This window comes from Cupressus sempervirens, chromosome 10 (genome assembly GCF_028749045.1).
Source record: "Cupressus sempervirens isolate cs-2001-9-10 chromosome 10, ASM2874904v1, whole genome shotgun sequence".
Lineage (NCBI taxonomy): Eukaryota > Viridiplantae > Streptophyta > Pinopsida > Cupressales > Cupressaceae > Cupressus > Cupressus sempervirens.
The window spans coordinates 266715210-266787298 of record NC_143127.1 but is presented as its reverse complement, the minus strand read 5'-3'; the positions used below and the strand labels follow the sequence as shown (position 1 = coordinate 266787298).

At 34.5% G+C, this 72089-nt stretch overlaps 1 protein-coding gene across 1 annotated transcript; it reads left to right on the top strand.

Moving 5' to 3' along the window:
• The first annotated feature begins 15124 nt into the window (after positions 1-15124).
• LOC149533664 (F-box protein SKIP1-like) lies at positions 15125-70834 on the top strand. The gene is made up of 2 exons (XM_089804493.1): positions 15125-15628; positions 69968-70834. Exons 1-2 carry the CDS (start codon positions 15210-15212, stop codon positions 70539-70541), a joined length of 993 nt encoding a protein of 330 aa, XP_089660619.1. The 5' UTR covers positions 15125-15209; the 3' UTR covers positions 70542-70834.
• Positions 70835-72089: the final 1255 nt, after the last annotated feature.

Here is a 72089-nt window from a genome sequence, read left to right as displayed (position 1 = left end):
AGGAGGTTTTGGGGCAGGGTAATGTTCGGCACATGCTAATTTTCTTTGAATCTACCTAAAGATCTCCCACATTGCTAATCTTGGGTTGAAAATTGAGCATCTTTGTGTATGTGTTCTTAAGCTGAAACCTGTTGAGGCTAAGAAGGTTTCCATATTTGAGAAGGTCGATTAGGATTGAAGGGTGCTCTATTATGGTGGTTATCAAGGGAAGAAGTATACCTACTCTGCATAGGAGACCCTTGCGGAGTCCCATCACAAATATCAAATATTAATTGGGGAGATTTGACATTCCTCTGTTGACCAAGCAGATTTCGCTGCTTTGGCCTAGGAAAGGCCAAGTTTCTTCCATCAACCACTAGAGTTATCCTGGTGGAGGTTTGATAATGGTTGTTTATGGGTGTACAATGCCCTAAATCTGAGTTGTGCCTACTACGATGATTCTCCAACCTCAAAACTTGAAATACATGGGTCTTGATCTCACTTGTCATGATGCGACCGAGCCCTTAGAGGTTTAACCTGAAATCTAGGGTTTATGAAAAAGGGTTTTGAAAGCTAAACAATTGCTTTACCATAAAAAAATGGAGGAGCCAACCCTACCTTGCACACCATTGGTTACATTCATCTTCAAAAAAGAACACTGCTAGAAAGCCTTAGGTGAATAGTTAAAATAGTGTGGGTTGGTTGGTTGAATGATTGGGATACTATGGAAGATCTTTGCAATGATTGCCCAAGTTGATGAATTAGAAAATTATTTGTGTGCAGATTTACCCCACTGGTCGTGCCTATGAGAAGTCCCTAGTAGAGGCCTTGATGTCGACGAATGAAGCTTTTTCCCTCTATCGTGGATAGATTCAACACAATAATGTTCAAATTTTTGCCTTTGTGATTGAAGAGGTTGTCTCCCGAGGAGAGAATTTATTACCCCTATAGATTATTTAAGATTAATTAGCAATCTAGAAAACCTATCTAATCTGATTACACTAGGGATTAAAATGGTTGACTTCTCTTAAATTTATTCCATCTACCCCTTTGTTAGCTAGATCATCTACTTCTTTATTTCCTTCCCTATATATTTTTAATAGCAAGTTCCTCAAACTGATCAACTAAGGATAAGGCATATTCTAGTTTAGAGTTTAAAAACCAATTTCTAGTCACCCTTTTTCCTAATGCATTTAATATGATTTGAGAATCCCCTTCAATGGTTAGCTTATTAATACCTAGGTCTCAATATATTATTAATCCCTTAATCAAGGCTTCTAATTCTGCTAAGTTATTTGATAAAATGTCCTAAGGTTTAGCCCTTTTTTATAAACAAACACCTTTATCTAAGTAAATAATAAATCCTAAACCATCTATACCAAGATTCCCTCCAAAAGCCCCATCAAAATTTAATTTAGAACATCCATAAAGGGGGAGATTCTCATTTACAATTTATCCTTTCTAATTTACTTTCTTTTGTATACAAAAATGAAGGATTAATAAGATTAAACCAATTTTTGTGCATTTCTACATTCCAATTAGAAAATGACCCTTCCTCTTAATAAGAATTTCTTAGATTATTATTAGCAACCTCAGTAATACAAGCTTCTACCTTATTAAAAATGAAGGTTAAACCTTTTTTTTTTTTATTACAAAAGATTTGTTTCTTTCTTTTCATATTTCCCAAAGAAGAATTGATGGGGAAATTTTCCACAAATTACTATATATTTTAGAGCTTCCATACTTTGGCCAACTTTTTAGGAAATCTAACAAATAATTAGGGAAAATTGAGTACTTGTTTAATCTGTTACTTAACCAATACCAACAAGATTTTGCAAAGGGACATGAAAAAAGTAAGTGTTCAGATGTTTTCGACTCATTTTTGAATAGAGGACATCTCGATGGACCTTCATATCCCATGTTGGTGAATTTGTCTAATGTTAGGATTTTCTTTTGCAAGGTTGCCCATAAGAATATACCTTCTTTTGCTAAGCAAACTAGATCCCAACATAGATTAAGGGTGATATCAATCCTATCCCATTATTGTGAGTTAATAATTTTCTCATAACTTAACTTGACTCTATAGTTTCCATCCTTAGGTGCTCCCCATGTAAGTTCATCTTCCCGATCTTTATGATTAGTTTGTTTGTTTCTTAGGAATTGTTTAAAGATGTTTATTTCTTCAATTATAAGAGGTGTATCATTTAAAGGTTTACATTTCCATTCCTCATATTGATTATTGTTGATTTTAATTTATAGTCACTCACATATTCACATATTAATTAGAAGATTAGCACTATCTAGAGAAGGAAGCCCATCCCAAGAGTCTTCCCAAAATAAGGTTTCTTGCCCTAACCTATTTCCCAAGTCATATTTTTAGAAATAATGGCCTACAACTCATCATAAAACTCCAAACTCTAGACCCTTTTGGAGGGTTAATAGTTCTACATAGAGATAATGGATTGCTACTAATTAGATATTTATGGCAAAGAATTTTAACCCATTTGCTATTATATTTCTTGAATATTCTCCGTACTAGTTTGGTCCCCAAAGTTTCATTTTTCCAACTAAATCTTTTAATACCTAATCCTCAATATTGTTTAGGTTTACAAATTTTATCCCATTTAATCAAGGCTCATTTTTTCTCCAATTCCTTTCCAAAGTAAATGTTCAAGTTTTAAATCTAACTTTCTTTTAATATCTTTGGGCATAGGGAGACATGACATATGATAGATAAGAATACTTAAAAGATCTACTTTAATCATAGTCGTCCTCCATGCTTTAGTTAACCATCTCCTTTTCCAGCTATCTATGGCCTTATCAACTTTATCTAAAATTGTGTTCCACACTTTTCCATCCTTTGTTCCTTTCTCAAGTTGAATACCAAGATATTTTCATGGGAATGATCCTTTTTTTCAATCCATTATACCAAAAATGTCTCTTTATATTTTCTCTTTTGTGTTTATAAAGAAATTTTTTGATTTATTAGCATTCACCATCTAGCATGAAGCTTTCATATAGTTATTAATAATATGTTTATAGCTATGTGCTTCTTCCAGTAAACTTTTTCCTAGAAGTATCGTGTCATCTACAAATTGTTGATGAGTGATATTAGAGATTCTTTTTGTGACTTTGATACATTTAATTTTCCTACATGATTGAGCTTTTTTAATAGATCTACCAAATTCCTTAGCCATTATAATGAAGAGAAATAGAGATATAGGATCCCCTTGTCTAACTCCTCTAGAAGTGCTTAAAAAGCCTTTTGGAGAACCATTGATTAGAAGGGAGATTTTTCTAGTTGAGATTCAATTAAAAATTAAATTAATCCTTTGACGAGAGAAGCCAAAAGCTTCTAGAGTTCTACAAAGAAATCTCTAGTCGACTTTTTTGTAAGCTTTATGAATATCTAATTTCATTAACATACACAATTCCCTATATGTTTGAACTGAATAAATTAATTCTTGAATAATGATAATACCATCAAAAATTGATCGATTCGGTACAAAACTAGTTTATTCCTCAGATATAAGTCTGGGAAAAAATCTTTTTAATCTATTGGCTAGAGCTTTAGATAAGATTTTATAAATAGTATTACATAATGCTATGGGTCTAAAGTCTTATGGTTCCTCATAATTAGATATTTTGGGAATTAAGGCGAAGAAGGTGCTTTTAATTTCAGCCAAGAATGAACTTGAGTTTCTAGTTGCTTCTATAGCCTTCTAGAGATCCTCTCCTATTATATCCCAACATTTTTGAAAGAAGAAAGGTTGTAATCCATCCAGGCCTGGAGATTTATCAGGATCAAGTTGAAAGAGTGTCTCTTTAACTTCTTCTTAAGTAAAGTTTTTATTTAGGAATTTGTTGTTGTCTTCCATCATTATCAATTTTAGAATCGATTCAAGCATTTTAATTTTAGCTATTAAATTTGAAGAATCATAATTGTTAAGTATGTTAGAAAAATATTTAACAAAGATTTTTGATATTTCTTTAGGATTGTCAGTTATTCTTCCCATGAGATCATTCATTTTCAAAATTTTATTTATGTTTCTTTTGATGATAGTGCTATTGTGAAAGAATTTAGTATTTCTATCTCCTTCTAGTAGCCAATTTTCTCTAGATTTTTGTTTCTAGAAAATGTCTTCCTTAGATAAGATTAGTTCTTGTTTGGCCAGAAGGTCTTTTTCTTTGTTGTATTTATCGTTATCAATACCTCATTTGATGATTTATTCGTTTAGGTTTTTTAATTCAGCCTCATTTTCAAAATTTTCTTTAAAAATATTATTAAAATGATCTTTGTTTCATTTCTTAATTTTTTTCTTTTAATGATTTTAATTTAGATATAAAACAAAACATTTTTGAGCCTTCAAATGTTTCTTTATTCCACCATTGTTTAATTTTGTTGAGAAATTTCTTATCTAAGAACCAATTTTTTCGCATTTAAATGTGTTTTTCGAAGATTTTTAAGGATCTCTTATTTATAGCCTAACTGGGAAATGGTTAGAACCTACATGAGGAAGGATAACTAAACTTAAAGGATAATTAAGAGAAATAAAATTACCTCTAAAATGAACCTATCTAATCTTTTAGTTATATATCAGAAATGAAATCGTTGATTATTCCATGTGAATGTTCCATTCAATAATGAAATATCTAAAAGATAATTCTTATAAAACCACTCTTTAAAGTCTGACATGACTTGATTAATATTTAGAGATCTGTCTACTTTTTTTGAAGAGTTGAGAATATAAAAAAATCTTCTCCAATAAGGATTTTTTAGAAGATTTTGATTCTAAGAAATTACCAATCTCATTCCATAATTCTTTCTTATTTATTGTTGATGTAGGACCATATACTTTAATAATAATAAATTGTAATTTTTTTTTGAAACTTTTAATGTAATCCCCCAACCAATTTATGTTAGATATAAGTGGAGAATAATGCATTCTCCTATGGTCTTATATGATACCGATCCCACTAGAGGCCTTGTTTAATTCTACTAAATCCACTTTCTAGATTCCTAATTGTTTTTTCAATTGTTTGCCTTCCTCCTTATTTAGTTTAGTTTTTTGAATTATTATTATTTAAACTTTAAGTAAAGATAAACTACGCTTTAGTAAGCACTCTTTATTAGGGGCATTTAGTCGCCTGATATTCCATGTAGCAGTCTTCATGTTTCTGAAGGGAGGAGCTTCCCCTTCTCTACATTTAAAAGGACATTAATCTTTTTTTGGTTTTTAGCCAAACTCGTAATTTTTTGATTAAGTAAAACAAGTTTTAACAAGTGCTTAAAACCCAATAGTAAACAAAATATATCAACATTAGTCTGGAGCAAGAAGCAAAAAAAAAAAGAAACAACAGGTCATAGATGGCCAGGAGAACTTGACAAAATAAAACACAGCCTCTAAAAGAGCAGGCTAGCCTAGCAAATGAAAAATAGAAAAGCTAGGGGAACCAATCAAGGCATTGTATTTTTGACCAACTCAGTAGCCTTGAGCTCCAACATTTCCATTGTCTATGTCACTTCACTCATTAACTATATGTCATTAGGAGAGTCATCCATGTCCCTCTTCTTCTTGTTCGATCTCAATTTGTTACTGAAGCTCTCACCAAGGGGGTTGACATCATCTTTGTTACCTTATTGTCCTCATTTTCCATATCATCTTTAACCCCTGTGCTAACCTCCATCATAGTTTGGAGCTGTTTGATATTATCATTTAAGGATTTGATTATATTGAAGCTCTGGTTAGCAGTGCTATGGAGAGATCTCTCCATTCTATCCATTATTTTTTCTACCGCAATAACCATGTTATCCAATTTTTTGATTATGTCAATCTCGTCTCCCCCTTCCTTCCTTTCTAGATCCTACAACTTGTTCTTTATCTCCTTGGTTTCATGAAAAATCCACTTGATAGACTGGAAGTTGTCCACCATGTTGTTGCGAGTATTATTGAGGAGATTCATCTCCACCTCCCTGGCATTGTCACTAAGAATCACCATGGTTGTATCAATAAGTTCCTTTAAATTAATTCTACCATCATTTCCCTCCAAGACCTTGGGTTGGATAGTTTCTCTCACAATGCCCATTTTTGCAGTCCAAGTTTCAAAGTTTCTCCATACCATTTTCCTACCTTTAGAGCTGAAAGTATAGATGGTTTTTTCCGTGTTATAATCCTCATTTCTCTCCTCTTGGGCATGGAGGGGGTCTCGTGTCCCTTACCAAAATCCTAATCTACATCCATTATGTTGCCCCTTCTCCTCTTAGCAAGGCTTTTCACCTTCCTATGAACAAGGACCTTGCTAGTATTCTCCTCCTCCTTCACACTATTCTCCTCCTCCATGTCCATTCCCTCATCCTCCTCATTATAGTCCCCAACATCATTTACCTCAGACTTAATGATTTTACCTGTCAAACCTTTCCCGACCTTGATTATTTTATTTCTAGGTTCACTTTTCTTCTTGTTTTTCCCAAATCCTTTATAATCTTGGCTACCTCCTCTTCATCATCCGAATGAAGCCCAACACTATCCTTAATGTTAGATGGGAGATAGGAGCTTTCTATATCCTATGAGGACTCCACTTTATTGGCTATTTATCTGCCATGGGTTTTAGCCTTAAAGTGCTCATAAATCAGTAACAAGCCCTCATGGAAAGTCGGGTTAGCATAAGATTTTTTTTTATATCCCATGATGTTCTTATTATAGAGAAGAAGAGCTAGTAGGGAATGGAGATCTTAGTGTCATACCTAAAGTGGTTAAGGATGACAAAGTGATGGTTATAGAATCTATCATACCTTATGTCTAGTGTAATGTAAGAGATGATCGCCCTAAGAACAAACCTCTAGAGTTTTTTAATTGAAGTTGGTTCATAGTACGCTCTCGTCTTCACCAAATCCTTCATCTCCTTAGCATTCTTGGCAAAGTCTTTAACAACATTGAGGGAAACCTTCTTATCCCTAAAGAATTTTATTCCCTTGGAAGGGGAGTTAGTGACCTCCACAATAACACTTTCATTAACCTAGAAATCAATTCCGTCAATCCTAACTTTCCCTTCTCTCCAAGACATGACCATAAGTTTAGTCACCTTAGGGCTCCAGTCATGCAATTTCTCAATCTAATTAGAAATGCCACCTTCCCTCACCTTCTCCCAAAACTTCAACCTCCTTTTCAATTTCGCCACTTCATCCTCTAGCTTTCTATGATGCCTTTCTCCCACCATAGTGTTGTTAAGAGTAGGGATGAGTCTCTGCAACCTCTGAGAGAGAAGAACAAACCTTTGATATTTCTCATTGAAAGTAAGATTTCTTTGGTCCTTGGTAAAAGTAGAGTAATTACAAATACAAAACACCTAGAAAGTGTTCCAATAAGCCACCAATTTAAGTTTCCTTGTGTTCAACCCATGCTTATCTTTAATTAAGTGATATGTGGAATTGACAACATTACCTTTTATTATTACTCTTTATACTACTTGTCCTTCCCTGGATTCTTTCTATATCAATCATGCTTTTAACCATCATCAAGAGCCTATCACCATTAATCCACCTAGTTGACATGTCCCTTTGACTACTTTGTTAGCCATCCAATCAACTATTGAGTTAGCCTCTCTATATTCATGCCACACGTAGACCCTCTCAAAAGTAAGAAGGATTTGTTTGGTTTCTTCCACCATATTCTTAATAGACCATGTTGGATAATGTTAACCTTTGAGGCACTTTATGATGTTATTAGAATCACCCTCAAGCTAGATGCATCTAACACCAATATCTCTTTCCAGCTTAGTAGTGTGGAGGGTAGCACAAGCCTTAGCTAAGTGGTTAGTCTGATGCTCTAGAGGAAAGGTGATAGTTGCTAGGCCATAACCAAAACAATTTATAATCACCCCACCACTTCCAACTTCTCTCGGGTTACGTTTCACCACCCCATCAACATTCGTTTTGTGCCACCCATCTGGGGGCAATGACCATTGGCATTATTTTCTTCTTTCCGGAGTGTCATTACTTTTTCTAGTGTCTCCTACAAATGGGTTAGATCCTTTGCAAAAAAGATAATTTTCCATAAGAGAATTTATAATTTTACCTGACACAATCTTAGTAGGGAGGTTGGCATCCTTGAAGATATGATTATTGCGTTATTTCCATATTCCCCAACCAAAGTGGGGAAGAGCCCATTTGCTGATGGAATAAAGACTAGAACCCTTCCAAGAATTGTCCCATTGCCTAAATAAGTCCGCAGTCAAGGTGAGGGCACAATAGTCCAAACCAAAGCCTTGACTAAAAATAAACCACACCTCTGTCGTAAAAGTGTAATGAATAAATAAGTGGTCCACTTAATCTTCTTGGTTTTTGCATATAACACGTATGGTAGGAATATAGAGACCCCTTTTGTGGAGATTATCAATAGTAAGAACCCTATTTTGGAGGAAAAGCCAAAAAGAAGATGTTTATTTTAGGAATAAGGCTGGGGTACTAGGCATTTACCAATAAAGGTTTGTAATCTTGCTTCATCAGAGCTTGCTACCCAAAAGCCATCGAGTAAATGCCACTAGAAGTTTTCTCCCACACTAACTGGTCCTAATCATTATTCAAAATCACTAAGTGGAGGATAGTCATTAGAGGTATGAGATCCTCAGAGATAGAAGAAAGGTCTCTCCACTCATGGCCTAATCTATAGTCACTAATTTTACTACCAAACCTCTGAATGCAAGTATTAGCCCATTCGTCAAAAGCAAGAAAATTGAGGAGAGGCCCCTAGAATAGCCAATTGTTCTACGAGAAAAAAAATGTCATAACCATTACCCACTCTCCACTTTGCATTTCTTTTGGCAGTATCTATAGCTTTGAGCATGCCATTCCAAATATTTGATCCATTGGGAATGGTGTCTACATTAAATAGGTATCAAATGGAAGGTCTTTGAAGATATTTGTCCTCTGTAATATCTGTCCAATCCCACTCACTAGAAAAGATTCTCTCAATCTATTTAGCTTAAAGAGCTTTATTGAAAGGTCTTAGTTTTTTGATACCTAAACCCCCATAGTGTTTGGGAGGCACACATTGTCCCAAGTAATGAGAGGAAATCTCTTATGGTATTTCGAACCAAACCATAGAAAATTCCTCTTGATCTTCTCCATTAGGTCAAAAAACTTGCTAGGAATCCCAAAAAGGCTTAGTGCATAAGTTGGAAGATTTTGAAGGGTGGGTTTGACCAACTAAATTTTTCCTGCTTGGCTTAGGGCAATACCCTTCCAACCAGCCAATTTCTTGGTAAACCTATCGATAAGATTGATCTAGAAAGATTGAGAGGGTTTGAGGCCCATGGGGAGACCCAGATAAGTAGAGGGAAGGCTACCAATGCCACATCCTATAATATCGACCAGCTTCCTCTATCTCATAGCTAGAGTATTGATGAAGAAGATAGAGCTCTTGTTCTAATTGATAAGTTGCCCTGATCCCCTAATGTAAGAGCTCAAAATATTTTTGACCACCCTGGCTTCCTCAATAGACACTTCACCCCCATAATGATGTCATCCATGAATTGTTGATGCGAGAAGACCGGGGGACCAGAAGAAGGTTTGATTTCTTTCAATGCTCCAAAAATTCTGTTAGCTAAAATCATCCTTCCCAAACACTCAACCAGAATGATAAAGAGAATGGGCGATAGGGGGTCCCCTTGCTTGAACCCCTTAAGGGTTTGAATAATGCCAAAGGAGAAGAACTGATCAAATAGACAAAGAGGAAGTAGTAATAAACTAGTTGATAAGCTTGCAAACCTTAGAATTAGACCCAAAAGCTCCAAGAACATTGATGAGAAAAGACTAGTCAACCCAATCATAAGCCTTGGATAGGTTGAGCTTGAGGAGAAAGCCCTCTCTCTTTCCTTCTTCCAAAGAGTGGATGATTTCATGAAAAGTCATGATAGAATCCAGGATTTTCCTCCCCGGGACAAAACCAGATTGCTAAGGAGCAATAATAATAGGTAGGATCTTAATAATCCTATTAGCCAAGACTTTAGAAATAATCTTGTAGAAAGAGTTGCAAAGGCTGATAGGTTTGAAAAGATCCATAGAATTTTCCCCTGAAACTTTAGGGATAAGTACTAAGAATGTAGCATTAACCTCCTTGAGAAGACTTTTAGCTCCAAAAAAATCTTGGACCACTTTGATTACATCCTGTTGAAACACCTTCCTAGAACAATTGGAAGAAGAAAGTAAGGAAACTGGATCCAGACCCGGGGATTTGTCCCCAAGGAGGGAGAACATTGCCTACTTAATTTCTAGAGGGGAAGGAATAGCCACAATCATAGAGTTGTTCTCTAGCTGGATCAAAGCCAGGATATTAGAGATAATGTCCTACTGATCATCTTCCAAAAGATTAAGGTCTCTAGACAAAAGATTAGAGAAGAAAAAGATGGCCTTTGTTGCTATGTTTTTTTCTTCCTCCAAAACAATAACCCCCTTTTTGACTCTACTAATTCTATTATGGACTTTGTGTTTCAAAGTAGAGATATGGAAGAATCTAGTGTTGTGGTCCCCCTCTTTTAACCAAACAACTCTCGATCTCTGTTTCCAGTAAGCTTCCCCTTGACCAGTAATATTGTGAAGCTTAGAAAGAATAATTTTTTCCTCCTCTAGCTACTCCTCATTATAGCCCCCTTCTAAATAACATCTTGAATGATGCTAAGGTCCTCTTAGATCTTTGGTTTGGATTGGAATATGTTACCAAAATTTGACTTATTCAACTTCTTGATTTTGTTTTTGATATGTTTCAACTTCTTGGCTACCTTGAACATGACAGTACCCTCTATGTGAATATTCCACCACTCCAAGATACTAAGAAAGATATCTGAGTGGGAAGTCCATATTCTTTTGAATTTGCAGGGGAAGTTACATTTGATGGCAAGGAGGTCAATAGTGAGAGACTTAGGAGAGTGATCTAAACCTGTCAGAGCCAATAAAGACACATTGCAATTGTTGGAATTCATCCAATCTAAAGATATGAGAGCCGTGTCCATCCACACTTGGATCCAATCTCTATCGACTCTTCTATTAGACCAAGTGAAGAAGCCTCCCTGACTGTCAACATCTAGCAAAGCCAAATCATTAATGAAGTCAGAAAGGTCCTGCCTACTATCCAGATTTGGGGCCAAGCCATCACGTTTCTCATCATCCCTTAGGGGGGTATTAAAGTCCCCCATAATGATACAATTTCCCGCTTGGAATCTAGATAAAATATTTCTAATATTTATCCAATAGTTCCTCCTACCAATCTTAGAATTAGGAGCATAAACATTCAAAAGATACTAGCTTTCATGATTTTTGATATTAAGAACTTGACTGAGAAGAATATTACCTTTACCATATAAGACTTGGGGCTTGAAAATGTTAGTGTTGTAGAGGGTGAGCAAACCCTCCGAGACCACATCAAAATTTGTGGAAAACTGCTCCAAACTAGTACTGAAAGAGATACTCTCCATAAACACCTTTTTCATTTTGGTTTCTTGAATAAGCATAAAATCTAGTCTATGATCCCTAATCATATTTCTAATCACCTCTTGTTTGTGGGCTCCATTTAGCCCATGAATATATGACCTTCTGTTGATATTGTGGTGAGTGATCATGTAGTAGGGGTTAGAGGTTGCCCTAAAATGTTGTTATAAGTAGCTGAGATGCATAATGCATTGTAAAATTGGTAAACATTTTTGTTGGATAATAGAAAGGTTGAAGGCTATGTAGGTGGACATAGCCCAAGTTTTGGGTGAACAATGTTAAATCTGTGTGCTATCTATGTTCTTTGCGTTTTCTTCTATTGTTTCTGCATATAGCTATTTATTCTTAAATTTTTTTGGATCTATCAAACCCTAACACCTTCATCTCTTCTTTGCAAGGCAGACAAACCTATAGTTTCTCTAAGTTCAACTAAGGATTTTCTGCCTCTTTTCCTTTTTCTTTTTTTTTCATAATTTGGGAGTTCTAGACCGCTAAGGTTTTCTTTAATACCAAAATTATTTAAGGTATTATTTCCATTTTGTACACAAGATTTTAACAAAACTCCCTCTTCTTTGTCCAAGCATTCCTCTTCTAACTCTTTCATAATTTTATTACTAAAACCTTTATCATTGCTATCCTTACCTTTTTCTAATAAGATTTCAACAAATGACTAAATCAAAAGTTTGAATACCAAATTCTTCCCAATAAGAATCATAATTGTCATGATCTTGATAGTTGGTGGAAGTTCAAATTCTATCAAAAACTCTTCTACTTCAATAGGGTGACAAAATTGAGATGCTAATATTTCCTTAGAACTTTTCTTCTTAGGTAAGTTTGGAATCTTATTGACTAGAAGAGTGTTAGAAATATTCTTACAGGTTTTACTCTTACTTCCAATTTCCTTATTTAGGATATTTGAATTAATATTTAATGTTGGTTCATCAATTTATAAGGAGTTTATTGGGCTATGATTTGTTTGAATTACTTCTAAAATCTTCGCTTTTTCTTCGAACTTGTTTAACTTTAGGATTTGTTCTATTTACCATTTGTTCTCTTTTAAAACTTCTTCTCTAGTTTCATCTTTTGGTTTAGATTCTATATTCTCAAAAATGTTTTTTTTCTAAGTCCAAATTAGAGTGTGGTTTTTGGTATTCCATCCTTTCAATATCACAAGACTAAACATTTCCATCTTCAAATAGTTGTTTTCTTGTTAAAGGTGTTTGCCAAAACTTATACTTCTTTTGTTTCTTGTTGTCTAATTCCTTATTAGAGTTATTTTTAAAAATATTTGAATATGATTCACTCCCTTGACATTTAAGGTTGTTAATCTTCAAAACCTTAGACTTTTCTAATAATTCTTTTGAGTTATTAGGATGACTTAGACAACTATGTAATGTATTATTAATTTCTAAATTAAGGGTTCTTGTCTCCTATGCATTTCCTATATTACCTTTATGAATAAAGTTCTTAGATTAGATTTTATTTGATTTTTTCTTTATTTGAGTTTTTTTCATGTTTCTAATTGATCTTTTTCTATTCTTCTAGATATAACCTTTTAGAGGGGAGATCTTGATTGATTTTATGTTTATTAAGCTATTATCTTGAATCATAAGATAGCGCTGCGTCTACTAAGAAAATGAAAAGAGTCCTAGATTAATCCTTCTTTATTTGTTTATTATTACATTGAATAAAATAACTAAATCAGAAAGGGAGGTCATACTTACCTATTCCTTGTAGCTTGCACTAATCCATTTTTCCAGAGTGAGTTTTGTTAGAGAGGGGTTATTCTAAATAACATACAACCCAAGGTTTTTGCAATCAAACCATTGATGTTCTGAATAACGATTTCTTATTATAATTGTTGTTTCTTTCTTTTCATTGACTTCTTCATAGCTTACCTGGCAAGTTTTATTTAGATTGTTAAGATTGTTTAAACACTTGTTCTAGATTGATGCATTTTCCTTTTATGAACTTTCCATCTTTGTTAGGAATTATTCTAATATTGTCTTTATGGTTCTTACTTTGGTTCGTTGTTTGTCTGGAATACTTTTCTTTATCCAGGTTTTTCTGTATCAATTGTTTAAATTTCCCCCTTTGATTCCAATGATTAGTTTGTTTAAATGCCCTTTCTTCCTTTTTGTGATTCCATCCCTATGTTTAGCTTGGATTCTCGATGATTCTTCCTGAGTTGGTTGATATGGTTGGAAAATTTTAGGAATTTCTTCTATGACTAGTTTATCTCCTTCTTGTTTAAGTAGATCCTTACCTGGAATATCTTGTAGCCTTGTAAGACTTTCAAATGAATTTAAGCAATGTAATGGTGATATTCTTGTTTGTAAAATATTTTGATTCTTTCCATAATTTGTTTTGGAATAAAAACTTAATTGCTATTTGTTCTCTTCTTTATTTAAATCCACCATGAATCCTCCTTAGGGTTCAATATTGGGATATTTGCATTTTCAGTTGCTTAACATTTTTTGATGATTGGACTTTTTCTAGAATCTTTGTCTCATTTTCTCTTAGGTAATGGGAGTCAATCTTGTTTTGCCTTTATTTCATTATGCCTTTTAGTAATTTCCTGCTTATTCATCATGTCTTTTGATGTTTCAATCTCTAATACCTTGAACATTTAGAGCAGAGAATCAGAGAGTTTGGTATTTTTTGAATATTTGCACATTTTTTATGCACAAAAGCTTAATTATTTCTCATGAACCTTCTTCTGCTTTCTGATGTTGTTGAAATTAATCCTTCTTTTTTGTGAGACTTTAGAGCAGGGCACCATAATTTTAGCCTTACTGTCAAACTCTATAAGGGTTAACCTTTATCAATTCATATGTTAGTTTATTTCATTAAATTTATTTGGTCCACAACTCTTTAATGTTGATAGACATTCTACAATGACATAAAGGGTGGAGTGGGGATGGTGTGAGTGTGTTAATGCTAACATTTATTTTTTTGGTTAAATTTAACAACCATACTAAATTTTAAAAAATACTACATAAAATGTTTGCTAAGATTATAAACTTTGGAGATATAAATAATCATTTTTAAAGAAATTAAATAAAAAAACAAGTGGAGATAAAGGAAAATATAAATATTTTTAAATGTAGTAAATTAAATTTTAATCATTTTATTTTATAATAGATATCTATGATTTATTTAAGATATATAGTAAGTATTATAATAAATATAATGCTATATAGACTTTGTGCCCTTTTGTTTTTTATAATTAATGTTTAATTTAAATAAAATAAATTTCAAAATTATTTTAAATAGACTACAAAATATTATTTATTTACATTAAATAAAATGATAATCTTCTCCACTTAAAAAAATTATTATGAAAAAATAATATAGAAAAAAAATGAAGAAAGATAATAGGAAAAAGACAATTAAAAAAATATTAAACTAATTTTAAAAACTAAAACTAAAATATAAATAAAATAAATCTAAAAATTACAACCTAACTTAATTTTGGAAAAAAAAATTAAAAAATTCTACCAACAAAATTCCTATATAAAAAATTAGTAACTTTTATTTGTCTAGTCCTACCATATTAACCCAAATTAAGGACTCTAATAACTAATATAAAGATCCGCCGAAGAAAAGTTGATTAGGTGTTATCCACCCGTAAAATGTTGACTTGCCTTACAACGTATCAGGTAAACTGTAACGCAAATAATTAGTAATACTAATAATAAAGAGCCCCATTCATTCCCTAACAAAGCATAACTCTGGTTGATCTTCGATGGAAGCAAATTGTGCAGATGGGTCTTCTCCATACGGTTCTAAAGAGGTATTCTACAGTGACAAATCTCCGCAGGATAAAAAAGGGGTTGAAATGTCGAGAGACGTTAATTGGTTGGATCTTACAGAGCAGGCGCTCATTGAAATATTCTCAAGGCTGAATTTGGAGGAGAGATGGAATAGCGCATCCACTGTATGCAAATCTTGGTTTAAGGCTTCACGTGATCCATATTTATGGCAGATTGTTGATTTTGAACCGTATTTTGGAAGTACCAGGGAAATTGCCTTATGGTGGACTGTAGAATTTCAGGCAAAAATTGATAAAATGGTGAAGATTGCAGTGGATTGTGGTGGTGAATATATAAGGGAATTGCATGTTAGGCATTGCTCTGACGAATCGATTGCTTATATGGCCCAACGGTATGTATGTTCTTGCGTTGATTGAAAAGTTGTATGTTCTTATTTTTTAGCTTACTGTGTTAAAAGAGGCTGAGTTTTTTTTTGCTGTATGTATCTTTTGCCTTGCTTTGGCAATTTATCAGAGAGGAGGAAGGAGTTAGTATTGTGGTCATGTTACCAGAAGATACATTTTTTTGTAAATAATTGTCTTATGGGCTCTTAAAAAATGTCTAGAATTATACCCCAGAATTTGTTTTCTGTTTTTCGTTTTTTCTATTCACTTTGTTAATTAACCATTGTTGACAACAATAGGGCTTCTAAGTTGTATGCCATGATTAACCCGGCCTTGTAGTTGGGTTATGCTGCATCCAGAAGTTTGATGCTGTGTTTTATCCAATTTCAACACTTTTTGCTTAGATTCCGTAACCGTGCTATCCCAGTCTGTCAGGACATGCTTCTGCCCGGGAAGTTGGATGCATTTTTTTAATCCAATTTAAATACTTTATCTTGTTTCCTGGATAGCTAAACTGGGGTTTATTATATCTGAAATGAATACTTATATGTATTGCCTCTCAAGGGCATCGAATTGGATGGTTTGCGCCTCAGGTTTACGATGCAGGCTTCTAAAAACCGAAAGGAAAAGATAAAATGGTCTTAAAATTAGCAAACAGAAAAGAAACATAATTAAGTTCATGTTTTCATGTGGATTCTTAGGTGTGTTTTGTTCTCTTATATTTGAAATAGTAAGGTAGCTATTGTTTAAGAATTGACAAGAAGCTATAGAAAATAAGAAGGGCTAGAAATAATTAGCAATTGCATATTTCCAAAAGAAATAACTGTAAATTTTTTAAATTAAAACTATTACTACAAATTAGTGATTGCTTAATATAAGCAGAAAAATTAAATTATACATATCTTCCTAAACCTGATCAGCTAAATGAGGAACTGCTCTAACTCTAGAATTTATACAAACAAACAATCAACAGTCTTTAGGGGAAGATAGGGAATGATAATTATCTGGTTTCAAGCCTTGCTGGGTGTATGCTTTATGCTAACTGGATGATGCCATGTGCATGTCCTTGGCAGATTTTGGTGGAATGGCTAGTATTGTATTTTATTTTATTTTTTGATAAGTAATGGGCTGAAGCCTAGAGTATTTACTATTTATTATTATTTGTTGAGATTGATTATTATTGTGTATCAAGTTTGAGTAGACTCCAACCCAAGACCTCCCCAGATGAGAGGCTCACAATTTATTGTTGTGTTGTAGGCTCTTGCCTAGGTGGAATGGGTAGTATTTGATGGAGCCTTTTAATTGAATAGTTTCCTAAGTTTGACTGTGCATGCATAATAAAGCATGTGATGTTAGAACCTTACTGTTTTGAGGAGACTATTTTTAATCTCTGGTACAAGGTTTTGCTGGAAACCTGGCCAAACCCAGATTTGTCCAGATCAGTTTGGGGCCCTGGTCTGGGTTTGGCCAGGGTCCTCCATAAATATACTCAGCCTGGATCTAAAAGCCAGAGACGTGATCCAGGCCTGACCTTGCCCAGGATCGATACCTGGATTGAATGGCCAAACCTGGGGCAGGGGGATCAAAACAGTCATTTTAAGGAAAAGGCAAAAATGTAAAAGCGGGACATTCTAAATATGAAGAGCACACCAAAAATACTGGGGGGAGGGATGAACCAATATATTTAACTTTTAAGCTTGTAAATGTATGAAACTACATAAAAGAAGAAAAAGAATAAACATCAAGATGCAAACATCGAATTTCTCCTTAAAAAACCTTTTGGGTAAAAAACCATGGCACACAGTAGCTTTCGAATTTCAATAAATAAATGGGCACCAACTCAGAGTACATAAGTGGGCACCAACCCAGATTATGTAAGTGGGCACCAACTCACAGCTAGCAGCTCTCAGATAGCACCAACCCTCCTCGAAGTACAAACTCCAACCAGCCGAAGCACCAACTTCGATTTGATCACCAATCAAAATAGGAACTAAAAAATGAACTATAAAAGTTTGAGATGAAATAGCAGCAATCAGAAAATGGATCAGAGAACAATCAATGCTATCTTTGCAGAAAAATCTCTAAACAGGTTATTATACAGATAAAACCCCCTCCAAATATCTGTAGAATAAATCTATTCTGTGATTTTTCTGCAGAAATAGCATTGATGGTTATAATTGCATATAGTTTTAAATGGATCACAATTAAGAATAAGGGCCTTTACAAAGAGACTTACCTTTTCACCTTTCATCACCTGACCTTATAGGGCCCTACATGTATTGTGCCTGCAAAATTGTGGATTTTTGTTGAATATGGAATCCTATATATATATATATATATATATATGGGTATAAGATAGATGTGCAATTGGTTATAAACTTGTAGTGTTTCCGCCATTTGTATAGAAATTGCACAGTTCTGTGGGTTATAGTATTTACAAAGGTATTGCATAAGTAGCCAAAATAAGGCTTGCTATGTGTGCCTAAATTCTATAGGAGATTTCGTGAATGAGGAATATTCTATATTTTCATATTGCTTGCACTTGTCTATTTTATGCTTTCTTGAATCTTCCACAACTTGCTTTGTTAATTAAATCTTCCATTGGAATCTGTTTATCTTATTTGTTGCACATGTGAATGTCATGTTGTTATTGATGTCAAACTTGTAGCTCATCTCTAGAAGATGCATATATTTGTGTTTGTACAATGTGACACAACGTATTATTATCACTGTACATATATGATATCATAATAAGCAAAGTTTGGTGGAGAAGCTGTATAAGGTATATACAGAGGCTCCACGTCTGCTCTGGAGTTTTGGAGATGTTTTTGGTTATCTGCACATTGAAATTGAGTAACTGTGACTGTTTTGGCGAACAGTTAATCAAACTGTTTTCTGCTCTGCACGGGTGGCACATCGACCTATTCTCTGCAGGAATGCTCTGCATGCTTCCGCTTTTTCAGTTTTTTTGGTGATGCAGTCGGCTGATATAATTTTGCTGAGGTTAGGTGATGCTGTGTTGGCCATTCGCAACAATTCTAGAGGTCCACACTTCTTTTAGTGATTGTATGGATGGCATGTATTTGTAGTTTCATCCTTGGTAGCTGACTCATGCTATTTTAATCCTTGGTGGTAAATAGAGTGAAGATTTTAGATATTGAGGAAGGTGTTCTGACTTGTTGTGATGCTTGTCAGACATTTTTTCCTTTCCATGTTTTTGTGACAGTGGTTGGAGCCAACGGTTCACGCATTATGCTACATCCCATTAGGCTGACGTAATGGATATTATTTTCAGTTGTGGTGAATATACATTGGGCCTTGGCAGATGTCCTTTAGAGTTGTTAGAAAGAATTGTGTATGATAGCACATCGTGCATTGTGAATTACTAAAGTGTGAATGTGCAAATATACATAGATGAAATCAGCCAGAGATATTTGAATGATGAACTGTTATGGACATTATAGAGATTACACTTGTAATCAGCTTATTCAGTATAAGCTATTGCAATCAATAATATTGTATCTTGCCCTGAAAGAGGTGATGTTCAGGGTTTGCAAGTCATTGTATCTCGCCCTAAGGCAGTGGTTTTAGTCTGCAAGTCCTATTTAGGTGTAGTGAGCTTATTGGCTTCTAGCCTAAACATTTGTAATCAGTTCTTCATATAATGAGTGTTATTCTTACTGTGGTTTTTGCCATCTTGGGTTTTCCACGTAAAATTCTGGTGTTATGTGTGTTGCTCTTTATATATCAGTTATTTACTTGTGTACATAAGTTATATGAATGAATTATCGGTATAATGTTATTGTTTGAAGTTAAGAGAGCGTGTGTATACTGATCAAGTAGCTTATAAGCATTAAAGTCTTCACAATAAATCTCAAAGGCTTGTCTTTTCTTCTCCTTTGCTTTGCATTTTTCATTACAAATAGAAGATCGAGCTTCACTTATGATTCCAAGCTTGTTGTGGAGTGATGTTTTGCACTGCTCAATGAGGGATACAATTTTGAATGTAATTTGCACAATTAATGGCCTTGGCCCAAAAAATGAGGCTCCATCTTCTTGGATATAATTATACAATTGACAATTCGTAATAGTGTGTGATTCGTCCTTTATGATACTCCATTTTGTTGAGTGTAGGGAACTGTTTGCTGCATCTAAATGCCATGAAGGGTGCAAAAATGATTGAAGTTGTTTCGATGTATTCTCCTTCATTATTTTTGTGATAATATTAAGCTGCTTGGTGTTTATGTGAGCTTTGTTCCACTACAACATGCAGAATCAAATACTTAACATTTCAAAGAGAAACACCAAACAGTTAATCCTCTCTTGATATAAGGCCATCTCTCATGCTAAGCTTGCAAAGAAAGATGATGAAATGACTTCAAGGTTCCTTCTTAATCGTGGACATCACTCAATTTTATGATGTGATATGTTGGTTATCACAAAGGGACTTATGCTATTCATTCAATGGATATCAACTCTTGCACTTCTAAAGGTTTTACCTCACAATGTGCAATGAAAATATAGCATCTGATTTTCCAAATTTTCCACTTTAACTTTAACTTAAACTTTTAACTTCTATTTTTACTTCTACTTTTAACTGTGAATGCAAGGAATCATGGATGACTTGGACCTTTCTAGATGTAATATTTGCAGTTGCTCTACCCACCTAATGCAAGCTTCTAAGAAATACTCCAATGGTTTTCAAATCAATATCTTCTCTCCAATCCCATTAAATGGATGCAAATTAAAGATTGAATATTAATTCAAGTTAAGTGCATTCAATCATCGACTTACCACACAAGGCACCCTTATCATCAGCAAGAGGCTAGATGCTTGGATTTGTTCGAGTCAGACAAGCATCTACAATAACTTCCATTCAACTAAACTAATTCAACATGAAAATAAATCCATTCCAAGTGAAAGATTGAGGGAACCATGCAACACTCTAAAGCAATAACAAGGAATTCACCATGACGAACCAACAATGAATTATCCGTTACTTTGAAAGCATCATAGCAACAGTTTGATCTAAGTCTCCCCCTTAACTATCCTATTCTATTCTAGCTCTCTAATCTCACCTCCTAAGCTAATGAATTACAAATGAGGCGGCCTTGGCCTTTTATAGTAGTTCCAATAGAACAAGGGGCCAAGATAGATTCAAGATCAAGGGCCAAGATTTCTTCCTACAATCCCTAATTAGGGTTGCCAAATTTACAACCAATTACATAAAGGCACCAATTCATTGGCCAATAAGAAAATTACAATGATTTTTCAAACCAATGATAAAATAGGACACTTGGCATGTTGTGATTGACTGTGCTTGAAACTGAAATTTTCTAATTGGAGGAGACAATCGATTGCTGCCTCATCATCTTTATCTTGTGCTTGGAGCCTTGGCTTGTAGAAGATGTTTGTTAAAATTGCCAATATTTCTTTCTCGATTGTCAACAAGTAGCTCTCAACGTTTGAGATTTTCTACATCCTTTGAAATTTCCTCATGGAATTGACTTGAATCATTTGCATCTTTGAACCTGTTTACTTGAGCTTTCTTGATTCTCCTTGAATATGTCCTCATGTAGTTGGATCTTTTGTGCTTTCTTGAATTTGCTCTTGATTTCAATTTGAATTTGTGGGTTGATAACTTGAACATGAACCTTTTCTTCTCACTTGAGTCCTCGAACTTGAGCCATCTCGTTGTAGTATCTGCTTGAAGTTTTGAGGCCTTGATCATCACCTTGCCCTCTAGCTTCTCCTCCTTAGATTCACTTTGCAAAACAAAGGAGAAAAGCATTAAGTTTGTGAAAAAAACTGAAATAGAATCACATCAGTAATAAACAAAATAGATTTCTCTTATTCAAGATTAAGCTCTTTGTAACATCCACTTTTCCATGGTCTTAACTAACAACTAGCATATCAAAGAAATACAGTTATTGCTACATATTCATAGGAAGACAATTATATCAATTATGTTCATGTGAATGAGATTAATGGTTACAATAAATTAAATGAAAAATTTTGTAACTAACAATTGAAGACATCATTAATGAATTTAACACGAAAGTTAAAATCTACATACTGTAGGATTCAACAATGAAATCTGTCTAGGAATGCTTCTGCAAAACCCAAGTTAATCCATAAATACCGCTTAGGAACAATTAGCTATACCACTTTATCATTTAGGGCATCACATACCATTGTATCAATTAGGGCATCAATTACCATTGTATCATCTCTTCTCCTTCCATTGCTAACTATTGCAACAACATTCAGTTAGGAAAATGCACTCATATTCATTATTCAAATAAATGGAAGACTGAAATAAAAATCCATCAGATAAACCTATCTCTTGCATATAGATATATTCCATGTCCAGTTGGAAGATCAATCGATCTAACTGGTTGGCAACTACATTGATAATAAGAGTTTCTTTTATTTAAGGAAATTACTAAAACAATGATATAAATCAGTCCATCTTATCTTCTACTTGAATAAACATCATAAAGGTAAATTACCTGTTATTAATAAATATTTGAATGCTTAACTTATCTTTGTCTGATGCATGTCTTGACATTTTGTGGAGAGGGGAAACATTGTTAGGGGTTTAACCTTCCAACCACGGACCTTAAACTTAACCCCACACTTTCTCTAACTAGAAAGACCCTCCCTATCCGAAATAGACACAGAACACCTTGTCCAGCCATTGAGCATCTTGGTACTTAATTCCACCATTGGACTTGACAATAGAGTATATGATTTGGACAACATGAGCTATTAAATGGTTCTTTAAAAGTAATAAAATTATTATATCAAATCTGATTCTGGTTTCTTGTTCTTGCAAAACTTTCTCTCACCTCTTCACCCAATTTTAGCCATCTAGCCGGGTGAGTTCTAGGTGTCCAATCATGGAGGATATCAATTCATTTGTTGATATATTTCAGTATTGATGTAATACAGTCCTTAAGACTTTAAGAAACCTTGGAGGATATAACTTAAATTTGGAAGACGAGCTTAATCAAAGAGGAAAACATAGTACAAAATGTGTATGTGGTTCAGTCTTAACATGGTGAAATAACTTGATGTGGTTGATCGAAGGTACTGTTTGATAGACTTGAATTACATCAAGGTCGAGCATCATTATTTGGAAATGCTGAAATGCTATTCTTGCATCTATACTTTCAAATGCAATACATATATCAAAATAAATTTAGGAGAACCGATCACATAACTTGGTCAATGGAAGAAGATGGATCTTTGTTTAACTTTGAATGGCCAGCTCTCAAAGTCGGCTTCTTAAATACAGAAATCAGGTTTGAATATCCTTTTAAAAATCAGAAACAAAACTCGGTTCTACCTTTTCACATCAATTGCAGAAAAAGGAAAGAAATAAGAAGAGGGAATAGAAGTAAAATCCACCATGAGGAGGTGCTTGCTCTCCATCATATGGTCGAACATATATGCATACGGAATAATGAAGAAGGCTTCTAGGATGCCATGGCTCTTGATAGCAGTTATAGAAAAGATAACTGGCTTCTTGGTTCACCGATTTTTAAAAGAAAAATGCTAAGTGTACTCCCCGTCTCTTATAGAGATTTATATTTATGAGGAAAGAATTTGAAGGTCTCCTAATCAAAGAATTTTATATATATATATATATATATATATATATATATATTTGCACACATATATATTATTTTTCGAATGGTGATATCATATTATTATCTTGTCCAAGGTTATATCTATTAGGATATACATATCTAAATACGTATATATTTGGTAGATTATTTTATATTCATATCCTCTCAAAGTATACACATATTTATGTATATGTATATTAATAGGGACGAGCTTATATAATCTAATACTATGGTGGCCCCATACTCTTATACTTATGCACACATACGCACACACACACACACACATATTTTTTTGAAATGATGAGAAGGTCAACATAAACCATTAGTGGTACAAAGTTTGATTATGTTTAAATATTTAATGTTTTATTGATTGTCCAAATAGCTCATGGTATTGTCCAACGTACACTCTTGCTTGCCTAGTTGTTTACCCTTAGCCATGGTGATTCAAGATTCATACCTATTTGCCCAGTGATGGTGGTGCCCCTGTGCCCCATTCTTTTTTGAAAATGCTCCCGCCCCTTTGATGTGCTCCCTACAAGGAAATTTGCCACAATTAAATCATATTATCATAAGAAGTTATTAATCATAAATGATCATAACGGTTAACCACCTTTTCAATTCCCATGAATTCATGATAAATAATCAACTATCTGAAATAGCTTTAAATATCATCATAACGGTTAACTAGCATGTTATCTTCATATGAAATTATAACGACTAACCATCTTACCATTTCACATGATTATAACAAATTTCAATTGTCAATTGACTTCACGTAAACCTCAATGACTATATGAACATTTTAATTGGGTCAAAAATTGGGATGTAACACCTTTTTATCTTTTTGCAATGACCAATGTCTTTGGTATTTCTAGATGCTTTGAAGAAATTTTTTTTGGGTAGAAATCCTAAGGCAAGAGGATTTCCATGGTGGGAATCCTACGGTTAAAGGATTTCCACCAAGCATGATAAAAAAAATCATCCCAATTCTAATTAGTTAGCATTAAAATTCGTTTCTCTCACAACTCTTTAATTTGCCCATTTGATTTGTCTTTCATTTCACGAGAGAGGAAAAATATGTCTAAAGGGATGAAATTCCAAGTCGGGAGGATTAATGTGGTGGGAATCCTAAAGCTAGAGGATTTCCATGAAACATGATTTTGCCTTTTTGCACAATTATTTCAAACTTTTCTCTCATTATTATTAAATCTCTCCCTAAGTGGCATCCCCCATTCTCAACCCTTGGTTGGAAAAAAAATGGATTGGTGGAATTCTTGACATTGGAGGATTCCCTTGGTGGAAATCCTAAGCTCACCAAATTTACTTAGTGCGTCATTTCCTTCTATCACTCCAGAACTTCGTCATTTTTCATCACTTTCGCTTTAACTCACCTTGCTTTACCCCAACGCATGCTTGGAATCAATTTTGGCACGAAGTAAAAAAGGGGGAAATTTTGCTTTGAGAGGATTAAGGGTGGAGGATTTCCACCAAATACGATTTTCTCAAAACTCACCCCATTTCTACATTCCTTGGCAATTTCTTGTTCTATTTTACTCATGATGATGCTTTCATGCCATAAATGGGATCTTGAATTCCTTAGAGGGTGGTGGAATCTTGAGTTTGGGAGGTTAATGTGGTAGAAATCCCTAGCTCAGAGGATTTCCACCAAACACGATTTTGCCACTTAGACTCCCAAAAAACTCGTTATTGTGCACCCTTGTGCTAATTCTTTCACTTATTATTGAGTTGCTATGCCATATCATGATTTTGCATCAATTTTGAGTCGATGAGGAGAAGGGTGGAAATCCTAACCTTAGAGGGTTTCCACCAAACATGACTGTGATAGTTATCCTTAGGAATATTACCATTTTTCCTTATCTTCATTGTTTTAACATTGCATTTATCAGTTTGCTACCGTAATAAGGATCCTCACAACGTTTGCGCATCACCTTGTCCTAAGCGGAAATCTTGAGATTTTGGGGAGAAATGATAGCTGGTGGGAATCCTTAGCTTAGAGGATTTCCACCAAACATTTGATTTTTCTTACAATCCTAACCTTTCTCACTTAGACTAAAACTCTATCCTTAGGACTTGGGCTGAGAAAATACCTCAGAAGGACATCAAAATTGTCATACAAACCCTAGACAGACATTACTTCCCAGCAAGCCAAAATTGCTCAAACTCACGCACAATCTTGGAGACTTGAAAATGTTGCCAACTAAAACCACCTAAGACAATGACCCCTACTTGCCAAAGCAAAAAGAGGGGGTCCTCATTTGCAATGGGGTGATGGTGTGAAAACCACACAACACTTGGTTTGAAGGCTTGATTGATTCTCAACACTAGCTATGAGGTCCTTGAAATGTTCAAAGACTTTCTTCATGCACTTAAAACAACACATCCGTGTTTGCCCCGAGAACTCATTTTCTGAAAGTTAGAACATTCTTGGCTATTTAAAAAGGTGTTGTAAAAGATATCAAATCACTATTTATGTCATATTTCCTGCTAGTTGCTGCTGATAATAATGACTATATTTTATAAGGAAAGCATAAATCTCAATAGTGTAATCTTATCTACACAGCAGCAAGGGTTTTGCAAGCAGTCAACAGTCAATATTAGTTCTGGACTCTACACATTCTGTTACAGGCACTATTAAATAGACTGGACAAATAAATATATCCAGAAATTGTGAGTTGTTAGATTAACCAACTTTAGGAACACAATCAACCAAACTTTCTTATCTAATTGAGTTAAAATAGCTGGTAATAAGATTCCAGAAATACATAAACTGAAAACCTCTTACCAGATGCTGTTGCCTTATGGTAGTGAAGTGAATTGGATGGTTTTCTGCTGTAGTCTGTATCCCTACAAGCTACAAATTTTGTGTACCTTTATGTGCGTCAATTGGAATGATTCTAATTCTAATTGCTATGCTCCTTGTTGAAATACCCAACGTTTTATGCAATTCTTGAGAGAGAATTACATATAGAAATCTGAGGGTCTTCATCCCCAATTTCCAATTGAGATGGTTGAAGGTTTTTTTTTCTTGAATATCTTACAATCATCAGGGTTTTTGTCTTTGGGATTGAGTGAACAACTGTACACAATCAGCTGAGTTTAAGAACACAATCAATTGCAGTTTCCTATGTAGTCGAGTTGTAATAGCTGTTAATAAGATTTCAGAAAAAAAAACCTATTACTAGATGCTGCTGCCTTAGAATAGTGAAATGAATTGGATGGTTTGCTGCTGTAGTTTTTATCCTTACAAGCTGCAAACTCTGTGAATCTGCTGTTCAGTAACTTGAATGATTCTAATTCTAATTGTTATGCTGCTTGTTGAAATTCCCATAGTTTTATGCAATTCTTGAGATGGAATCACCTATTGAAATGTGAGGGTTTTCTTCCCCAGTTTCTGCTTGAAATGGATTGAATGAACAAGTGTTTCGGAAATGTTTTTGTTTACAGGTGAGACAGGTTTTGAAGTGACTCAAAAGTCTACTTAAAAAATGCAACCATCAGGATAATCACAACTAACCAACAATCAATTGCCAGCCAAAACACAAACTAACACCAAAAAATAGTTAAAGACCAGCAGAAACAATCGCACTACAACAGGTTTTGAAGGGGCCCCAAAACCCTGTACAACGGATTTTGGCAGGATGTGAAACTCAATTAGAGATAACTGCAAAAGATAGAACACAGACCACAGCTAAAAAATTCCAATCTGCATCAAGACTAGGCTGCAATTACTAAAGCAGAGGGTTTCGATAATCCCCCATAACCTGATTAACAAGTTTTGAAAAGGGTTCCATGATCTTATAGTGACAACCAAAAGCCCCCTCTCTCTGAAGTGTCTGCCTTAGCAGGAGTCAAACAATGGAATATAGGAACACAAACAGCATCAACCACATTACAACGAATACTGAAAGAAAGGGTAGCCCCTTGCAACAACAAACCAACTCTTCCATCCAAACAATCTCTCTCACCCTCAATAAGAGAAGCATCCACCTCTACAGGACAGAATGGAAAGGAAGCTGATAAATAAAGACACAAAGTCTTATTCCTTCTAAGCTAGGTCTCTACCTCCATGAGAGAACAGTCCACCTCAATAGTGTAATATCCCCATCATAAAATAGATTATTAATCAAATCTTTGTTAATGGGCTGATTGATGTAAAATATCTCGAACCCATTTTAATTTTGTTTCCGTAGGTAAGTGTAGCCGTTGTCTATCTTTGTACACCCTTGGAAAGTTTTTTCGATGGGTATTTAAGCACGGCTTGTAGGTGGAGTTAGGTATGCAATTTTGGATTATTTTCTTTGTATTGCGAATTCCTGCTGGGATTCTCTGTTATTTGCCATTTCGGAAGTGGAAGATCTTCCCTACTTGGCTCTTCGGTTTCAATGGGATTCAACTCTCACCCTATTCCGTCTGTGTACTGCTTGGCTCAGATTTGGCAAGTTGGAGCATTATTTGTATGTGGAAATATTATTATTATTTGGTAGCAAGTGTGTATCTATTCGGACTCTAGCTTCTGCAAATTATTTGTGTTTAATGTATTGCATTTTCATTCTAAGCGGCATCGCCAAATTCCTTGCATCACCCCAATTTTCTGTACACCCTCCTGTACCACCATACGACACCTTGGCCTCCACACAACATCCAACCATCACTGTACAGCTTGCAGCATATACTGTACAGCTTCCTTATACCACCGTACAACCAACTCCCATGCCTGCTCCCACACACCGTATGCCCATCCCCTTGTCTTCACCGTACGCCCACTCTGCTTCACCCACAACAACCGTTCGACCCATTCCTTCCCACCATACAGTCAGCTCCATACCCATCCACTGTACGGGCCCACGCTCCAGACTGCATACCGTACGGCCAGCAATATACACCATACAGCCTTTGTCTTTACCCTCCCACTTGGTGTAGCATGTGTACGGACCTTCCTGCGGTGTACGGCCATCTCAATTTCCTCTCTCGGTCTGAAATCTGAGTTGTGAATCGGACAAATCCTCACACAGAGGGAACATAGGGAATGGAACATTACAAATAGGAGACTTGTGAAAAGAAACCAAAGTAAAAGCCAAAAAGGCTCTCCATAGGAAAACAAGAATAATAGAAATAAGTGCCCTCTCAGAAGTACCAGAAAAACCTTTTCTTCCAAAACACTAGAAGAGACCCTTAACCAAAAAACAAAAATCTAAAATTGGCCTAGACAAGGTCAAGGCAATCAGATTTAGTCCAAAGCTAGATAGACTCAAAATATGTTTGCTGGAATTTTAAAAAAAACTATCATACCTAACACATTAAATTGGCAAGCAGCAAGCTAATGACACAGGAACCAACCAGACCACATCCAAAGAAGAGCCAACAACAATAATTTTACAGTCAAGCAAATAAAGAACAATAACCATTGTGACTGCTGCCCATGAACAACCAACAAGGGTAGGGATTGACCACAACTCTCCAACAACATCCCCAGCGCCCTCCTCCAAAGCTCTAGACCCAATGAAAAGCAAAATAGAGATCCAAAAGGGTACTTGCCATAACTCCAGCAGAAACCAAGCCACAAACAACCCCTCCCTATCACAAAAGAAAGAAAAGAAAGAAAAACAAAAACCCAAGACAAACTTAGAAAAAGAAGCCCACTCCTCTCTACCTGCGAAAGAGACAAAATAATCATTGGTGCAAAAAGATAATAAAACCCCCATCACACATCAGCATATATGTATTGCACACTCCAACCTCCAAAAAGTAACCACCACCAATAGCTAGAATCAAGAGCAGGGATTCTCTCGCCAACAAGGACCCAAAATTATGTTTTGAAACTGCTAGCATAGAGCGGTTGGATGAAACCCCTGAATTTGATCCAACAAAGGTAAAGTAGTTTGACTGAGGTTGCATCCCGAGTCCTTGAAGAGAACACAAGAACAGATCGCTACTATTCTGTCCATCCACAAATTCAGCTAAAAATAAGGCAGTCACTATTTCATTCACAAAAGACTCCATTTTGAAATAGGATGACCACCTTGCCATCATCGTCATAGGTCAAGCTGCCATATCCCAAACTAGAAGCCAGAGGTCTGTAGCAATATAGTTACAACAAAAGTAGTGCTGGGTCATCTTCATCTTTGTCTGAATCTCTTCCTTCCTCAGCAGCATGCCTGCCTTGCAACTTTGACCCAACCCAAAACCCTAGCTTGTCTCCTCTTGCTCTCGCTCTCCATCATTGCCTTAACCACTGCATTGGGTGTGATATCCCTTTCCAGAAATAAAATTTAGTATTAATAAATCCAAGTATCAAATAATAAATAAGAAGTAATCAATGTTACAAATAAACGATCAAATAATGATATTTTTAATAATGTTTAAAATAATATTTTATAAAATATATAAATTATAAATGAGTAATATCATTTCAAAATATAACTTAATAATGTAACTATTCATGGTGATTAACATCCACTAAATAATCAGATGTGTCTGTTTGCTGGAAAGGCATATGACCCTTTATTCCAAATAATATAAATATTAATAAAATCCTCTCTTTGGGCATGGGGAGAATGTACAGAGAATAAGCACTGGGAGTCATAGTGAGCCACACAGAGGTATGTACAAACAATATATAAGTAACACAAAACAACGTAGCAAGACCAGTCAGCACTGAATAGACAGTGCAAGAAAGAACTCAGAAAGTAAGAAATATAAATCTTATGGTAAACGACATTAATTCTATAAGAAGTTTAGAACAGTGACGTAAATAGTCAAGATGGTTTGATTGCAAATCGTTGTAAGCTAGGGATGATGTTAGAGGCTTGATCAATACCAATTTGAAGCATTGACCTAGATACTTGACAATAGAGCCAATGAATAACAATGTTCAATATCTCTATTACAGATAACCTGTATTCAAAAGAATATGGTCTAGAATTATAACATTTGATGGAAACAAAGCATAAGAAAATACCATCATTGCATCCTGACTTACAATATTTTCTAATTCAATCACACTACATGGCTACATAGGCTGCTCAAGGAAGGCTTCCAAGTGGAGTCAACAAAAATAAGATGGTATTAAGAATATAGAAGAACGTCAATGGTATCCTTAACCGCCAGCCCTCAAGTCAAGAACAACGACATCACTAATTGCAATAAAATACAAAACCTCATAATACTGCTGGGCAGCAAAAGGCAGAGAGCAGGTAAGTTCACATTCAATTACTTCGAGGCTTGAATAATATTAGGGATGAAGGGATATTATATATGATATAATTTTGGGAAATATATACATAAACAGTTAAATCGTATTTCATACTTATATACTTAAGAGATCATACATAATTTCTGTCTATCTATATATATATATCAGTCTCCAGTTAACACTATCAATAAATAAATAAATAAATAAATATATATATATATATATATATATATATATATATATATATATATATATATATATCAGAAAGCATTCTCAGCTATTAGAACAGGTCTCATGATATTACGTCTACAAAATTATACAAGTCTGTTCCAGGTATTTACAGAGACTATTGGTGTAGGGCACCCAATGAACATGAGGTGGAAATATAAAGATCCATGGAATGCCATGAGCTAGAATGTAAATAGATTAGAAGTGTCATGTAGATCAATATGACCAAGTTGCAATGTAATGAATATCCACTTGTAAGGCCATTGTCATGTTTGGCATTGATAAACCAACACAGTCAAAGGGTTAGAAGATTGGTAAGGAGATTAGGATTTCATGTTTTTGAACGAATCTCAAACCAGAATCCAAACTGGCAACTTAGCATAAAGTTGATGTGAATGGAATGTTTAAGCAAATGTAGTTGAGAAGGATATGAGAAGAGTCAAGTAGGGAGACATGGTTGTTGAATAGGGACAAGAAGGGTCTGTTTGTGGGTAGAAGCCTAGAACACCTAGTTTCCCTGTGCCTATGCATTAACTAGAGACCATTATTTAATTGTAAACACTAATTAATGGATACAGTATGATATGAATGCCTAAGACTTATTATCATTTTAGTTAAGGAGGGAAGTCAAGGATGCCTTCAGGGAGAGGCTAGTGTAAGTTCCAACCGATTGGTATTCCCAAAATAGGGTGGGCAGCAGTGACCCCGAGTGCCTTGAGGGCATTGTACCAAGAATGGCTTAAGGGTTTGGATCTGTAAACTTTAAGGGAAAGCCTATTGAGGACTGGTCTCTAAGCAACTTGATTATATCCAAAACGTCCTCCTTAAACCAAAATAATAAACTTAGTAATCAGGAAGGATAAGATCTTTATTCTGTTAATTAGCATATAAATAGTTTACTTCCTTCCATAAATTAATATGTATCCTATTCAAACTTGGAGGAATCTATGATTAACTATTCTAAGCTTACCAAGGGTCATTACATTAGGAACATTGTCAAAGTGTGTTTTTCTCAAGAAGGGCTGGGAATGTTGTTATTGATGTCAAAGTGTGTTTTTTGCAAGAAGTGAAATTGTTGGAAATATGCTTATTGATATTAGAGTGCGATTGTTTGTTCTATTGGTTTTAATTGGAGAATGGATCTAAATATTTTAAAATATTTGTAATCGGAGGCCAACTCATGGAATTTTATTATGATTTAATTTGATAGGACCTACCTATGCAGATTTTGTAATTAATAATGTTTCGAAAGGTGTAATAAAAGGTGAATCATGCTTGTATGCGTAGGAGAAAAGGTTTATTATTTTAGTTCAGATTAGAGCAGATTTTGTGAACTATTAAAATGCAGAAAGATGTTCATTATCCGTTGAACATTCAACAAACAACATTCAGAAGGTGAATTTTGTAATAGAGGTTGGTGCCGCTTGAAAGAAGTGATTGGTGTCTCTTGATGATTTGGTGTCAGTTGTGGGGTTTGGTGTCTCCAGCAGTTTGGTGCCTGCAAATTCTGCAAGTAAGGATTTGTAATGCCCCTTCTTGGGACATTCATGATTTGTGCCCTAAAAAAACAATTGCAACTTAAGATGAGAATTTAAATATTTTTATAAAAAAATCTTATCAGAATTGAAGATATTTTATTATAATATTCAACTAAAATTTTCAAGAATAATTTGGAAGATAGAACACAATCATGATTTTCTGCAATAACTCTCCTTTAAACTATCTTTTCAAATATCAATTAAACACAAATCAATAAATCTTAACATCATTAATATTAGGATGAATACATTCAAGCATATATCTCATAGCAATATTAAGTTGGGCCATCCTAAATAATAACATCATTCTGATGAATACATTAGAGCATATTCCTCGTAGCCATATTAAGGTAGGTCATCCTCAATATTGCCAAGAGCATGTCGGTTGGGGGGAGCATCTTTACAACTCTCAATTCATCTCGTAGTGGGACCTTTCTCCTTGATCAAGCCCAAGGGAACAAAAGGTGTGCCATCCATCTCACCTCTTGGCCCACAAGCAGGGAAGGTTGGCCATTCATTCCATTTCAGGGTGGTGTACTTGATAAGAGCATGATAGGAGGGGCCCTCCCTATTTGCATGACGCTTTCGTAAATTCAAAATTGATTGCTCTAGGAATTTTCTAGAGTACGGCTGATTGATTTATTAAATATTTGAATGATTTGATGATGGAATGGTGATACTTGCATAGTTGATGTTTGAATGATTTGATTGAATTAATGGAAGAATTGATTGTTGGTTTATTAAATTATTTGCTTGATTCCTTTATTTGGTAATTGATGATTGCTGCATGATTGAATGAACATTGAATTCTAGAGTGATATAAGTTTTTTGATTGAGCGAGTGCTAATATTCATTTAATTGGCGAGTGATGATTGATGAGTGATCCTTGATGCTTGAAAAATATTTTATTGGCAAAAAGAGTCACCACCTTTTATTACAATTGAATCACATCCCTCGTTGCTGCCTTTTGAAAACAATAAATTAATTTCCATATTGATCTCTCATCCATTGTAACATCCAGATTTTCTAGGTCCAAATTAACATCTAACATAAGCATAGAATTTAGTTATAACTTCGATTTCATAGGAAGGCAGTTACATCATTCATGTTCATGTGAAGAAGATTTACCGTTAAAATCAGTTAAACAAAATTTCTTATCTAATTACTTGAAATACCATTAAATGAAATAACTTCAGAAATTGAAATCACATACCTCGGAAAACTGAGACTGAAAATCATCTAAGTATGCTTCTTCAACCACCCGAGTTAGTCCACCAATACTCAAACAATTTCTCAAATCGACTGCTATCTCAAAAATCATTTGATGAATACCACTAAATACCAATATAACTTAAATTAGGGTATCACATATCATCTTACCAATTAGGGCATCAATTACCATCGGTTTATTTAGGGCTTCTGGTACTACTTTACCACTTAGGGCTTCCGCAACCACTGATTCAATTTAGGGCTTCCGCGACAACGAATTTTATCTAGGGTTTCTGCGACGACGGATTCAATTTAGGGCTTCCGCAACCACGGATTCAACTAGGGTTTTCGATACCACGGATTCAGTTAGGGCTTCCAATACCACCATAGCAATTAAGGTTCCAGCTGTCACACAATCAATTAGGGCCTCGGATTTCTTTTCCTTCGATTGCTTATCTGTGACAAATTCTCAAGATTAGATCAATACTTATATTCAATATTCATTTATATGAAAGTAAAATGAGGATAACAATGAAATACTTCAATTAAATCTTACCTTCTCATAAACAAAAATGATAATACCTGTTTTTGATAAACAATTGAGTGCATGGCTTATCTCTTTCTGACGCATATTCAACATCTTGAGAGAGGTGAAACATTGTCAGGGGCTTTACCACCCAACCTCGGACCATATCATGTCCCCACACGATCTCTAACGAGAAAGGCCCTCTCTACCCGGAATTGACAGGGAACATCATTCCATCCACTGGTGTCATGATATATAACTCGCCATACGACCTGGTAGCAGGAGTTCACTGTAACAGGAATATGCATGAGTTATTAATTAATTCATATTAATGGTAAATATTGAAATGACATAGATAATGCTGATTCATATTATTGAAGATTCCTTTCTTTTCTCCTCATCCTATTCGGGCCTCCAAGCCTGTGATTCCCAGGTGTTATTAGGTTAAAGATCACAATGATATCTTACAACTTCTTCACCACATACCGGCATCTTACCTAGTGATTTCCTTCCAGGTTCATTATCTCATTCTCAATTAAATGTATAATTCAGGATGGGTCTGATTCTAAACTGGGTTGATTTACTTTCTTATCATGGATCCGAAGATAATTCAAGTAGCTCTACACACACACACATATATATATAAGAGAACAAACTTTATAGTTTCAATGTCATACCAAATTTTGGATGTAATCCGACTCTAATGAATATAAAACATTGCTATAATCTTGCATAGGGCAATCTACTGAATTTAGAGGATTTCACTGATTCAAAAAGGAATGAAACCGACTTGGCTTTATTTAACTTCAGAATGTAAACAAAGACAGATCTATAAATTTCGTTTGGATACAATTTGTCATCTTTTGCATGAAAGCAAGATGACATACTTGCATGATTACTGGAATCAAGGAGCTTTTAATGTTTTATACTTAGAGCCGACTCAGCATTAGAAGAGGTAATTAAAGAAATGCAAAAGTCAAAGGATTACATATTTTGATATTAAAAGATTATCAGTCTTGTTTATAAGTAAAAACATTATTATGTTACTGCAACTGGCAATCAAATGATCTTTAGTAAATTACAATGAATTTGAAAAGGTTTCTAACCGGCTTATCATTAACTGTCATCGCTAGTAAAATAAAGCAGACTGTAAATGGGAAACATGAATGGCTTCAATCATAAATTGCAGTCTCTAATATAAAAGAAGAAACGACTATGATAAGAATTATGTTTGGCTTAAAACATGACCCGTAACCCCAAATGAAGAAGAACGAATTTCATGATCATAAGACTGTTCGATTTTACAATAAACTTTAGCATTTTCGAATCATCAAAGGGTAAGTAATACAGCTTTAAAAAGATCTTACAAGACCCTCTGTCACTGTGGTCTGAGATGGCCTCTCTGCTCGACTACTCCTGCCTTCCAAGCTTGAAGTTCCACAGTGGATAGCGATAACATACTGCCTCTGCAATCTAAAAAGGCTTCCGCCTGTCTCCAACCTGCCTCTCTGGTCTGTATCCCGCGGTGCATGATATCATTATGAAAGGATGCAAGTAATTCAAAATCGGGTGTTACTGACACAGTATTTCTGAGCAAGGAAATCGATGGAAATTCATGTATGAAAGAAAACCGATTTTCCCCCCCTTGCCGAGTTATGTTGATGGTTTAAAAATAAAGCTACGAGCCAGACCTTTTGGCTTCCTCCCGATACAAGATCATATTCCACGGCTTCCATATAAGAGACAAATAATGACTTTCCATCTCCCATCAGTTATAAAGAAAGCCCCCTCAAATTTCCAAAATGAAAATATGAATACATCAAAAATTCCAATTTAAAGATAAGGAAAAGAAAAAACTCAATTTGCCAAAAGTTTAAATCGATTAATTATGCCAGGTGTTATCATTTAAAAGCAATAATATCAAATTGGAAGAATAGAGTTGCAAAGTTATATTTCAAGGATTATAATAATTTATTATAATTCTAACGTTATTAAAATCTTACATATACAAGCAACATTATTTTATTAATTAAATTATAATGGTGTCAAATCATTGTTATATCTAAATGAGCATTTATAAACAATTATTTAAAAATACTACGACAAAAGATAATATAAAATTCTTTAATATGCTTTTAATATTTTATCCCAATTATTTTAATTAAAGTATTAAATAACTCATGCAAGTCCTGCAGATGTATTTTGGCTAGGTCTTTTACTTGTCTACCCAGTGATGGTGACGTCTTGCCTAATTCTTTTCTGACAATGCTTTCACCCCTTCGACATGCTTCCTGCAAGGAAATTCTTCGTAATTAAATTATATATTATTTAATAATAAATAATCATAACAATTAACTTTCATCTTGATTCCATGAATTTGCGATTAACGATCAACTAATATGTCATCTTCACTTAAAATCATAACGACCAACTATCTTACCATTTCGCCTGATTATATCAAATTAAACTGCCAACTGACTTCATGCGAACCTCAAAGGCTATATTTCAAGCTAGGTTAAAAATTGGGATGTAATATCCATGCCCTCAATTTAAACTATCTTCCTTTTATATCTTTGAATGTGAGGGAGAAGTCACAATGCTTACCCTATGAAAGAGCACTTTCTTTCACAATTGGCTTCCTTTGAAAGAGTACAATCTTTCACAGTTTTTTATCTTTGAAATTTTCACTTCCTTATTTTATTCCCATTGGTTTACACTTATCTTTGATTTTAATGTTCCATTATTTTTTACTTCCTCTCTTATGTATTTCCTCCCAAGGAAATAATCTCCCTTTTATATTTGACTATTTCTAGAGTTATTTTGGGTTTGTAAATAAAAAATACAATTCATTTGCTTCTTTGTTGGATTGCAATGCCATTTGTTGTAAGTGCAACAGCATTGATCATAGAGCACTTTTTTTGAGGAAGTAGTTTTGTGAAATCTCCTAGACAAGACAAGAAAGCGAATACCCTACTAAATGGAAGAAAGAACCTGCAAACATTTGGATAAGGAAGCAGGAGCAAGGAAAAAAAAGAGAGAATTCTATGCTAGTGCAAATTGCTTTTCATGCCCACAATAAAAGAAACCAATGCTACATTGATAGTGGATGCTCAAGCTACATGACAAGGGACAAGAACAAGTTTCTCACTTTGAAGACAATAGATGGCAGAATTATGAAATTGGGAGATAATGCTACAACAAGAATATTTGGAAAAACTATTCTTAGCTTGGATAATGGAAAGACAAAATCAAAAAATGTGTTGCAAGTTTTGAAGCATAATTTTTCTAGTGTTATTCAAATTCATGGTCAAGGGCATACCTTTACATTTCATGCTTAAGGTTGTGAGATCAGGATGACAAGCACAACAAAGGTAGTTGGAAAGGCAAATAGAGAAATAGGCAATCTATACATTCTTGGTGAGATCAAGGGAGAGAGGCATGTATAGTACAAACATATGAATGTTGGTCATAGCATTGAAGAACATTCCATATGAAGTTACAAATTTTTGATATTTAGACACTGTATTAGTTAATGTTGAGTAGCCTACAATATGTGAGAGCAGCCAGGCAATAAGCAAGAGAAACTCTTGTGGAAGCATTCAAAAGATTGTTAAAATATCCGTATTGCATTTTGGGCTTTGATTTGTGGTATCTCAAAGATGAAGATTCACTTTAGTAACATATAGACATGTAGATTGGGTAGACATTGTTTGATGATAGCAATAGTGTCATGTTTCACACAAGTTCATGTTATAGAGGCAAAATATACAATAAAGGAAGAATACATAAGATAAGTGTTGAAGTTTGGTAGCTTCAGTTGGATAAACTATGAGAATAAGTGCAGAATTATATGTGTGTGTGTGTGAGATATATCTCCCTCTCTATATATAAAACAATTATGTGTTATTATATTAATTAGATAATAATGGATAGACTTGTCTCTCCATGTCTCTTCTTTAATATAAATAAGAGTGATATCGCAGCCTCGCAGCCATGGGGAAACATATACCATAAAAAAGGCAATGCAACTAGATTTTCAGTGATCCACAAATTTAACATGGTATTAGAGCTAGACTGCAAATGTGGCAAAATCAGAAATAGTGATATCCTTACTAGTGTCAACCAGTAACTCTTAATATTTAAAATGTAAAATTTGCATTGCAAGTGATCAGAGAGAAACAATATGAATACACAAACAAGTTACTCTTGAAAAATATCTATAGAAGGAAGCATGGACAACATGAAACCAATTTTTCATTCCTTAGACCAACAAATATATATTGTGCAACGCGGAGAATGCATTGGTAGAAACATGTCACGATATATTAACACATGAAGAATATAATCTACACGGATAAAACAAGGCATGACATTACAAAACCCAGTCATCATCGAAGACAAAGGATGGCATACAAACCGAACCATCAATTTGAGAAAGGAAAGAGTAATGGCCAATCCGAGCAAAGTCTAATTTTCAGGTGAATTGGACAGAAGGAAGTCAGTAAATGAACAAGCAATTTTTATTAGTACAAAAAATCACATGCCTAAGTCTTTTGCAAGTGACTAGGCCAAAATATTGGGATTCACAAGAGGGCAATACAATAATACAAATGTAAATATAAATATGCAGAGTGTGATATTATTGGTCAGACCCCATCATAGAAAAAAGTCCTACTGAGTCATAAGTGCTGAGTGTAAGACAAGGCCACACGTGGCAAAAAGATAATGTTGACCCCTTATCATACCTGAACACAATTGGAAGGATGTTGTATTAAAGTTTGAAGGGATCAAGTGTACTTAAGATATGTCATCCAATCTCTTCCCAAATAATGGTATACTCTCCCCCTAAGATAAGCGATCATGTCTAGGGGATTAAATATGTATTTAATATGAGTAGTGGTAACATTTGGTAAATTGTAGATATATTTTAGAGTTACAATTAGTTGGAATAGTTTAATAAATAAAAAAAATTGATTTGATGTATATATATATCAATTATATGTATTATAATTATTTCTAAAGTTGGATTATAAAGTCATATGTAATCTAAATACAAAAGATGCTGACTGATTTCTAACTATGTCTTCTAAGAGTTATTTGTCATGATCTTTTCCTTCGAGTATGCTCTTGCAGAAAGAGGGAGATTAAGACTTAGAGGGAGCAGATAGAGGATATGGATTAGTCAACCTTTGATGATCTTGGTCGTATTGATTCAGAGGGAGTAGACCATGTTGAGATGGATTCTCTAGTGATCAATAAATTGTAGCAGTCAAGAGGACTATTTTTCATTAATATACTTCATGACTATTTGGGCCTAACACTTGCGTACATCATGAGGAAGTGACAACTTCCAAACGATTATTGCTTGTATTTGTAGAAGTTATCATTAGAAGTTATTGAAAGGTGACGATCTTAAAATTACTTAATTTTCTATTATGATGGATATCTTACGATGTTTAGGCAAATAATGATAGATTATACTTTGTGTTACCTAAAGTTTTAAAATCCTAAGTATTCCCCCGCTTAACTCAACAACGTGAAAAATCAAAATACTTTCAAAGTAAAATCATTATAAATTATTTTGCATTATATTTAATTATATAAATAATTAAATATTAATACTTGCAGAGTAATTAAATATCAAACTTTCAAGCTAATATGATCTTTCACATAACTAATTCTAAAAGAATTAATTATTACTATTGTGATGTGATCATGAAAGTAAAAATGGTAAATGGTAAATTGGTGGTGGTAAGGTAAATATAAAAAAGAATTTGAAATAATTAATTCTTTAAAAAGAATTAATTATTTTTGTGACATGAAGTTGTGGGAAAGTTTGTCAGGTAAAAGTTCTTGGGCAATGGTTTAAATTTGAAAAAGGATGTAAAAATAATTAATTCTTTTATAAGAATTAATTATTATAGTAAAGTGCTAGAGAAGACAAAAGGAGTTCAGTAAGTAGTTGTGGTGGTTGCCAAACTTCTTTGGAAAATTATTTAATGGGGGAAAATCAATTGTAATAGGTTTTTTTTCGATTTTGGAATTCTGTAGTTGTAGGAGGGAGAAGAATATTTTTTGCATGTAATAGGGAATGTATAGAGTTGATTGCTTTTGTTTTCTGCCTCTGATTGTAATGGCAGGGAAGAAATAATACTATTGTTATTTTGTTATGTTTTAGAAATGGAAAGGGACATTTGTATGTTAGATTTTAAGGTTTGGATATTTATTTTCTGATAGAGCAAGGTCCTATGGTCTTTTCTATCCTGTTTCAAATATAGTCCTATGTTGTTGTCTTTTGCAAAATGATATGTTTGATTTTCTCTATCCTCTTCTAGTAACGTGAAAGACTCAATAGGTGGTCCTATGGCTGTCTGTTTATCTTTCTTTCATTATCTCATTGTAAACCTTGTAATCGCATTCACTCCATGTTGATGGACGAATGCCAGAAATCCTTTGTGTCTTCAGGTTAAAGATATGTGTTGTTATTTACATTCATTGAATATCCTTTCATGAGGGAGCTATGCCTTTCAATTCAGAGGAGAGTTATCAATCAATGATAACTCATCCAAGTGTTAGTATATTTTGTTTCTTCAATTCTGGCATATCGAGTTATTATCTACATTTCTCTTTGAAGGGCAAAATCTGTTTATTAACAGATTTTTGGTGACTCCGTTGGGAATCGAAAGCGAAGTTCTAGTGCTTTCCTTTCCTTGGATATCTGAAGGTACCTCCTCGAGGATGGAGGTTGGCGACTCTAATTTATTTTTGTAAAAAAAGTCTGATGTTATGGCTTTGGTTGCAACCCAACCATGGGGGGCTCGAATTGGGCCATTTGCTTTATCTCAATACTCAGCCTTAGCTAAAAGATTAATAGAATATCTCTTGAAGTTTTTCAGTGATGCAAATCAAGACCCTGATGCATTAAAGAAATTACAGTCGCTTGTGGGATTCTTGGTGTGTAGGAAGAGAACATATTTGTCAGACTGTTTGCGGGGAGTCTCATTGGAAGCGCTGCTGATTGGTTTCAGAATTTGCATAATGTTTGTATCACTTGCTGGAGTAATCTCGAGGTAAAATTTCTCCAAAGATTTAAGCCCGCAGTTGATGTTGCTAAGTTATTATTAATTTTTTTTCAAATTCAGAAGGAGATTGAATCTATGAGGGATTTTGTAGATAGGTTCAATAGGTGTGCTGTTAAAATTCCCCAAAATAGCCAACCAAATGAAAGTAATGAACTGTGTGTTTTCATTGCTGCTTTGCAAATTGAAATCAAGTTTTTGTTAAAGTGTTAGAGAGTGCAAACATTTCAAGATGCACAAAGGGAGGCTATTAGTTTAGATGATGACATGATTCTAAGTGGAAAGTGTAAAGAAATTGCACAGGTAGGAATTTGTCTCTATGAACGGTAGAATTATCCGAAGGTAAAGCCTAAACAGAAAAGGCTCATTCTCAAAGTAGTAAAATCAGCACCCCCTACATCTTTTTATCAAAATCTAACAATTTTCAATGATGAAGATTTCCTAATCTCTCTCCGTGATTGAAAGCACTCCTTGTAGTGTAGCTAGGGCCTACCATCTACATGTTGATTATGATGATGAATATACGCCTCACAGTCAACTGACTCAATGATTGGTCTTGATATACCTCCCATTAAACAAGGCCTGGAGGGTGAAAGATCAAATGAAAACTTATTAGGAGATTTTCAAACCTCATAATTTGATTCTTTTATATTTGGGACTGTTAATGCTATTTCATCAAATGATGTTGTTCGGGAAGGTATGAAGGATCAGCATGCACAAGAAAAGATGTGTGAAGTAAAAGAAATTGGTGAAGTGATGCATGAACAAGAAAATGCTCTTGAAGAGGACTTAGGGGACAATTAAGAGGAAGAAAAAGATTCACATATTTTTCAGCCTTCTACAAATCTTTATCACTCCCTTCCTTTCGAAGAATCAATGCAGAAATTCATAGTGAAAAAACCACATGAGCAATCCGAAGATCTAAAGACAAAAGGTATGACAAAAATTGTTGACATTTTACCTACATTTGTGAAAGGAAATGTTGATATGAATATTTCAAGGAAAATTTTGAATCTGTATTCATTTTCCCCCCTTGCATACATTTCCCGTATATGAAATGAAGAACATACTAGTATTGTTTCTTATTGTTCTTCCTCCATATCACCAAGAATTGATTCAAAAAGCTCGTACTTTTTCCAGCCTATAAATGGTCACATTTAGGTTTTTAGGATTTTCCCTTCTCCATTGTAAATAACCGACCCTTTTTGCAAATTTTTGCTTGGTTTGTTTTTGTTTTGTTTTGCGTGTTGTTTCCCCTCCAATAAAGTTGCATCATTTTGAACCTAGTACTTTCCTTAATTCAGCCCATATTCTAAAAATTAAAAAAAAAAGGGCCCTCTTCATTGATTCAAAGGCATCAAGTGACAGGTGGAGTTTTAGATGAAGGTGGAATTTGATTTTAAGAATGGGTTTTAACATGTGATTTAACAGAAACTCCAAAGAAAAAAAAATCTGGGTGGATATGGCAGTTCTTTTCAGAGAATGAGCTATTTTTCCAAGGCAGATTTTCAAATGATGATGTGCATGACTTGGTTTTACAACAATGGGCACAAGATTGGGACCATTGCACGTTTGGTATCTATATTGGTGACATCAAAACAAATTTAAAATGAACTGTGGAACAAGCATAGACAATGCAGTGATAAATGAATGAGTATTGATAAACATAAATCATGGACTTGCACAAAACCAAGAAGTTAGAAGCTCTTGATACAAATCATCAATGCCCGATCTCTACCGCCCCTCGCACTGAGAATTGTTATTTGAGCTTCCGTAGCATGAATAGTCTTGGTGAGATTATAGTGTGAATGTAAATGGGCACTTCACAATCCATAATGGTAATGCTCGAGCCCATAGCAAAATTGTGAGATTGAATCAGTAGAATCTCTCTTGCCCACTTTGGAGAGGAACGCCCAGGCTATGTCATTCTTCCAATTCCTTTCTATAACATACAAACAAATTGGATGGAGTATAGATCGTAAGAGAGGTTGATAGACAGTGAAAGCTGAATCAATTCATGGAGACTGGCATCAAACTCTTGACATAATATCTCAAAATTAAGAGAATTCGTGTGGCAAGGAGGATCAGGCACAATGTAATAGTCTTTGGGAGCCCGAAATGTGTGGGAGCTCATTGTTTAGAAATGATGTTTCTTTGAGTAAGCATGGATTGCGGTAGAGTTGCAAGCTGATATAGCGTGAGGTGATGCATTATAGACCAAGTGAACTGTAGGTTGGCTTCTTTAGCACACGTCAAGTTTAGAAGAATGATTCCACTCAGAACCCTAAAACACTAGTAATGAATCAAGGACTAGAATGTGTCTTTCCATGGGATGCAAAGATTACAAGAATCCTATAACTAGGTTAATTAGTTTGGTTTTTTATTTTCGGGCCCGATCTCAGAATTTTCAAAAGTCTGCAAAAGGCCTCTTCATATTAGCGAAAATGATGAATATAATGCGGACAAAATGGGACAGCTGCATTTCTTTCTCTCTTCACTTTTGTTTATGTCGTGGAGGAGTTATCATATTAACAATATGGTTTGATGACGGGTCTCATCGCTTCTAACATTGTTTATGGGATCACTTAAAAAGGAGTGTGCTGGTGGTTACAAAATATCTAAAGTGGTCTGGTGTGATAGAGCTCATGTTCAACAATAACACACCTAATGTCCCCTTCAAGATTGTAGAGATGTGGAGATAAAGCAGTTGGAAAGAACAGTTTCAGTGAGACTTTTCATAGCAGTGGTACCCTCCAGCAATGAAGCCCGAACTCCACCATCAAAAGGAATTAAGATCCTCGACATCGGATGAGAGCTTCAAAGATGAGTAGAACCTACACAACTTCCATCAATCCATGACCTCAAATCCAAAGAATCTAACAAAGCATAGTAAAGCGAAGAGGCAACAATCATTGAAGCTTCGAAGTGTTAGTGCGAGAAGAATTTCAAAATCAAAATGAAGGATCAGGTATACTGTAACAACCAAATCAAAGGTTAATTGGAGGTAAGTGATGATATGTTTGGTATTGTGCCTCTCAAATCAATCAAATCGCAAAGTAAATCCAAAGGTGTTTGATTTCAAAGAAGAATTTGATGACCAAGATTTCTATCAATTTTCTCCAATCATATGTAAATTAAAAAAATTCACATAATCCATGACTTAAAAGATTCACCATATCAACTCCTTTGATGGATCCCTGGCAGTGATTGTTCCACATGAATTAGCATTCAAACAGAAGGTTTAGATCTCCATGAATTTGGAAAGGCGAGTTACGTTTTGAAGTTCTTAAGGAATTTTTGATAGTTTTGGCAAAAGCAACTTTTGATCCATGTTATGTTCTCTTCTTGCAAACACTACTTGATGAGGAATTTGGCAGAAAAGATCTTATCAGAAACACAAGGACAGTGGAATGATGACTCTACACCCAAATGGATAAGGCACTGGACAACGGTAGACGGAGATTTTGGAGTTCTCTGCATCCCGACACAAAATGCAACCCCAGAGAGAGCCACTGTTACCTAAAGTTTTAAAACCCTAAGTATTCCCCCTCCTAACTCGACAGTGTGAAAAATTAAATTACTTTCAAAGTAAAATCATTATAAATTATTTTGCATTATAATTAATTATTTAAATAATTAAATATTAATACTTGCAAAATAATTAAATATCAAACTTTCAAGCTAATATGATCTTTTACATAATTAATTCTAAAAGAATTAATTATTACTATTGTGATGTGATCATAAAAGTAAAAATGATAAATGATAAGTTGGTGGGGGTAAGGTAAATGTAAAAAAGAATTTGAAACAATTAATTCTTTAAAAAGAATTAATTATTTTTGTGACATGAAGTTGTGGGAAAATTTGTACAGGTAAAAGGTCTTGGGCAATGGATTAAATTTGAAAAAGGATGTAAAAATAATTAATTCTTTTATAAGAATTAATTATTATAGTAAAATGCTGGAGAAGACAATAGAGTTCGGTAAGAAGTTGTGGTGTTTGCCAAACTTATTTGAAAAATTATTTAATGGGAAAAAATCAATTGTAATAGGTTCTTTTTTTCGGTTATGGAGTTCTGTAGCTGTAGGAGGAGGGAGAAGAATATTATCTGAATGTAACAAGGAATGTAGAGAGTTGATTGCTTTTGTTTTCTGCGTCTGATTGTAATGGCAAGGATGAAATAATACTATTGTTATTTTGTAATGTTTCAAAAATGGAAAGGAACATTTGTATGTTAGATTTTGAGGTCTGGATATTTATTTTCTGATAGAGCAAGATCCTATGGTCTTTTCTATCATGTTTCAAATATAGTTCCGTATTGTTGTCTTTTGCACTATGATATGTTTGATTCTCTCTATTCTCTTATAGCATCGTGAAAGACTCAATAGGTGGTCCTATGGTCGTTTGTTTATCTTTCTTTCATTATCTCATTGTAGACCTTGTAATCGCATTCACTCCATGTGGATGGACGAATGCCAGAAATTCTTTGTGTCTTCAGGTTAAAGATACATGTTGTTATTTACATTCATTGAATATCCTTTCACGAGGGAGCTATACCTCTCAATTCAGAATAGAGTTATCAATCCATGATAACTCATCCAACTATTAGTACATTTTGTTCCTTCAATTCTATTGAGTCATTATCTACATTTCTCTTTGAAGGGCAAAATTTGTTTACTAACACTTTGCATGGTGGATGTTCATATGGTAAGCATTATTAGAATGCACGTGCACATACCTTATGAACATTTTGAGTACATGGTGAATGTTATGCAAATTGATGTTTAGGAGGCCATTGCACAGAGTACTTGGTGACTATCAAATGAGTTGACATTCAGGACACTATTACTCACATTACTTTGGTGAATATCTTGCAACTCAACATTTAGGAGGCCGTTGCTCAAAGTGTACATAGTGAATTTCAAATGAATCGAAATTCAGGAGGCCATTACTCCCAATTTCTTTATATTACATCGAGTTAATATATGTAATATAATTATTACTGAAGTAATTTTGGCATCCAAAGGGTTATAAAAGGTGAAATATGTTTGTAAGTATATGTGGTAGAGATTTTTATATCATATGAGCAGATTTAATGCAGGGCAGATCTAATTCAAAGAAATTTATTGTAGATCAGATTTTGTGAAGTGCACAAGTGCAGGAAAATGTTCATCATCCGTTGAAGAAACAACATCCATAAAGGTGAATTTTGCAGAACAGGTTGGAGCCTCCTAAAAGCAGAAATTGGTGTCTCTTTCTAATTTGGTGCTTAGTAGTGGGGATCGGTATCTTGAGTAAGTTGGTGCTTGCAAAATTCTGTAAGTGGGGTTGGTGTCTCCAATGAATTGGTGCTTGCGTAAATTGAAAAATCTTTTTTTTTTTTTGTTGGCTGGATTGTAGATTCAAGAAGTACTTTGTTTTCCCCAAAATGTTTGAAAGTGTTTCCATATAAATCTTGTGTTCTTAATTGGGTAGGTCTTATGTGATATCTATTTACAAGAAAATTAGTTGCAATGACATCAATGAAGAAAGATGTTAAATAAAACAAACATATGAAAGCTGGTTATTGCATAGAAGAATGGACCGTATGAAGCTATGAACTTCTGATAATCAGACATTGTACAAGTCAATTTTCAGTAGCCTGCTATATGTGACAGCATTAGGGCTAGACATCATGCAAGAGAAACTCATGTGGAAGCAGTCAAAATAATCTTCAAATATTTGAAGGGCATTTGGGACTTCAGTTTGTGGCATCTCATAGGTGAAGAATTCATTTTAGCAACATGTAGAAATGTAGATTGGGTGGGTAGTGTTTGATGATAGCAGTAGTACATGTTGTAGAGGCAAAATACATAGCAGAGGCAGAATAAATAGCAGCAATTTCATGTTGTAAACAAATTCTTTTGACGAAGTAGACATTAAAAGAGAGTAAGGTAGGAGAACAATGCTTCTAGTGGAAGTATCTGCAGGCGGGTCAATGGCAGTTGATTAGTATTCCAAACTGTAAGCAGTATCAATCATCGTGCTCCTTGTGAGCCCTCACTCTATCCCAGTCATGATCTCTTGGAATGTTAGGTGGATGTAATGACCCCTTGTGAGTTGTCTATTTGTACATGATTAAATTAAATCTAATTTAATTTAATAACATAGTCAAATCAAGAATAAGCTATGTGCGAGCTAAGAAATTCACACTATTATGATTATAAGTCTGGCTTAGAAGGAATACTGAGATACAATAGGTCGCTTTGACACCAAAGTCAATGGTCTCCCTCAAGGTTTTGTGGATCCAAGCCCTTAAGCCTTTCTTGGACGTGTCCTCAAGGCGCTCAGGGACGCTGACCCTTACCTGTCTTCAGACAACCTGTTGGCTGGATTTACACAGGCCTCTACCTTATTGCATTCCTACTCATCCTTTCTTAGCTTAGAATTGTTCATCAGTTCGAGAGTATGAGTTTAACTAAGGATAATATTCTGATTTGTATACTTTTAGCTATAGTGGTATTACTGATCATACCAGTCACCTGGTTGTGTTCAGACCAGATAACAATTTCCTTTTTTATCTAGTAATATCTCTTGGAATGTAGTATCGCTATAATCCCCGTGGTAGCGCTAACCACGGTTAAAGTGATGTATCGATATATTATTCTGCTTTCCTTATCCAGATGGTATTATGATTCTTTTTTTCTTGTTTCTCTATGCTGTTCCATTCCTTGCGTCTCTATCTTTATATCGATTCATTTTACTCAAGGCATGATAGGGGGGTTCACCTTGTTTCACATGGTGTCATATAGGAGGGCACATTTGCAGACTGTCCATTAGTCTTTGAATGTTGGCATCCTAGTTAACTACACCAGTGATTTTTTAATTCGACTCTTTTGCCCAGTTGGAAGATTACTAGCCTTACCACCGTTAACCAGTATTCTATTTGTAGTAATGTTGCTTACATGGAACAACTATGGATGTGTTGATTATGATTGCTGTCAAAGAGATATATTTCCAATCTCTAAGCCATGGAGTTCAGTACGTGTGCATCTTCTTTCCTTATTATTGTGATATATATATATATATATATATATATATATATATATATATATATATATATATATAAATAAAATTCATGTTCCAAGGAGTCTTCCTAATTCTGACGTAGCATCATAATGTTTGATGCATACACAAGGAAATCAAATCTGATGCTGTTCTGACATCTCCTGTGGGTTGTCTACTTAAGGCATTGACTTCTTTGGAGAAATGATATTTGAGACCAAAGTTTAAATCTTGTATTATCCACTACGTGATTGTCTTAACGTTTTTGTTATGATTTTTAAAATCTTATTATTTATGTTTATCAGTTATGTCTCTATTTTTAAATTTTTTGAAGAGATTTTACAAAATAATATCGTTATTTATTTATTTAATTTATATTTTTATTTATTACTATTAATCTAATTTAGGATAGGGGATATCCCAGTGGAATAGAATGGCAATGGTAATGATCACTGTGGATAGGGATTTTGTCCATTTGGTGGGCTGCTTCAAGGTTTCTGCCTGGAGGAAGATAGGATTTGTATATGCAATTAGACATTCATTTCTTCTATGACTTTTACTCCAGCCATGAACCTCATAAATACACGTATCTTTCAATGTCAGCTAAGATTAGGAAACTGATCCAATACTTTCAATGTTGACCAAGATTAGAAAACTTAAGCTACGAACTTGTGAAGTATCAACTAAAGCTTCAAGTCAGGCTTACAACTCACTAGAGTGATACTTAGTGTAACTAATCAATCAACTTTGTTTAACAACCAACAATTTTGTAAGAAGTAGGTGATGTGAAGTTGCATCAATAAAGCACTGAAATCTCATGTGGTAAAAAAACTTCACTAGCTGACTAGGATATCCAGGATATTTTAAATTTAAATTATTACAAGTATTCCTCAATTGACAAAAAATTAAGGTGTCAAACTGGGGTGCATTAAATAGATATACATATTTGCATTCATGGAGGATCAGAAGTGAATATTGAATCAAGGGAGACTATACTTCTTGAACAGTTATGGTTGATAAAAGCATTACTGGAACATTGTCTTCCTTAAGAATTTTTTTTCAACCTAGACAATCACATCTATGAGATTACCCAAAGGCCTGCAAAAAATGATGTTGGCAATGGGAGAATATATTCCAAGGGAACAGGGGTCGTCTGCCCAGTTCCCAAACACATCTATAATGAAACGGTCAATCTTTCTTTGGTTGGCGATTGTGTTTGTAGTTAGAAGTCATTGAAAGTTACAGGTGCACATACATCAATCTGGGAAATGCATCAAGCATAGGTTGTAGCTAGAGAGGAGACTTGCTTCACAAAAGAAGAGAACATACTAATCATTTACACACGGTATTGTAAATTGACAGGATCTTGGAGTGAATCTGCTGGATGACAAAAGTGTTCAAACTCAACTGCATATTTGGAATCATGATTTACTTGGTCTTGCTAGAACTTAAAATTTGTGTGCTTGTTTTGCAGCAAACATTTTCATTTTTGGAGTCGACATATTTTCATTCAGATTGACCAGATATTTGCTTGGTGTATTTATTCTTCTTCTTCTAATTCTATGTTCTCACTAGGTTTTTGTGTTGTTTGGCACAAATTTTGCAGTTGACTTATACTGCATAGAAGTAATGTGCATGATTGGCTCTTTTGCAGTGCAGAGTGCTGTACATGATTTTTGGTGTTGATTTTCAGAGGTAGGATTGTTGCAAGTGTACTAAGCGCTAGTAGATGTATTGGTATGTGTGTTCCAAATGCAACATCCTCTTATATTTATATGGGGAAAAAACAAAAAGGAGACATGTCAAGGGACATGTCTGTTCATTAATCTAATATATATATATATATATATATGTCATTATTATTATATTAATTAATCTTACAGGTGTATACTAAAGCTACCAAACATCAACACTCTCTCTTAGCTAGGGAGGATAAACACATGACCTCAATCTAATATAAAAATATCTTTGATCACGAGTACTGGTCTTCTAGAATATCAATATTCGATATTTACCAATTACTCAAATAAGGTGTGATAGCACATTTGATATCTTGAGTATTGGCCTCCCAGAATATAAATGATATTCACCAAGTACTCAAAAGAGGTTTGATATCACATCTGATATCAAGAGTATTGGCCTCTCGGAATATCAATGATATTCATCCTCCCAGAATATTAATGATAATCATCAAGTACTTAAAATAAAGTTTGATATCACGTCTGATATCTTGAGTATTGGTCTCCCAGAATATTAATGGTATCCACCAAATACTCAAGAGGTTTGATATCATGTCTGATATCAAGAGTATTGGCCTCCCAGAATGTTGAGATGCAAGACATTCATCATATACTCAATTTGTTTGATCTCGTAATACAAGTTATTGTAAGATCGTCACCTTACAATAACTTTTGCAAATACAAGTGACATCAGTTGGAAGTCGTCACTTCCTCATGATGTACACAAGGGTTAGGCCCATTCAAATCACATAGTCACGTGGTATATTCATGAATCGCAGTCCTTTTGTTTGCTACAATTTATTGATCATTAAAGAATCCATTTCAACATGGTTTACTCCCTTTGAATCAATATGATCGAGATCATCGAAGGTAGACTGAATCATATCTTCTATCTACTCCCTCTCTTTCAAGGTTGTTTGAAATTTCAGCCTCCCTTTGCATTTCCATCTCCCTCTTCTTGTGACAACATTCTCAGAGGAAAAAATCAAGGCACATAGCTCTTATAGTACATATGGAAATACAAATAAGAGAAATTGATTTTGATAAGAAAATAAAAATAGTACTGAAAATACTTATATCATTATCGAGGAGAAATATCTCATCAACATCCATCCTTTTTATGGTCACAAAATTCTTCCATGTTTTAATGTACCTAATGTTGAACTCTACCATACCTTCTCTCCAAGTTCTTGAAAGATGTTCAAACTCAGAATGCCATGATTTACCATTCTCACATTTTGTCTTTAGTGATGCCCATTCATGTTCCATCAAAGGAAAAAACATTTCATGCTCATTGCATAAGAATGTTACAAGGGATTAGCACGGAAAATTCCTGAGGAGCATTCTCCTTTAGATACTTTTGAAGACATTCAAAGAACAGGTCTGTGTTTGGGAATGTATTTGTGCTGAAAATATTTATTGCTTCTATCCACAAAATTGATAACTAAACTTTGTCACAAAATCAAAAGACTAAACCTTGCGTACATAAGTCTGCTAATGATCTCTATGTCACAAAATCAAAATATTAAACCTTGCGTACATAAGACTGCTAATGATCTCTATTTCACAAAATCAAAATATTAAACCTTGCTTACTATTCCAGACATCTTCAACTTCCCTGAGTTCCATGTTCAGTAATCTACATGAGGTGGTATAATGGTTGATACCCACGAAATCCAAAGACCACCTTACAAGATTCGATTCTTCAGTTGAGAAACTTGGCAACCTTGTGTTCACCCTCTCTCTCATCGACCTCGAGTAGTTTTGAAGTTATAATAATCACACAATATGTATCTCTCTTCTTATCTAGAGTTTGGTTGTCCTGCGCATATATGCTTGTCAAACGAGCACATCTCCTATATCTGAAAAAGAACTGGATTTGAAACACCAATTTGTGTTTATGTTACTAGTCGGTTGAATCCATAGGTGTGACCTATTTATTAGCTTATGTCAATACTAATATGCGCATGGTTCTGTCAGATTTATCAAAGACTCGTATAAATGAATTTATTTTCTCTTTTTCCATAATCAATCTAGGATGTGTAAAGCTTGTCATACTCATTGCATATTATGATAGGGAAATCATTTTAGTTATCCTTTTTTTTAATATTGTTCTTCTCAACGCGGTCTGACCCGTTAGCATCGACACCCAACATTAACTTCCATTGATGTCTACTAGTTTGAAAATAGGACTGGTTGTTTTCTCAAACGGGTCTATAATTGGCATTATTATTCATTGAGCCATGGCTTTCGTTTCATCCTGTTCTTCTTCCAGCTACTGTAGATGAGGCTAAATGCCTCTTTAGTGGAAGGAATTGATCTGTTGTGATTGGTGAAAAACTTGACAGACTCATATAAATGAATTTATTTTCTCTTTTTCCATAATCAATCTAGGATGTGTAAAGCTTGTCATACTCATTGCATATTATGATAGGGAAATCATTTTAGTTATCCTTTTTTTTAATATTGTTCTTCTCAACGCATTCTGACCCGTTAGCATCGACACCCAACATTAACTTCCATTGACGTCTACTAGTTTGAAAATAGGATTGGTTGTTTTCTCGAACGGGTCTATAATTGGCGTTATTATTCATTGAGCCATGGCTTCCGTTTTATCCTGTTCTTCCAGCTGCTGTAGATGAGGCTAAATGCCTCTTTAGTGGAAGGAATTGATCTGTTGTGATTGGTGAAAAACTTGACAACTTATTCTTTCCCATCTAGAATGAATTTTTAATACTTTCTATGAAATATATTAATATGCAACTTTATTTAGGTTGAAGGTAATTTGTATTCCTTTGCACATTTTAATAAATATGAACTTTGACTTGACGTGAGATTTTCAAACTCAATAGTCAAGGCTAAAAATTGTATATGCTACAATTCAAAATTCTTTGAATGTCTATTGCATTGAACTTATTACAAACTATTCTAGATTATTATTACATACAAGCTTGCAGGTTGGCTCTGATACCATATTGATTTTCAGAGGTAGTGTAACATTCAGATTTTCCAGGTCTAAATTAACATCTAACATATGCATAGAATACGGTTATAACTTCGATTTCATAAGAAGGCAGTTACATCATTCATGTTCATGTGAAGAAGATTTACCGTTAAAGTCAGTTAAACAAAAATTTCTTAACTAAATACTTGAAATACCTTTTAATGAAATTACTTCAGAAATTGAAATCATATACCTCGGAAAAATGAGACTGGAAATCATCTAAGTATGCTTCTGCAACCACCCGGGTTAGTCCACAAATACACTAACAATTTCTCAAATCGACTACTATCTCAAAAATCATTTGATGAATACCATTAAATACCAATATAACTTAAATTAGGGCATCACATATCATCTTACCAATTAGGGCATCAATTACCATCGGTTTATTTAGGGCTTTTGGTGCTGCTTTACCACTTAGGGCTTTCGCAACCACGGATTCAACTAGGGTTTTCGATACCACGGATTCAGTTAGGGCTTCCAATACCACCATATCAATTAAGCTTCTAGCTATCACACAATCAATTAGGGCTTCGGATTTCTTTTCCTTCCTTTTGCTTATCTTTGACAATTTCTCAAGATTAGAGAATTACTTATATTCAATATTCATTTATATGAAGTAAAATGATGATAACAATGAAATACTTCAATTTAATCTTACCTTCTCATAAACAAAAATGATAATACCTGTTTCCGATAAACAATTGATTTCATGGCTTATCTCTGTTTGACGCATATTTAACATCTTGAGAGAGGTGAAACATTGCCAGGGGCTTTACCACCCAACCTCAGACCACAATATATATCCCCATACGATCTCTAATGAGAAAGGCCCTCCCTACCTGGAATTGACAGGGAACATCTTACCATTCATTGAGCATCATGATATATAACATGCCATATGACTTGGCAGCAGGAGATCATCATAATAGGAATATGCATGAGCTATTATTAAATTCATATTAAACGATATATATTAAAATATCATAACTGATATTACTGGTTCTTATTGTTGATGAATCTTTCCTCACACCCCCTCAACCTCATTAGGCCTCCAAGCTCGTGATTTCCAGGTGCTTGTTTAATATTAATAAATTCACTCTTGTAGGGTATGAATGTTTGTAATACATTCTGAACTGAATTAGTTAATCATAGTTTGTCATTGCATATCCATATCTTTTATACATGTTTAATACTCTTTTATGAATAAAGAAACGTTTATGGTTTAAGGCAGTTTCCAAGAACTAGAATTCTTTTACTGACCACCCCGATTCAGTCTGCAATTATATTAATGAAAAAGAGACACATTGAACATTCTTGATTCAACAGTTGCATTAGAAAGAAAACACGACTGACCATTCTAAATTTGGCAACATTCTTACTTGTCTCCTACGCTTATATCTTCAACCAATTTTCAATATCTATATCCTTGAAAAAAAATTCTCAATACACATAGATACAACAGAGGCACTCATATTATATCCAACTTGCAAACTAGAAAAGAACAACTCATTGCACTCACTAACCATTTTGAATGCTCACAAAATATTCTCTACCACATCACTAATAGATTATACTAAAGATACCTATATTTCTCTGTATCAATCATTAATTTGAATATTAAGTTTGCCTGTGAAGGAAAGACCATCCAAGTATGATTTGCAATTCCACATGCAGAGTTTAACATGATTTGATGATGGAATTATCAAAAGAAAATTACAAGTAATGGCGTACAATATTACTTTGAGAAACAAAAGAACAATCAAACCTTTAATTTTGTCACAGTCGGCATTCTCTATCATTCACCCAACTGTTCAATAAGCAATTCATGGATGTAGACTATAAGGCATTAACAGGAATTCAAAATATAAAGTAAACAACATGATTGTTACAATCTGAAGTATTACATAAGGTTTGAATCAAAACCCCAACTCATAAAGTACAAGAATCTGTAAATGAAATATGGAAAATAAACTTCAAACACGTCCTTACTTGACTCACGGCTACACAGTCGGTGAACTATATCTATGCTCGGTTGCTTCCTTCAGATTTCCGCAAGTAGAGACGACAACTAGCAATACAAAGATGAGAGTATAATGGTGTTATGGGTACCGTGGCTAAGCAGGGTGGTACACGTTTTTCAGAATGGAAGGAAGACAGATATTCCTCTCCCGATAGATGACAAGGTCAGCATATTTATTAAATTAAACCTGACCTTACGGCTTCCTGCCGTTACAAGATCTCAATTTTGATTTGCATTCCATCTGTTGGAAAAGAAAAATGAAAAGGAAGATATACTAAATCGAAGGTGAAAGATGAAAGGTTTTATTCTATTAATATTATTTAATGTTTAAATCGATGACTAAGTGCTAACATTAAAGAATATTAAATTAGAAATAATAGAGCTGGAAAGTGAAAATAACACAAATATTATTATAATTCGAAAATTATTAAAATCTTATAAGTACTTTTAAAACATCATTCTATTAATTTATTAACATATAAAGATGCCAAAACATTTTTATATTCAAATGCACATATATAAACTATTATTAAAAATAATACGACGAAAGATAATTTAAAATCTTTTAAGAATACTTTTATATTTAAACTTAATTAATTATTAACAACTCATGCAATTCCAGAGATGAGTCCTGTTACAAATCGCTTAGTCTTTTACCTGTCTGTCCAATGATGGTGATGGTGATGCCCTACCTAATTCTTTTCCAGACAATGCTTCCACCCCTTCGACAAGCTCCTTGCAAGGAATTTCTCTGTAATTAAATTATAAATTATAAATAATCATATTAGTTAACCTTTCGTCTTAATTCCATGAATTCGCGATTAACGAATAATTAGCATGTCATCTTCACTTGAAATCATAACAACTATCTTACCATTTCGCCAGATTATATCAAATTAAACTGCCAACTGACTTCATGTGAACCTCAATGTCTATATTTCAAGCTAGGTCAAAAATTGGGATGTAACAGGTAGGATCACTGCACGTGTACCAAGCACTGGTAGACATATTGGTATGTGTGTTTATATGAGGAATATACCAAGTGGAGACATGTTCCTTGTCTGGTTATTAATACAATTAATATAATAATAATCTTAATTATATATATTGAATACGAAGAAAATAGGACCTATCCCCAACCCAAATTCCCAATAGGAATGATCCAAATTGATTAATCACAAGGAAGTGATCAATGCACAAATGGATCAAGCAATGGAGAATAAGGATAAAGGAGGAGATCCTATGGTCTTCCTATTTGAGAAGTATGTGCTTAAATCTTGAAATAGATAAAAGACAAATACTAATATTGAAGTAGGATAAATTTGGAAAATGTTGATTTTTGATGTCTGTATACAGTTTTGGGGAATTTCACAATCTACTCTAGAATGAAAATGTTGAGACGGAGGAAACCCAGAAATATTTTGTCCTTTTGAAGGGAGGTCGACCTTGACTTAGATAAAGGGGCACAATCTTACCTCGGGGCACAATTGTACCCCAAAAAGTCGACCTTGACCTATATTGCTCTGACAAAATTTTCTGTTCGCGGATCTCGCAAGTTTGACAAAAAGGGTATTCAAATCTGCTCTTTAATTTGCTGTTCTACACTTGTATCTGCAAGAAAAATGGTTGGTTTGTTTGGATGGGGGGTTTGCCTTGGTCAAACCCCAGTTTGGAATCAACCTTGAAAATTAAATTGAAATTGCAATATGTATAAACAAAGTAAATGGAACTATACAACTTGCTTATGTTGAAATCCTCGTGGAGGATTCAAATCCTTGAATCCACAAGTACGAATGCTCCAAATGAATGTAGAAATGTATGTATGATGTTTCAAATCAATGGCATTAGATCTTCAACACTAATCTTGAATGTATCTTTGCGTGGAAAAAGGCTTAGATGAATATGGATGGAGAAATCTTCAAGAAGAGGGCTCCATAGAGATTGAATCCTTCAATAGCTAACAATGGTCCTCCTTGATGAATTGGATCTTGAATGCTTGAACACTTAAATGCTTAGTAGATCTTCACTTCATAGTGGATGTAGAAAGGTTATAGTTCGTCTGATATCACAATGTAGCTTTTTTTTAAAAATGAGAGGAAGAGGATTCCTTATAAGAGATCTAGGGCACGAACTCCTAGAGAAGGCAGACATGGGAGCATTAAATCCCAATTTACCTTAACCCCTAAATATGGACCTAGATTAAATGCAATTTAAGAGTCTACCATTTTGAAACCTGAAACAGTAGACCCGAAAGTGAGAAAAAGAAACTTTCTAAAGCACGATATTTCGAAACTCCCAAAAATTGAAAATTGGACCTGGGGTCAGGGACGAGGTTGACCCTACCCTAGGTTAGGGTCAAGGTCGTCCTTGAACTAGGTGAGGGTCGAGGTCAACCTCGACCTCGAAAGATAAAGGCCTCAGTTTCACAAAGAAAGTTGTCAAAAATAGGCTAGAAACAGAGAGAGAAGCAGAAAAGGGGGAAAACAACCATATCCATCAAAGACCAATTCAAGGCGCTTGATATGACCCCAAAGCACTTACTCGAAGGGCTAAACACTCTCAACATAGAAGTGCTTCCATTTTAAGACGATACATTTAGCCTCCACTTTAGCAAGAGTATGGACTCGGTGCAAACTCTTGATAAAGTAGATCATAATGAAAAGATAATCTTATTAAAATCAAAGGGACAAAGAGATCCTCAAGCCCCCAGATACTTAAGTCTTCGTCAACTCCAAGATCACAATAAGAGAGACATCTCTAGAAAAAGAGAAAAGAAAAAGAGTGATTATCTCGCCCTATGAAAACTTATGTCTCATTGTGAACCACACAAGGAAACTGCGCAACTGGAAAGATGGAATTCAGCTGCCTAGTGAATGTGGCTACTCACTAGTCAACCCATCAAGGATTTACTCTTAAGAATATTCTATTCTATAAGAGTAAGACCAAAAAAAAAACAAAAGAGATCCAATCTTAAAAACACCTTTGACTTTAAGGGATCAAAATTTATTTGAAATTGGAGCGATCAAGAGATCCTAAAATATAATTCCATGCTTTAAGGATTAGTCATTAATCCAAAAATAATATATATGTTTTGAAAAGTGCGTGTGTGCAATAAGTGAGCAGAGTGTATGCCCCCATGTTAAAGTCATTACTAACACTTTAACAGGAGCAATGGCTTTAACAGAAACATAAACAACTCCACTAATTACGTTTCCGCTACAAGATGCCCCCAGATGAAGACAAATCAAGGGAAATAGTACATAAACATATAGAGAACACAGAAGGGATCTACCTACTGTGGGGTCAGTATGATTATATATATATATATATATATATATGAATGATATTATTGTAAATGAATTGACATCATTCCCCAAAGAAAGTAGAACTACAATCACAAAGGAGGAAAGATCACATTAGAGATACAAAGAAGAATATTTTTGGACCATAACCTAGAGACCAAAAAGAATCAGTACTACCAAGTCGCGAATCCAAGCAGATTATACAAGGAAACATGTACGAACAATAACATAGGAACAACATAACATGAAACAACATATGGAAGAATAGAGATACATATAGAGGAATAGTACAATAGGTTCGATTATTTTATCACCTTGCACCAATAGAGCAACAAAGATCGTATAAAGGAATCTAACAACATTTAGCAAACGTATTACGGGAAAAACACAATACAATAGATAAACACACAAAAGGCTACCATGAAGGACTAGCCAATCAAGCACATCGCTTACTCTCCCCATCTCGTCGTATATTATTTATGGAAGATGGGTAACTCGCAAGAGGGACTATATCCAACATAGCAGGAATGATAGCTAGTTCCAAACAAGAATTCTCTTGAGAATCACAATGTTCAATACTAGGTGTAAGTGTCAATTGCGAGGAAAGCATATTAGGCAAATCAATGTCAGTGTCAATAGTTTCATATTCGTGATTAACATCATCAACATCATTAAGAGTATCTTCTTCATCTAGATTAATCAAAATAGGATCTAAGATACAAATAGAATCATCAGAATCATGCAGCTTAACATCATTATTAGTAATAACTTCTTCTAACACATCATGCATAGTTGTATCCAAAGAAGGTAAAGATTTTTGAAGAACAAAATTACAAGCTTTAGTTTGAGCACGACGCTTTTTACGACGTTCATTAGCAGATCGATTACACTTTGCCTTACTTGAAATGTGTTGAGAACTAGGAGGAACAATTACGGGATCCTTCACAGGTTCTATAGGAGGATTAATAGATTATCAGGAGACTAACAAGCAACAGGAGGAGCTTGATTAACATATGTAGAAGCCATAGATAAAAAGAGGTATGTAAGCTATAGGCAAAAGACCATGGTTAAGATCCATAGGAGGTAAACTTAACTCGAGAATCTTATGATGCTTATAGGCTTGATATGAACGGAAAAGATGATTAGGACGAGAAGGACATGAATTAGGTAATGAAAGCCAAAAGAAGTCAATGGTAGCAGAATCCTTGGGCCTAGAAGTATGATATAAACTTTGATTAACTATCTTCATTTCATCATCATAAACAAACTTAAGACATTTATGAATAGGTGAAGCAACAACATGCATGCCATTTAACCATGGTAAACCAAGCTTAACTTGAAATTGATCAAAAGTAGGAACAACAACAAAGGTCGTGTTCACAATTTTTCCACAAAGTTCAACCGGTAAATCAATAAAACCAAATGATGGATAAAGAAAACCATTACAAGTTTGAATCCACACATCCGATGTATCATAAAAATCATGTTACAATCCTTTCATTAAAAAGATTTTCTTCTGTAATAACATTGACTAAGGAGGTGGGATCAACAAGACAACCACGAGTGGGTATCTCAGCTATCTTAGCATAAATATAAAGGGACCATCATGAGCTTTAATAGTCTTAGAATCATCAAAGGTAATCAAAAGTTCTTGAGGTCATTTTTTCTTAGGTTGTTGTCGAGGTCTAGGTTGAGGCTTCAATTTAGGCTTAGGTTTCAGTTTAGGTAGAGCTGAAACAGAGGTTGAGACTGAGGTGGAGATATAGATTGAACCACATGATTCACTTGATTAACATGATTAAGGTCATTCATCTTTGAATCATACACAATATCCATAGAAGATGGCTGAGCAATAGTATTAGTATAATGTATAGGTAAAGGATTCGTATAAATTTGCAAATTTTGATTAGGAGGAGAAATAGATTTATTCCCACTACCATCAAAATTATCAATAGATAAAGCTTTAGAATCAATTAAGTCCTGAACCTTATGTTTTAAAGAGTAACATTTCTCAGTATTATGACCATTTTGGCGATGATATTGACAAAAAACTTTAGGATCAAAAGATTTAGATGCTATTATAGTAGGTAAAGTAATCATAGTAGTAGTTAACAACCTATTCATAATAGAATATAAAGATTCCAAAAGATGAGTGGATGCAAAAGTGGCATTATGAGATGCAACAACTTGATCAGTAACTGTATTGGTTTGTTTATTTATCTTGACATAGTTGTTGATTTTTTGAACTTTATTTGGATTAGGAGCAATGTCACTTTTATCAACAGGAATAGGAGCCATTGGAGTGGTGCTCTCAAATTGACTCACTTGTAATCGATAATGATGAAGCGCTACACAAAGTTGTTGAAAAGAAGCAAATTCAGTAAGTAGAAATAGGATAGGAAATCCGAGCATGCAAATGCTTAAATCTACCAATAAATTTAGTCATTTTTTCTTTAGAATTTTGTTTACAATGCATCAAATCAGTCCAAGACACTTGCGGGCCAATATTGTTTTGAAATTGTTGAATAAAAGCATTAGCAAATTGAGAAAATGAATAAATAGAATAAGCAGTCAAGGAACAAAACCATTGTAATGCCTTGTCACAAAAAGTTTGAGCAAACAATTTAGCTAAAATCCTATGATCATGTCATGCCCGAAAGTAAGGGCAAAAACACACCCGCAATTTTTTTTTTTTTTAAAGTTAAAAACTTATGCTCCTATAAGCTTGATATGCTTGTGCTCATAATATAAGCAAGGTTCTGTACACTACATCTAAGTTTTATAATCTTCACGCGTAAAATTTAACGTTAACTTAACTTTCATCAAAAATGATCTTGAGCTAACTTACAATTTCAACAATCCTTAATCATAAACTGAATTAGTGCAACTACCTAAGAGATAATAATAAATTAAATTGAATGAAAGAAATCTGAACTAAAGCATACTATGACAATTAATATTTAATGTATCCATTACTTCCCTTACCAATGAGCACTAGAGTTACGCAAATAAATTAAACCTTTAACTCTAATCCTAAGTTTATTAGAAAGCTAACTCCTACATAATCATAACAATCCATCTTGCATCAATCTATCATTACAATTATGATTGAAGACTAGGGTTAATTCAATTAGATCTAAGAGTCAACTGAACGTTATTTAGAACTACTAAAATTTTAGGTTCAACTTTTAAGTGCTCGTGTAGGGAACCCTCTAACTCTTCTCGCAATCTATAAAACTAATTATTAAACATTTAAATCATTCAAATCAAGATATTCAAATTTCCAAGTTTAAACTTTTATAATAACTAATTTAATATTAACATCATTTCTTAACACAATACATTTCAACTAACTAAACATAAATATTAACTGAATGATCCTTGACTATTAATATAAATTAACATAATTTAAATTTTAAATTAACATGATTTAACACTACACTAACAATATAACAACTAAATTTAACTCAGTAAATTTAAAACTATCCTAGTTCAACTTCATATTGAAACATAACTAACCTAATTACTAAATTAAACATGACTACTACTAATTACAATTACAACTAAATCTAACTAACTTACTAACTTACACTTACCCAAGACTTAACCCTTACGATACCCCACCTAAACTCGCCCAAACCATACCCCACCTACCTTCACACTAGCCAAAGGTCTAGCCACGCAAGTGGCCCCCTCTCCCTTGCGCACTGCCCCAAAACCCATGCACTGTCCAAAGGTCTGCGCACGCAGACCTGTCCCCTCCCTCCGCCGTGCCTCGGATCTCGCGTGCGGCATAAGGAACATTGGGATGGGGGGTGGGTGAGAAACACAGGGGGATATAACTTTTATGTTAACCCCATACACCACTCCCACAAGCCACCATGCCCCACGTCAATCGCAGGTTTAGAAGGTGAGTGGGGAAGGTAAAAAAAATAGGTCTGACACCCATAAAGAGTTTGAAGAAAATTCTCATGCCCTGCCAAGACTCGACCCCTGTACTTGCTGACAGGCAGTTGAGATAATTTCTTTTTTTTTTTTGTATATTAAAACCCTTTTATATGATTCGACTTGCACAATAAGTCTTGTAGAATTAAATGCCAAAAAAGTTTCTTGTTGGGAAGTAGAATTAAAAAACATTATCATATATATATTTTGAGGCTTTGTATTCAATTCGTATTAAAGTTATATTATTACAAAATTTAACAATGATTTTAATTTGCAAGGCAAGGAGGAATATTTGATGGAATATTCTCTGTGACATGGGGAATTTTAAGGCTTCTCCATACATTTTCCAGAGAGGGTTTTTAGACCTGGAGATGCACAATTTGAAAGCCAACTTTGTTTTTGCCAAGTTCTAGCATGTTTTCTTGCTAAGTTCATTGTTACACAAGATGAGTTTAGATGCTTCTAGAATTAATGGAGTTCCCATGAACAAGCACACTAATGCAAAAGGATGCAAGGAATTGAAATTCTTTTTCCACTATAGTTCATGTTAATTCAACCATCCATAGGCAAGGTTGTATGTTTTTCTATATAGCCCTCATAACAAGGTGTGTGTTCTTTCTTCTTTATTTAAATTCAAAGAAATTCAAACCTCTTAATCAAATTTCTCTTGTTCTCAATGGATCTTATCAAGGAATTTTGAAATTATATTCAGAAAATCAAAAAGGTGATGAATAATTCTTATCCAATTTAATTGCATCACTAATGTAATTCACAATGAAAGTGCTAGCTTGGTGATCACAAAGTAGGATTGATATTACATGTTAATATTCAAATATTGAAACTTCGATACATCCCTTTACCTTTCATTAACATAATTGAAACTTAGAATTTCCCCAGTTCAAGACATCTACTATCATTCTAATTTCTCACATACGTATGCCAAAGTTTGGAAACACATGAGGGCATTGCAAGAAGGATTTCATAATCTTTTTCTTTCCTTTATTATTCATCCTGGTTCAAGGCTCCATCGGGAAAGAACCAGTAAGAAAACCCGATGTCTTTGCCACTGCATCAAAATCAATTACAACTTACAAAATATCACAATTCAATGAGATTTCTTCAAGGATTCCACAAGAGAACTTTTATCAAATGTCTACATTGCATCAAGGGTGAACATGGAAGATACAAGAAACAACATAGAGATAACAACACAAGGAGACAAGCAAAAAGAACATACATTCCCACCCGGTTGCACAATAGGTCCAACAATGAACCAATATAGGGGAAAGGTGGATTTTCTCAATAGGAGAAGTCAATCACCATACCTTCACTTAGCCCTTTCGGGGCTTAAAACTTCAAGAATTTCCATTCTTTCTCAAGGCCCTTTCGGGGCTATATCCACAAGGATTTTCATTCTTTTTCACATTCAAGAATTCTCAATAACAACAAGGTATGGGATGACAAGTAGGGGCCCATACACCCTACCCTTTTCCCCCTCCTCTCTCCATGAGAGGAGACTCTACACTATTGAGGTCCAACTAATGCCCTTTCCCCAAACATGGCCACTTCTTCCTTATCCAAGGGTGAGTGTTGCCAAATACATCCCCATGAAAATCTCTCAAAAACAATCAACACACCAAGAAGGCATATGAATAACATCAAAAGAGAACAAGATAAAATCTCTCCTAAATCCACCCCCAACACACAAGCAAGGAATGCATAGCTACACAATGTCTGCAACATGATTCAAGCAAGATTCAAAACATGAGCACACACAAAGAACCATTCATGGAGTGAAGAACTCCTACCTTCATAAAAGAGTTATGGCAATGGTGGTTTGAGAAGAGCTTCCCTTTTTCTTTCTTCAATCTTCAAGACTTCCTCCAAAACTAGAGGATTGGGTGACAAAAACTAAACTCGCCCCAAAAAGTCTCTAAGTATGGTCCCTAACCCCACTAAGCTTCAAGTAACTCAAGATGGAGGTTTGGTTTCACTAACCCAAGTAAAGAGCAACCCCATTTTCGAAATCAGCCTATAATAGGGTTTTTAAGAGACCCTAAGAGTCAACCTAGGAGGCTAATGGGTTGGAAAGTACCCCCACCCATACCCTTACCCATAGGGGTACTTAAATTTAATGCTTCTAAGCCTTTAAAGGCTTTTTAGGAATAATTAAAAGTTAGTAGAATAGTGAGATCAAATTACAACCTTTAAAGAATTACAATATAAATTAGCGCAAAATTAACAAGAAATTTAACTCCGTTTCTTCCATTGGGTTATCTTGGCTGATTTTCCTGCACACTCATTGCACACATCAGTAGGTCCAAAAAAATCACGTGCATAATGTGAATAACATGCTAAAGGAAATTATATATAATTTAAAGCATCTACTTCTTAATAATTAGTTGTTTATCTAATTCTACTCATATTTATAGCCTTTCGACTTGCATAACCAAATGTGTTAGCTTGCATACATTTTCTTTCATCATTATACATATTTATAAGCATTAAATGGCAAAAATCAACTAACTGAAGTAAGCATCACACATCGCAAAATAGCATGACAATGTTCAATGTATCCAATAATGTTCTGACATAACAAGCATGAGTATCAAAATAACAATGTATCATAGGTGATAGGATGGGTCGGGGTGAGGTCTCACAGATCATGAGCATAAACACTACAAAGGATTTGAAATGTTTTAACATGATGAGCATGGTCTCTCTTACCATAGTCATTCTCAAGACGAGGCATATTGGCTTGCTGAGGAACGGGAGTACGAACAATATACCAGGACAAAGGACTTCCCCTGTCATATTTAGGAATACTAAACTTATTTTGAAATAAGGTAGCAAGTTGTTGTAAAGATGACACAGTTTGAGCCAAACTGATAATAGTATAATCATTAGAAGAAATAGGAGAACTAGCAATTTTAGAAACACCAAGTAAAGTGTATGAAGCTACAGGAATGGAAGACACAACTGGAGGAACACTAGGAACTACAGTTGGCAGAGGAGTAGAATAAGTAAAAGGAACATTATGATAAGAAGGTTGTGATATAGGAAGGGACACAGGAGGAACACTCATTGGGATAGAGGGAACAATCGCAGTCACCAAAGGAGTATAGGTAGGAACACTTGGGAAAGGAACAGAAGAAGGTTCTACACTAGTTACAGGAGGAAACAACCCTAAATCTTGAGCTTCTTGAGCTAAAGGTTTAACATTGGAATGCACAAGGTGAGTAATACCACACAAGAGATTAACACCTTGATCACTATCACAAAGAACTTTCTTAGGATTCTCTATAGCTTGAATAGAATCTTAATTATGGTTTTCTTGAATAAGCCAATTACCCATTTTTCAAGTTCAGTTGAAAGTTTTTGGACTTGTTCAAGAGGAACTCTTAAAGCATCATCCTCATCATGAGATGAGCGAGAAGAGTTTTGCTCCATAAGAGGATTATAATCAAGAAGAATCAAAGTCTCATCCGGAATCCTAAGGAAAGGAGAAGAAGATTCAGGCTCAAAGGTACCCATAAGTCTACAATTGCGTCTAACCCTAAGATTAGAAGTAATAAAGCTCATAAACCAATGCAATGCAAATGAACTAATCTAAGAAAACATAAAGCATAAATATTTTTGTACTTTGAAAGAGATTTTGCAATTTTTTTTTTGTATTTTTGAATTTTAAAATGCAAGAGCATAAACTAAATCTAATCTTAATGCAAGAAAAGACCTAACAAATATAAAAATGAAATTTAACACTACAAAACACAATAGGGCATCTAATTCCACAAAAAAAAAGAGGGTAAGCGTGTTGGGTTCACCAAAATGAATGGGAAGAAAATAGGACCTATTCTCAATCCAAATTCCCAATAGGAATGATCCAAATTGATTAACCACAAGGAAGTGATCAATGCACAAATGGATCAAGCAATGGAGAATAAGGAGAAAGGAGGAGATCCTATGGTCTTCCTATTTGAGAAGTATGTGCTTAAATCTTGAAATAAATAAAAGATAAATACTAACCTTGAAGTAGGATAAATTTGGAAAATGCTTATTTATGATGTCTGTATACAGTTTCGAGGAATTCTGCAACCTATTGCAGATTGGAAATGTCGAGACGGAGAAAACCCATAAAATTTTGTCCTTTTGAAGGGAGGTTGACCTTGACCCAAATAGAGGGGGCACAATCTTACCTTGGGTCACAATTGTACCCCGAAAAGTCGACCTTAACCTTTACTGCTCCAATAAAATTTATGTTCGCGGATCCCACAAGTTCGACAAAAAGGTATCCAAATTTGCTCTTTAATTCGCTGTTCTACACCTGTATCTGCAAGAAAAATGGTTTGTTTGTTTGGATAGGGGGTTTGCCTTGGTCAAACCACAGTTTGGAATCAACCTTGAAGTGTAATTGAAATTGCAATATGTATAAACAAAGTAAATGGAATTATTCACCTTGCTTATATTTAAATCCTTGTGGAGGATTCGAATCCTTGAATCCACAAGTACAAATGCTCCAAATGAATGTAGAAATGTATATAGGATGTTTCAAATCAATGGCATTAGATCTTCAACACCAATCTTGAATGTATATTTGTATAGAAAAAGGCTTGGATGTATATGGATGGAGAAATCTTCAAGAAGAGGGCTCTATAGAGATTGAATCCTTCAATAGCTAACAATGGTCCTCCTTGATGAATTGGATCTTGGATGCTTGAACACTTGAATGCTTAGGAGATCTTCACTTCATATTGGATGTAGAAAGGTAATAGTTCATCCGATATCACAATGTGTCTTTTTTGAAAAATGAGAGGAGGCGGCTTCCTTATATAGAGATCTAAGCACAAACTTCTAGAGAAGGCAGACATGGGAGCATTAAATCCCAATTAACCTTAACCGCTAGCAATGGACCCAGATTAAATGCAATTTAAGAGTCTACCATTTCGATACCCGAAACAACAGACCTAGAAACGGGAAAGGGAAACTTTCTGAAGCCCAATATCCCAAAACTCCTGGAAATTGTAAATTGGACTTGGGGTTAGGGACAAGGTCGACTTTGACCTAGGTCAGGGTCGGGGTCGACCTTGACCTAAAAGGTCATCCTTGACCTAGAAAGTCAAAGGCCTCAGTTTCACAGAGAAAGTTGTTTGAAATAGGCTAGAAATAGAGAGAGAGAAGCAGAAAAGGGGGAAAACAGCCATATCCATGCTAAGACCAATTCAAGGTGCTTGACATGACCCTAGACCACTTACTCGGAGGGCTAAACACTCTTAACATAGAAGTGCTTCTATATATATATATATATTAATGAATCATTATTATTTTATTAATTAATCTTACAAGTTTATCCTACTAAAGCTACCAAACATGAACATTTGGTGGTAAAACATTAGTTAGAGTATCATCATGTTTGCATGGAATCTTTTCTTTATGTTTAGTGTATTTTGTGCAATTAGGGTTTTCTCACATGGGCATAGATTTACAGATACTCTTAATTACAAGTTTTGAATATTCAAAATTGAGAAAAACATCCAAGACGGATTTATCTATGTTAACATTACTCCAAATTTTATTTTTACTATCTTACCCATTACAAAAGTAAATGCAAATTTCAAGATTATTAGATTTAAAGTGAATCCCAATGTTGGCTACTTTACTTGGAAATGTGAAGCAATCAAGTTCAGGCAGTATGGCATGCCAATGCTTTCAGGCACATTTTACATGTCAAGTATGAAGCTATTGCTCATTCTTCTGTTGTTGAACTTGTGATATTTGGAAATGTGGAATATGTTGTTATTAATGCATTTGTTGATGGAATTGGCTAGCTCTTTATGCTCAAGATTTTCTCAACTGCCTTGCTTGGCATGTGCATAAGAGGACATGAGTATCCTATTGGTAGCTTGTAAATAAGGGAGCCATCACATTGACCTAACCCTATCTATTTTTACACTGCAGTACACTAATAGGACTTGATACTAACAAAATTTGGAACAGAGCTGGAAAGAGTGAGAAAATTAGTGTGGTAGTCCTAGGACTCCATTAAATCTTGATGTCTGTATGTGATAGCCACTCTTGTAGATTAAGGGCCAAGCATTCTTGTTGGTGTAAATAAGTATTTACTATTTACACTTACTTAAGTTTACTTAGGTTAATGCATTATTTTATTATTTTGCATTATTTTTACTATTTATTTATTAGCCACCTAGGAGTATGCGTACTCTTGTGAGTTGTCATGTTGACAACACAGGATTTCGCACCCCTTTTATGCACATGGTGTCTAAAACACAAGAGTTAGCACACTAATTAAGCACATGGTGTCTACAACCTTCTAATCTTATCCACTCATCTAGAATGTTGGATAAGGTGGGTGCTTAGTTGTCAATGCTTATCTTATCTCTTGGTTGTTTCTAGAGACATTCCAGGTGCTTCCCGAGAGGCCTTTATATTTGCATATCATATTCTGAACAGAGCAATATATTCAGACATACTCTGATTAATTGATCATATCCATTTTTGGTCTACAGTTGTGCTTGTGTTTGAGTTCTTAGTTCTTGGGTGAATTTTGCCCTTAGGCAAATTCTTACAATTCTGTTATGACAAGGCTGAAAGGTAGTTAGAGAACTTTTAAGTTTTTGATCAACTGTGTAACTCCGCTGAATCTTGTAGTAGGCAGTACAATGGAACTAGGGCTTTATAGATGTCAAGCATTCTGCTAGTAGAAGTAAGAGGGTAACATTACGGTGGCATAAAGACTCAGTGCAATTTCAGGCTGGTCTTAACTGCAGCTCATTGATGAAGTAAGGTGGAGGTCTAAGACTTCGCAAATCAACACATCCAATTTCCGAGGACTTCAGACTCTGTAACCCAGATAAGCAATCAATTGTGACTTTTTAGACGAAAACATTCTTTAATGTAAATGTATAAGATTTCCACAATGCATATCAATGTATGTAGTTTTCTGGGTTTGATTGTGTAGAATTTTTATCATCAATGTTTTGGATCACACTCTCCGTGATCTATAATTTTCTCTTTATGCTCTCTTGCATCCTGATGATGGATCATGGAGCATGATCCGAAACGTTGATGATAATAATTTATACACAATCAAACCCAGAAAACTACATAACATTCTTTAATGTTTTACTGGAAATTGTAGCATTTTCCCATGCTCTATGCAACACTGTACACTGTATTATAATTTTGTTTCACAGTTAGTTCTGCAGCTCTAGCCACACAGCCGAACATATTGATGATACTACTTGCCTATTATAAGGCTGTTTATGTCACAGTATTTGTCAGTACTAAATGTTAGAATCGTTTTGTATTTTTCAAATTTTTAGTTTGTCATTTGTAAGATTCGTAGCTGCAGTATACTCACCAAAATCAAACCCATCATCCAGATTCCGGCAAATCTATTTGTCTAGTTGAGAGTTGAACCCATTAGTTTTTGATATATTTAACTTCTTACTATTTTATCGTATAACATTCTTTAATGTTTTACTGGAAATTGTAGCACATTTTCCCACACTCTATGTAACACTGTAGGCTGTATTATAATTTTGTTTCACAGTTAGTTCTGCAGCTATAGCCACACAGCTGAACATATTGATGATATAACTTGCCTATTATAAGGCTGTTTATGTTACAGAATTAGTCAGTACTAAATGTCAGAATTGTTTTGTATTTTTCAATTTTTTATTTTGTCATCCGTAAGATTTAAAGCTGCAGTATACTCACCAAAATCAAGCCCAGTATCCAGATTCCAGAAAATCTATTTGTGTAGTTGAGAGTTGAACCCATTAGTTTTCGATATACTTACTATTTTATTGTATCTGAAACTGATAATTTGTGTTTCCTTTGCAGGTGTCCAAACATTCAACGGCTCTCTATTAAGATGTGTCAAAATGTTTCTGATACTTCCGTGTGCCAAATTGCTTCTGGTTGCTACAAAATTGAGGAACTTGATATCAGTTGTTGTCATAATATATCTTATGCCTCTTTAAAAAAAATTGGAATCAACTGTAAATATTTGACTACCCTTAAGAGGAACAGGTTGAATTATCTCGATCCTTCTGAACACAGGGATGTGATTCCTACTGAGTATATCAGGATGGCTCCTTTGAGTGGAGATGAAGAGGCTACTTTCTTTGCAAAATATATGCCAAATTTAAAACATCTTGAGATGAAATTTTTAAAACTTTCTTTAAAAGCAGTGAGGGCATTACTGGATGGATGCCCCAACTTGGAACATCTTGATTTGTTTGGTTGCCCAAACCTCACAAACAGAGAATTGGATGGCGTGACAGCAAATGCAAAGAATCTGAAGAAATTGATTAAACCTTATCACATTATTCCCCAAGCATCCTTTCATGTGGAGAGGTACGGGCATTGGCAGTTGTATGATGAACGTTTTCAGGCAAATGTCTTTCAGATATAACTTGGCAGTATGGAATGCCTTTTTTGGATTTTAAGCATAAATTATGGTGTCATGTACATTTAAAGATAGAGTGGCTATGTTGTAAGGTTGACACTTTTCTGACTTGATAAACCCTGCTTTGAGACACAAGCTGGTAAAATGTATAATATTGTATTGTACATATGTATACGAAAAATGTCTTTGATTCAAAAGTGAGGACTCCTATTTCTATTGGCTTTTTTCACAAGGCATGGAAACATGTTGTATTGATGATTCTAAAAAAGTTAATGAATGGACAACTTACCTTTCTAAAAGATTCTTTGGCTTTCAACTTCAGATATAACTTAAATACTCTTTCTTTCTATATAATGTAGGTCCTGTAGAACACTTGTGTTTCCAGATTTTTGTAAAATAGTTTATATGGTGGAATGCTACTGAATTAATTGAATAATCAATTGTCTCATGGTTATCCCATTTCACATCATCTTATGTTCACTAATGATTACAGATTGATATTTGTCTTTACCACAGGGTAGTTTATATGGTGGAACGCTACTGTATTAACTGAATCATCAACTGTCTCATGATTTTCCCATTAAGATTCCTCTATAGCATTTGTTGTTTTACATCAGCTTATGTTTACTAATGATTACAGATTGATATTTGTGTTTCCCACTGGGGGATATGCTTTTGTTACTGGTACTTTAATTATAAGTTACAGCCTTATGATTAGTTGAAGGTGAATTGAAAGGAAAGGGAGAGATTTTAGTGCTACTGAGAAACATGTAATCTTATCCTACTTATCTCTGTCATTGCCATTCGGAATTTGTGTGATGACATGAAGAGCTATGAAAGCAGGTATCTCCCTATATTTTAAAATAAAAAAGTTACAGGACAATGTGCATCATGTACCGTAGACCTTCATGTAATACGTCCCAACATCTAGGGTTTAGAAAAAACCTGCCTTCATGTAATGTCCCAACATCTAGGGTTTAGAAAAAACCTGCAAAATAATTGTTAGGATCATAATAATAACAAATCTCACTATACTATTCTACCCTTTATTTTAACTCAACCTTAAAGACGTCTCTAGATCGAGTTTCCTAATCCTTGGTTATTTAACCGTCTTCTCTAGAGTGTACCTTTTAAGGTTCAGTTATGCATATGTTGACATCATTAGAATATTCTAGCCATCATTCATTTCTCATCTAGCCATTCATATAGGGTTACTCATCTCTCGCAGTGGCATGATAGCCATTCACGAGGATCTCACTTCTTGCATTTGCACTGTGGTTCCATTTATTACTCATCTCTCACACTAGCACGATAGCCATTTATACGAGGATGGTGCTAACCATTCACACTCACATTACTATATTCCATCTAGTCATTCATATAAGATGACCTCAACTCTACACTGGGACACAACCATTCATTCATATAAGATGACCTCAACTCTACACTGGGACACAACCATTCATTCATATAAGATGATCTCAACTCTACACTAGGACACAACCATTCATATAGAGATGAGTGCAATCCTATGCTAGCACTGTGGAATTAAAT

Bases quoted from the DNA above. Each gene is read 5' to 3' on its own strand.
- LOC149533664 (XM_089804493.1), top strand. From the start codon at position 15,210: ATGGAAGCAAATTGTGCAGATGGGTCTTCTCCATACGGTTCTAAAGAG. The intron at 15,629-69,967 runs GTATGTATGTTC...TTTCCTTTGCAG, and splicing joins ATTGCTTATATGGCCCAACG to GTGTCCAAACATTCAACGGC.